The sequence below is a fragment of the Miscanthus floridulus genome, unplaced genomic scaffold (genome assembly GCF_019320115.1).
Source record: "Miscanthus floridulus cultivar M001 unplaced genomic scaffold, ASM1932011v1 os_2615_1_2, whole genome shotgun sequence".
NCBI lineage: Eukaryota > Viridiplantae > Streptophyta > Magnoliopsida > Poales > Poaceae > Miscanthus > Miscanthus floridulus.
Genome location: NW_027098405.1, coordinates 153,715 through 207,106, shown reverse-complemented (window position 1 = coordinate 207,106; position 53,392 = coordinate 153,715). Strand labels below are relative to the sequence as shown.

The 53,392-nt window shown below is 46.3% G+C and overlaps 3 protein-coding genes across 6 annotated transcripts; all 3 read left to right on the top strand.

Moving 5' to 3' along the window:
• Positions 1–26,731: 26,731 nt before the first annotated feature.
• Positions 26,732–27,369, top strand: LOC136535176 (uncharacterized). Its single transcript, XM_066527481.1, has one exon. The coding sequence runs from the start codon at positions 26,784–26,786 to the stop codon at positions 27,174–27,176; it is 393 nt and encodes a 130-aa protein (XP_066383578.1). The 5' UTR covers positions 26,732–26,783; the 3' UTR covers positions 27,177–27,369.
• Positions 27,370–29,787: 2,418 nt separating this feature from the next.
• Positions 29,788–32,118, top strand: LOC136535184 (uncharacterized). Of its 4 annotated transcripts, XR_010778955.1 has the most exons (5): positions 29,788–30,092; positions 30,175–30,376; positions 31,594–31,657; positions 31,758–31,839; positions 31,951–32,118. XR_010778955.1 is itself a non-coding variant. In XM_066527486.1 (3 exons), exons 1-3 carry the CDS (start codon positions 29,943–29,945, stop codon positions 32,010–32,012), a joined length of 294 nt encoding a protein of 97 aa, XP_066383583.1. In that variant the 5' UTR covers positions 29,788–29,942; the 3' UTR covers positions 32,013–32,118. The 4 variants fall into 4 exon arrangements, 1 of the variants encoding a protein (XP_066383583.1); XR_010778958.1 differs by lacking the exon at positions 30,175–30,376; XR_010778957.1 differs by lacking the exon at positions 31,594–31,657.
• A 1,616-nt stretch (positions 32,119–33,734) lies between these two features.
• On the top strand, positions 33,735–34,396 carry LOC136535190 (uncharacterized). Its single transcript, XM_066527490.1, has one exon. It carries the CDS (start codon positions 33,809–33,811, stop codon positions 34,217–34,219), a length of 411 nt encoding a protein of 136 aa, XP_066383587.1. The 5' UTR covers positions 33,735–33,808; the 3' UTR covers positions 34,220–34,396.
• The last annotated feature ends 18,996 nt before the right edge of the window (positions 34,397–53,392 follow it).

Here is a 53,392-nt window from a genome sequence, read left to right as displayed (position 1 = left end):
CTTTATTTCCCAACAAATAATGTCTCCAAATTTTTAGAGCATGCACTACAGCAGCCAGCTCTAAATCATGGGTGAGATAATTCACCTCGTGCTTTTTCAGTTGGCGTGAAGCATAAGCTATCACACATCCATCTTGCATAAGCACGTATCCCAATCTAGTCCTTGAGGCATCACAATACACATCAAATGGTTTGTCAATATCTGGTTGGGCAAGAACAGGAGTAGAGGTAAGAAAATGCTTCAGAGCTTGGAAAACTTCTTCACAAGCCAGACTCCATACAAACTTGACATCTTTCTAGAGCAACTTGGTCATTGGTTGGGCTATTTTGGAGAAGTCAGGAATGAATCGTTGATAATAACCAGCAGGAAGTAAGGAATTGATGGATCTGATGCTCTGACTTTGGAGACTTCCAATTTAACACATCTTGCGCGTTGCTTGGGTCCATAGAGATACCCCCAGGTGTCAGAACATGTCCCTAAAACTACACTAGATCTAACCAAAACTCACACTTGCTGAATTTGGCATACAACTTGTATTCCTTTAATTGAGTCAGTACTATCCGAAGATGTTGTGCATGCTCTTCCTTGTTCTTGAAGTATATCAAAATATCATCAATAAACACCACTACAAACTTATCCAACTCTGGCATGAAGACTGAATTCATGAGATACATGAAGAATGCAGGAGCATTGGTGAGACCAAAGGACATGACAAGGTATTCATACAACCCATAACTAGTAAAGAAAGTTGTCTTTGGTATATCTTGTGGTCGGATCTTAATTTGATGATACCCAGAACGAAGATCAATCTTTGAAAACTCTTTTACACCAGCCAATTGATCGAACAAAGTATCAATACGAGGTAAAGGATACTTGTTCTTAATGGTTACCGCATTAAGAGGGTGATAATCCACACACATCCGAAGAGCGCCGTCCTTCTTCTTCACAAAAATAGCTGGACAACCCCATGGTGAAGAGCTAGGATGGATAAAGCCCTTCTCCAATAATTCCTCTAACTATTTCTTCATTTCTGCTAGTTCTTTAGGAGCCATGCGGTTAGGATGTCATGAAATAGGAGCGATGTTAGGTTCTAAGTCAATAGTAAACTCCATGTCCCTATCCGGTGGTAACCCAGGTAGATCTTCAGGAAAGACATCTAGAAACTCATAGACCATAGGAATAGAAGCAAGATCAAGAGAAGCTTCAACATGAGCAACAACTGGTAAGGCTAGATTGGAGGGCATACGAAGAGACATCCTATCCTCAGAAGAAGGAAGTTGTAACTCAACAACTCTCTGCTTAAGGTTTAAGACTACCACATAAACTCACAACTAGTTCATGCCCAAAATTACATATATGCCTTGCCCAAGCGGCACCATGAACTGGAGGCAGTAAGTGTGAGTGGCTAGCACTAATCTGACTGTGTGTGTCCAAGTATTAACACACAACTACGCACCTAGAGTACTGATTCTATAGGTAATAGGAATAGCCATAACAGATATATTGTGCCTCTGTGCAAACCCCATGCTCATGAATGAATGTGATGCACCAGAATCAAACAATACATATGCTGGGTGGGAATCAATGGTAAACATACCAGCCATCATAGGTTCATTCTGCAAAATCTCCTCAACCTCAGTGAAGTTGACTTGTCTAGCGTGACTTACGGGCACCTTCTTCTTGATAATCGTCCCCTTGACCAGATGAGAGTTGGCTGAAGGCTGGGAAGACTACGCAAGCTAGTTTTGTGGACACTCTTGAGCATAGTGGCCCTCCTTGCCACACTTGAAACAAGCACCTAGCTTGTTCCCCTATTCTTGACGAGGCAAAACTTGTTGTCCCTGATGCTACTGTTGCACCTACTGAGTAGGTGTACGATACTAGGTGGGAGGTGCATGGTGAGTCTACTAAGTCTGGCGAGACGGCTATCCACCCGGGGAGTGATAGGACACCCTCCTCACAACCTACACCTTCTGAGCCTATGGGTGACTAGAAGATTTGGTGATCACCCGCTTGCGCTTCCACTCTGCCTGAGAATCACACTGAAGTCCCTCCATAGCAATGGCTGCATTCATCAAAGCACCAAAAGTCTGATATCCCCTAGTGTATAGCTCCTTTTGCAAGATGCAAGAGAGGCCACAGTAGAAACGGTCCCTCTTCTTCTCATCAGTGTCTACATGGGTCCTAGCATACTGTGAAAGATGGTTGAACTTATTCACATAATCCATCACAGTCATACTCCCTTGCTTCAGATCTAGGAACTCAGTCAACTTCCTATTTAGCAAACTAGCGGGAATATAGTACTCACGAAAAGCAGTGGTAAACTCCTACCAAGTCACACGGTGGTCCATAGGCTGCATGGCATTGAAAGTATCCCACCATGCACTGGCAGACCCTAGAAGTTGCTATGCGGCAAAGCGCACCTTCTGCTCTTCAGTTAAAGTGAGCAGCTAAAACTTCTGCTCTAGAATACAAAGCCAAAGTTCTGCATGTAGAGGCTCAACAGTTGGCGTGAACGTGAGCGGGTGTGTCTTTAGGAAGTCCTGGTAGGAATAGGGCTCTACGAGAGCGCGGGCACCACCCCTATTCCCACTATTGCCACTGTGGCCTCCACGAGTGAAGTCACCAATAGCCTAGGCAAGCATCTCCAAGGCTCGGGCTGACTCACATCGAGCAGCCAGCATCTTCGCCATCATCTCTGCATGGGTCATCGGAGGTGGTGGTGGCAGAGGAGGAGCCAGAAGTGGGGCCTCGTGGCTGTCCCCATTGGTGCCAATGTCCTCACCACGACCGTTATCACCCTGGTCTACCCCAGTGCTGGTACTCCCTCGACTAGACCTCCAGTTCATTTATAAATAGATAAGAACCAACTATTAGGGACAACCCTCCAGATTAGGAACAAGAGACTTAGAGAAATGATAAGACTTTTATTAAAGCATTCTTTTAGGTTATCCTATCAATTCACTAATCCATTTTATACGTGTGGGGGAAGTTTAGTTTAAGCAAGATTCTCTTTTCATGATGCATGCATCGGCCTACCCGTTCACTCAATCCGGAATATAACGGCATTCGCAAAATTTTTTGGCATATCGCACACTCACTTCCCGTACGCTAAACGATTCTTACGCAGCGTAAGTTAGTGTACCTATAGAAGATTGATTAGATAAAACTAGTGGTGCAATCCTAGATAGACCATATTAATAGGGCTTATATTTATTTACATAATTTTATCGCATCCTACTTTTCGCAAAACTTTTGTTGGTCAAATTTTAGGTTTTGAAAAGAGTTATGAAACTCGTAGACTCATTATTGGCTCTGATACCACCTGTGGTAGAACCGCTCAAAATAACACGCTTCTAGAGGTGCTCGTCTTCCACTAGACGCTATGCACCCCGAAAGTAAGCTACATCGGACGGTCCTGTCGAGCACATCCCAAGGGAGAACTCGAACAATCCACGTTTTTCATCTAGGATCTACGAGTTTACAATACTTAGTCTATTTCATATAATAAGAGTTCTCGGAAATACATTATTACAATACCAAGTTCAGAGTGCAGAATTTAAGCAGCGGAATTGAAATAAACATCTAACGATAAGATACAAGGATCCATCTGTGCCCACTAGAAGAATCCTCCACACAACAGCCACTCCTCAAGATGCACCTACAACATGGGTAAATAAACCTTAAGTACACAATGTACTCGCAAGACTTACCCGGCTAGTGGGAATAATTTCTCGACTCCAAAGGATATGATAAGCTTTAAGGTTTGCTGGGTTTCGTTTTTTGTTTGTGAAAAACATTACTAGTACTAAATCCTTATGTATGTATTTTATTAGCAGTCACGCTTAGTTCATTAGCTAGCTATTCTATGTAAGCACCTGTTCTACTTTCAAGTAAGAGTTGAGCAATCAGATCCATTCACTCCCTTTTATCTTCCAATTCTTACTACAGTGCTAGATCATAGCCAAGCCATACCGTATCACACTGGCGATTCATGAATCAATGTATCTCAGCTGGGTACCTCGAAACACATGCCCTGCTTGTACCCCCAGGCACAAGCAAGACTAACCCACCACTATCTAGTCAAGGGGTCCAGGTCCTCATCCAAACTTGGACTCCAAGCCCCCACTCCTGAGTCCCGAACTCAGTGTGGAGCTTAGACCTCCACCATCCCTACCTCCAATCAGTCGGTCCGGAAAGAGCCAGAACCCACGACAAGAGAGCAATGAGCCTTCTCGCTCCCATAAGCAAGTATGTGCTTAGGATAATAAGTCTGTGACCTGACTAGAATACACAGCAATAGACGGTTCTTAACCGACACAGACAGGGAAAACAGTGTAACCAAGCTATATCCCATTGGCCGCAAGACACAACCTATTACACCCACCAATACCCGTACGATATCCCCGCCCGATCTCCATTTCCTTTCACCATTTTATCATGAGAGTAATAATAATAACCACCTATTATGAGTAACGATTGGTTCCATAGTTGTTACTCGACCTATGCTAGCAGGACTCATAAATAGGTTTATCTATGCATGTAGTTTCAATATAAATCCTGTAATGTAAATACACATCACACATATATATCCAGTGATTATTCAAAATAAGGGTTATACACCGGGGCTTGCCTTGGGCGGGCAGGATTGTCAGCTAAGTCAGTCAGTGACGGCTTTGGGACCTCCTGCACAAGGACCCTACAAGTGCTTAATTTTTATAAACCAATATCATGCCATTATTCATTTAGCCTTAATGGGTATTTAGCTATAAAAATTTTAGGGTTTTTTCTATTACCATTCTACCACAAAAATTCCTACAATAATTAACTTAATAATATGGAGCACTCTCAAATAATTTAATAGCTCCTGGTATCAACTAGTACATATATGAACTAAATACACTAATAGATAGAGCACAATTTTAGGAACCTAACAAAATTTATTTCACAATTTTTGAATATCTACATTATTTTATATTAATTATCAAAGTTCAGCTTAAAATTAAAATGAAAAGCTATTTCTATTTTCCACAAAAAAGATAAACCGATTTTGGCCCAACGCGGCCCATGCGCGAAGGCGGCCCGTGACGGGGAGCCCGCGCGCGCTGGCACTCTTGCAAAAACACCCTCGCATTATCAGACAATAGCGCGAACACTACATGTACTATTTCTATAGACAACGACTTTGCAACGGAGCCCTCGTATCTTTTCACCTTCACACCAGAGAGGTCCTCGAGACACCTTGCGCTTGCCATCACGGCGGGTGGTGGCACTAGGCAGTACGTCGGCCACCCGAGACCCTTACAGACCTAGCTAGGGGACCGATGCTCACCTATGGGCCTACGCACGACGATGGGTGGTGGTTACACGAACGGGTGTGAAACAGAGCAGGCTCTCCCCGGTGGTGGTGACCTGTAGCGGCGGCAACCACGTTCTGGTGAGCCACAGCATACAATAGATAATAGAGGTGACATGTAAGCATCAGTGATGCACCACGATCCTACCCATGGCGGTGTCCTGGCCGGAGACGCCCTAAGCAAGCCTGGCCATGTGCGCGCGATGAGCTCGACGGCGAACCACAGCGACACAGCCATGTCAGTGGCATGGAGGCGACACTAGGGCTACGACTAGCATGCGCACAATGAAGAAGGGTTCTAGGCAAGGCTAGTGGTGCGATCAATTCGACACGAGATGGTGAGGTTGGAGCTAGCCACGATGAGGCGGACTGGGCCTTAATGGCGCGGTGGCGGGAGCAAAGCTCCAAATTTTGAGCTTGGCCTGGCCGTAATCAAGGCAGGGTGGGGCGGTTGGCAAGAGGACATAAAGGCAGAGAAGAAGGCACAAGGAATTGATGAGAGGTGCTCGCTCTCTGACTCGCCATGACCATGACCCGACGACGGTGGAAAGTAGAGGAAGAAAGACAGAAAGAGAGAGATGGGGCGCGGCAGGTGGGCTCGGCTCGTCCTCGCGTTGGCGGGACACGAGTGGCGAGATTGGGAGACCCACGCGCCGGCGCTAGCCGATAGGCGCGTGCGCTTGACCGGCGTGGCCCACGCGTCCGCAGTGTCATTAATGACAAGGCAATGGCGAGCCTGACCACGGCCCCGCGGTAGAGGCGACACGCACTGGGCCGACAACAGCGCAGAGATGCAGCGAACAGGCGTGGACACGACGACGATGCGATGGCAGCGGCAATGTTGCGGCGCGAGGTGGGTCTGCAGCGCGGCGAGGTAGCAGTGGCGGACGCAATGGCAGGTGATAGCACCGGCAGTGGCTTCGTCATGGTGCTGCGAGGCCAGCGGCAGCCGAGCCATAGCCAGGCCAGAGGCAGCCATGGTCGGCCACGCACAGCAGCGCGCGCATGCGCGACCAACGTGAAGACACCGAACGCCCGAGCACGGTGATCGCGGCCACGCGGCCAACCAGCCTGAGACATGTGATGCGCATGAATTTTAAAGCGCTCAACACGACCAAATGGTTGCTCCAGGAGCCAAACCAGCTTCACCGTGCTCAAGATGGCATATGAGACTACCAAATCAAGCTATAACACTACACCACCCTTTAGTCCAATCTCTCACAATAAATTGCTAAACATAGCAATGTCTAGCTGTTGGCAGACTTGAAAATTTCTAAGTTTTTGAGCTGGATTTGTTTTTAAGTTCCGTTTCTAGACTATTTGAAATACCAGCTAGTAACATTATTTTTCTACAGCAAGTATTTCATTGTCATCTACAAAGTTTGCACATCAAACTTTATTTAAGTGTCACATACATGTTCTATATTATTTTTGTTCAATAAAAAATAGTTTCAAACCCTACTTGATATGCATGAACTATCGAATCAAGTTTCGTTTAGCATTTTTATTGATCATTTTGAGTTACAGAAATTGATCTACACACTTTATCACATGCATTATCACAAAAACATGATGCTCATGACATAGTTTAGTAAGTTGTTTAAGCGGTAACACCGAGGGTGTTACACACCACCACCACTTATCTGACCATCTTCATTTGATCTCTTGATAAGTATGGCCAACATATCAGCTACAATGTTAAATAGAAGAGGCGACAAAGGGTCTCCTTGTCGAAGTCCTTTCTTTGTTTGGAAGAAATGTCCAACCTCATCATTTACATTAATTGCTACACTGCTGTCCGATATGAAGGTTTGCACCCATTGGATCCATTTGGGAGAAAAGCCTTTCATACGTAATATTTGGAATAGAAAAGGCCATCTTATCTTGTCATAAGCCTTTTCAAAGTCTATTTTGAAAATATCCCCATTTAAATTCTTTCGATGAAGTTCATGAATCGTCTCATGGAGGATAACAACTTCTTCAAGGATGTTGTGTCCTGCCATGAGAATGTCGATTGGGTCGGACTAATAACATGGTCGGCCGCCGTATTGATGCGATTCATGGCCACCTTAGTGAAGATTTTAAAGCTAACATTAAGGAGGCAAATAGGTCGAAATTGTTGCATCCAAGTGGCCTCTAGAACCTTCGGAATGAGTGTTATTATACCAAAGTTTAAGCTAAACAATGGTAGATCACCGCTGTGGAGACTATGGAACATTAGAATAAGGTCTCCTTTTATGGTGTCCCAAAACTTTTGATAGAACTCAGCTGGGAAACCATCTGGGCCAGATGCCTTGTTACGTTCCATTGCAAAAATTGTGTCTCGGACTTCCTTTTCAGTAAAAGGGGAGGTTAGGAAATCATTTTCTTCCCTTGTAACTTGTGGTATATCTCCAAATTTTGAGCTATCTAAGGCATACAGAGACTCCTCAGGTGGCCCAAATAGCTCTTTATAAAAATTGGTAATGTAATTTTTAAGATTTTGTTGCCCGTCTATCTTTCCTTCAGCTTGATCCAGAGAGAAAATTAGTTTTCTTGTATGTTTGCCATTGGCCACGAGTTGAAAGTACCTTGTATTATTATCTCCTAGCAGAACATCCTTGACCTTGGCTCTTTGGAAATATTTTATTTCCTCTTCTCTAAGGAGCTGAGCTAGATGTTCCCGAGCAAGAGCAAGATCATTTTGCTCTACTTCAGAAAGGTGTCTAGCTTCAGCCTCCACATCAAGTTGATTAATGGTTGCTTGCAAACTTTGTTTTTGAGTTCTATACAGGTCTACCTTGTTTGCAGCCCAGCCTCTTAGGTGTCTATGTAGGGCACTCAACTTGTTGTTCCACTTTTGTACTGGGTTGCTGCCTCTCACTGGTCTATTCCAAATTTCTACAACACGATCATAGAAATGGTCTCGCTGAAACCAAGAAAGTTCTAACTTAAATTGTTTCCCATTTCCTGTAAAAGCTTGGGCGTCCGTGTCTAACAGCAAAGGAGTATGGTCTGACACCCCCCTATCCAGTGCATGCATGCCCATATCCTACTATATATATTACAATTATTAATGGCAGATAAACATGCAATTGTGAAAACTCTTATTCTGACTGTATCAATGAAGTTTTTTATTCAAGCATCAATACAAACTTTCTTGACACCATTCAGAAAAATCAAACAAGCAGGTAATTCATCTGTGTTCTAAGAAAGTGAAATAAAAGAAATTCATGACAGACCTACATATATACACTATCAATCATTACATTTTCCTCATGAATCAAATAAAAAAAGTCAATGCCTTTACTAATATGACCTCTCTTTGACTATTTTGGGGGTAGACTTCCTAATGAATGCATTCTTAACAAGTACAAATATTAATTAGAAAGGGCAAAAGTGATGCCTGCCACTTTTTTGCCCCTCTTTCACTGTTGCTTCTTTTTTTTTGTCTTTTTGAGTTGTTTGTTGACGTTGCTCCTTACCAATTCACAAGTTAATGATGGAAGACTACATCCATGCCCTAAACTGGCAAGTAAATTGGAGCATAGAATCATATAGGTAGTATACTATTTAAAACATCATACTGAAGCATAATGTAACCTCCAAATAATATTCCTTGTTTGAATACTGATACTGATGTAACCTCCAAATAATATTCAAAATTATTTTTTCCTGCTTGTAATCTGATAATGCTCGGTTATATTGCTGTTCATCATCGTGATACTAATTGCAAGACCTGAAGCTGTTGTTGGATTTCGTTCATAGTTCAGGATTGTAGTCCAAATCATTTTATCTCATCCGAGCTAATAAACAATATTCTAGTAGTTTTGTTTTTGTTGCAGCTGCTACTCCTGCTTAGCTACAGTGTTTGTTCAAGGAAATAATAATGGTGCCAGGTAAACTTCTGAATTGAATGCAAAAACTGATCACTCTATCATTACTCACAATTACCAAGGTTAGCACGAACTCAGTCTAACTTGCATGACCAAATTGATTCCGTGAAAGAATTATTTTTTTCCCCATCTTTCAGGACAGATTATGGATTAACAAGCTTGTCATGAACTACTCATATTTGCATCAATTCGCTGAACTTTCACACTCGAGCCATACAATTTCTCAAACGGAGCTATAAACTGAACTTTTCAAATAGATCACAGTCGGATACAGTGATGCTATATCTATGTGAACGGAATTTGCTTGGATCCTTTGATGTAAGCTAACTAGAGGGATAGTGGAGGGACTGAGATGTAGTTCAATTCAATGTGAGTGGCGTCAACTTGCTTAACCACTGAAACTGAATAATTGGCTCGTAGGACAAAGCTCCTGCATATAGTAGCGTAAAACCAAGCTGCATCACGGCAATTGTTGACGCATGTTAGGGCTTGTTTGGCTGCACACAAATTCCATCTCAATCCTTCCTAAACCATGTGGATTGGGGTGGATTTGTATACAGCCAAACAAAGCCTTAGGGGGGGGGGGGGGGGGGAGTGGTTCTTTAGCCGGCCGCTGGCTGCGCAACAGGGTCGTGGCGCCGCATCCCGCATCGTGTGGCGCGTGCCCCATATGGGAAGGAAAAAATTTGAAATGTGGAAACAAAAGAAATTTGCTGGCACTTCCTTGCTGGATGTGCTGCATGCGCCATGAGTGCGTAGTGCGTGACTATCTATATCTATATCTCTTATAAAATTAATCCTCACTAAGTTCTATCTTAACATATAAGCAATCAATATCATCTTTCACTAATTGTCCACATCATCTCCCAGTAATTAGCAATGTTATCCCACTAAAATCTAACTTCTTAATGCAAGCTATCGATGCTATTTTCACTTAATTTCATTCTATATTATTCGTGATCTCCATAGCAACGCGAGGGGTATCCTCTAATACAACAAGAAAGGCAACAAACCCCTCACTAGATGCCATGATGGTTGGGCTCCCCCTTTTTTTTGGTTAGACACACACAAGGTTTAGGTTGTATAGATGTTTAAAACTATTCATATTATTAGGATGTCTACTTTAATCTCCTCTCTTCACTATCTCTATCTATCTATATACAACTAAAAAGCTTGAACTGATTTTGTCCACCCAGGCTTCGTGCATGCTCCCTGTGATCTACGCATTTCTGGTTCGATTCCCACTACGCTCCATCCGATTTTTCCACGGTTCAGTTCCTCGTTGGATCTTCAATCAAGAAAAAAAATGAAACAAGAATCATTGGGCCCTTTGGTGATTTCCAAACCTGCCCGACTCACCACAATCGCATGCCGATCTAGGGCACCCTGACTAACAAGCGCGAGCGATCCAGCACTTTGCCAAAAAAATCCTTCAATGTGTCCCCGGCCTGTCCCTATGTCATTGCCCTGGCCCGGTGCCATTCTTCCCAAAATCCTCTGCACAAATTCCCCTGTGTGATCTTTCCGCCCCCTCCCCCACCCAAAAAAAATCCTGTACGTCAACGTCGATCTCCACTGTGAGAGGAGAGGAAGACGCCGCGGTGTGATCAAGATGCTTCATGCACTCCACGCTCTCGATCGTCGCCACTGCCCCCATGAAGAAGACAAATTAAAGTGGCGCACATTGAGGTTGCTCTCAATAGAGGCGTGCTCCAGCAGCAGTTAGCATCGCTCGGCATGCGTCATCGCTGACCAGGCGATGCACACTGAGGCACTTGCCACTGCTGCTGCCCGCACAAAGAAAACCTAGCGGCGCACATCAAGTCCTTCCATTTGGTGTGCCGTCAGCCGCGAGGCTCACCACCCATCTGCTCGCGCCCCGATATGGTACCAACAACCACAAGGTTGCCATCGCCGCCGCAATGGAGAAGCAGCCAAATCTTTGCTTCTCCATCACCTCTCAGCGCTGCCTATCGTCCTTGGGTTGTTGTTCCTTGCGGTCTTGCCGCTGCCGTCCTTGGGTTGCTGGACCGTCTCACCGCTACCGCCAAGCTGTAGCGTCTGAAGCTGGCTCACGATGCCAAGTTTGGCGTCGCATAGTTACTCGGGCTTGCTGGCCTTGTTCAGCATCTATACTGCTCCGCAACATCACCTTCCCCCCCTACTCCGCATCCATGTTGCCCTGGCACATAGCTGCAGCCAGCACATTTTCTCTTAGGAAAAAAAGAGTTTTTTCTTAGAAAAAGAAAGAATAGAGTAGCAAAGTTGGACAGAAGACCCTAACTAGCACAACAGAATAGGGAAAAATAAATGAAGTGATTTGGCCAGGAAAATTTTTATTTGTTACCATCAAATCTTTTGGATGATATTCTTGGCCTCTTTTTCATGCCCATCACAATGAATATATATTCACCTTTAGCATGTAGGTCTAGAAACCAACCAACAAAGGAAGAAAAAAATATTGGGGAAAAACAAGAGACACGCAGAGTGTGACCAAAATAGTAGCACACAAGAAACGACATGGACATCGAATGTGTGTTTCTGTTTGTGGTGCTTGAGCTGGAAAAAAGCATGAACATATAATTTGTATTTCGGTAACACAAGAAGAAGCATGAACCTATACCTTGAGGATGTCCTCCCGGCTTATCTTTGACCATCCAAATGTGAAACCCATCAAATAGCAAAGGCACAACAAGAAGCTTCATATCTAGTTTGAAAACTCCGAAGTCAAGGGGAGGTACAAGACCAACAGTAACCAGGAAAAAAAAACATTTCCCATCCCTCTTTGATAAGACAACTGTCTTGATGTTGGGAGTGGACTTAATGGCAAGCAGTACACAAGATCAGATATTGTGTAAGTGTGTGAAGGGACAATATTTTATTGTTTGTCATTAAGTCCACTCCCTGAGAGTTGTCTTCTCAGAAAAGGATGAGAAATGTTACTTGGCTGCTGTTGTTCTCGTTCCTCATCATGATTTGAGTGTTTTCAATCTAGATATGAAGGTTGTGCCTTTGCTGTTTGGTGGTGCAACATTTGAGATGGTCAAAGATGAGCGGGGATGACATCCTGAAGGTACAGGTTCATGCTTCTTCTTGTGTTACCAAAATATACATTCCATTGTTCATGCTTCTTCTTAGCTCAAGCACCACAAACAAAACACACATTCCATGTACACGCTGCCTCTTGTGTGTTGCTATTTTCATCACACTCTGCGCGTCTCTTGTTGTTTTGTCAACATTTTTTCTTCTTCTTCTATTGGTTGGTTCTCAGACCTCCATGCTGAAGATGAATGTTCACTATGATGGGTAAAAGAAGGAGGTCAAGAAGATTCTCCATAAGATTTCATGGGAATAAATAGTCTTTTCTAAACCAAATCACATCATTTATTTTTCCTATGTTGTCCTTATTAGGGTCTTTTCAATTTTCCTATTTTATTCTTTATTTTCTAAAATAGGCTCTCATTTTCCCTTTGAGAAAATGTGCTAGGCTCATCTACAGTTGTGTACCAGAGCAACATAGATGTGGAGCGGGAGAAAGTGATGGTGTGGAATATTACTATCGTTATATCTTATGAACACTTAACATAATCGTGTTGTCACAGAGAACATAGATTTTCTATTTTTACACACTTTTAACAATTTTAAAACTATTTAATAAGCATAAACCTAAATAAATCTATAACTCAGTCATACATGTTCCAATGAGCATTAAACTTTCACTACGAGATACAGGAGCTTTGCCGAGTGCCTCGGCAAAGCCCCCAAAACACTCGGCAAACCGTTTGCCGCGCTCGGCAAACAACACTTGGCAAACGGTTTAACGGCAAACGCTTGTTTTGCCGAGTGTTTTTTGTCGGGCACTCGGCAAAGACTTTGCCGAGTGCCCCCAAAACACTTGGCAAACATTTTTTTGAAAAAATAAAAAAACCAAGTACCAGCCACTGGCCACCGCCACCACCACCAAGGCCACCTCCTGCTCTGCCAGTACCACCACCGCCACCACCAAGCCCACCTCCTCTGCCTGCTCCACCACCAGCACCAAGGCCACCTCCTGCTCCGCCTTGATCCATGCCACCACCTCCACCACCACCAGTGCCGCCTCCCCACAGCCACGCCGTCCTCCCCGCGACGCCCGACGCAGCCGCACCACCTCCCCACGGTCCCGTCGGCCTCACTGCGTCGTCCTCCCTACGCTGGATCGGAGTTGGGAGAGAGAGGAGAAAAGCTCGCCGAAACCCTAGATCCAAGAGGAGGGCCTACCTCGTTGGGGTCACCGCGCGACTGGATCTATGCCGCCGCCACGCCGGGGTTGCCGCACCAGGGCTCGTCTGTGCCAGCGCTGCCGCGCTTGGGGTCGCTATGTCGGGCCACCGCGCCGAGGGCCTCCCGCCGCCGTCCATGGCGCGGTGGGGTGCGGGGAGGAGTGCGGTGGGGCGTCGTGGGTGGGCGTGGTGGGAGGCGGTGGGGCTGGATCCAGAGGGGAGGGGCAGCGCGGCGATCGGATCCGGGGAAATCCGGGAGGGGGGGAGGGAGGCGGCGGCGTCGGATCCGGGAGGGAGGGAGGGAGGCGACGGGGCCGGATCCGGAGGGGAGGGGCGCGACGGCCGGATCCGGGGAGAGAGAGGGGGCGGTGTGGCGGCCGGATCCGGGGAGAGAGAGGGGGGCGGCGGGGATGAAGAGGGAGGGGCCAGCCGCCGAGGAAGAGAGGGCGGCGCCGGGGAAGGAGAGGGAGGGGCCGGCGCCGATGGAAGAGAGGGAGGGGAGGGGCCAGCCGCCGGCGGGAGGAGGGGAGGGGCTGGCCACCGGCGGGATCCGGGGAGGGAGCGAGCTGAGGCGAAGGGAGGGGAGGGAGCGAGCTGTGGAGAGAGGGAGGGGAGGGTGGGAACGGGAGGGGATTTTTATGCGGCGTGTTTTTTTGTTTTCATCTTTGCCGAGTGTTTCTTTTTGACACTCGATAAACCCCCTCTTTGCCGAGTGTTTATTTTTAACACTCGGTAAACTCCCTCTTTGCCGAGTGTTTTTTTTACACTCAGCAAATCCCCTATTTGCCAAGATTTTTTTGTTTTGTCGAGTGTTTTTAGCACAGCACTCGGCAAAGAATTTGTTTGCCGAGTGCCCGAGGGGATGCCATCGGCAAACATAAAAATACTCGGTAAATTTGAGATTTCCGGTAGTGTTTTACTACATCTCAAGCATACAATGATTAGTCCACCATAAAAATTTCACCACAATAGGACCAAAGAAACTACAGCTATGAATGAATCACAGAAAAGCATAGATCTAAAGCTAGACAAAAAATTTTATACTAAAGCATACCATATTATATGTTTACTGTGTAGATCTACTCACGTGGAGTCCAACAAAATTAGATTTTATATTTTATGATTTTTCTATAATTTATTATGATTTTTTAAATATTTAGCCAATATAAATATAAAAAAAATCACCCAGACAAATGGCCAGAGAGGTCATATGTCTGGTTTGAAAAGATCGGGGAGGAGTTATGTCCGGTTTTCAGTTCAAGAGAAAAAACTGATTTTTATGATAGTTGAGGAAGGCAAAGTAGAATTTTTTTCTTGTTATTATGGTCAGGCTTGTCTGGAAAGGGAATTTGGGCAGAGAGGCAAGAACTGGGAAGGGAAATGGACGAGCACGCGTCTGAATCCGCGAGAACGAAGACGGTTTCACGATTCAGTTATGAGTTCGTTACAGATGATGTTCCCCTCCTCTCCCTAGCCGGCCCAGCTCACTCACCCAACAAGGCCTGAAGGCACGATACAGGCAGGCCGAGGCCCAAGCCCAATACTCACTTCTTACTTGGTACAATGAAAGATCAAGTAGTAGCAGTAGCACCCATGCCAGTCAGATACAGGCCTACATATCATCTTACTACTGCTGAGTGCTGACCACACATTGCTATTAGCTAGGCTTATTACTAGTTACAGGAAGTCAGGAATACAGGTTGATTTAATTCCAGGCCATATGACATATCAGCACTCAGCAGTGACAGTGACAGTGACAGTGACAGTGCAGGTAGTAGTGCTAGCGTGGCGACAAGTAAAGAAAGAAAGGCTTTGGCAAAGGAGAGAACATAATGATCGAAAGCCTCCGCAAAGGTGACCTAGCTCGGTGCTTCAAGTGCAGCACCACTCATGAATCAGTTACGCAGTAGCATCATCGCTTTATATATTCGCCCTGTTTCAGCAGTACCAGACCATGCATATATATTCTTACGTACGTACGAGCTAGTAAAGTATATACAGTTTGTGATTTGTGAATGAATGAGCTTATGAAACACGCGCTTCTATACAATAATGTTCTTACGGTAGAGTACACCGACAGTTCTAGAATTGTGTCGGTGTGTGTCGCTGGTTTGTAAACTGTCGAATGCAAATCCATTCAATCGGATCGGAGGTCCAAAGTCCAAACTAGAGCACCCCAGGGCCCAGATAATCTCTGGCTACTGACATTTAATTATATATTGCTGATGATCAATTTGATGCGTGTATATAGCAACTCTGTCAGATCGACATATATATACAAATACTGATTAGGAGACCTACACCGATCATAAATCACTTGATCAGTCCAGGAGCTTGTAAGTTCAACTGAATTTCAAAACTGAAAGATCTAGCTAGGTAACAAATAAAGGACGGAAAGTTTAAGAATCCGAAGCTTAGGTGAACCTTCAGAGATTTGATGCCAAATGTGAAATAAGCAGACAAGTTTAGGTGAACCTTCAGTTCAGCAAACTTTAGTCCATTATTGGTATCCTTTTAGCTTTATTAGCTTTTGGATTAGGCCCAAAATAATCAGACTAATAATAGTTAAAGCTCCAGTGATGCCATGCTGCTTGTTGTCCCCGGTTCGCGTTCATCACGCACATATATATTATATAATCGTGTGATAGGCACACAGTAGGCTGCTAGATAATCTACTGCTTCCATTTGTAAACATAAGCAAGGGAAGGCGGTGCCGAAAAGATCCTCTGCTGTGGTACTGTAGCCACTGCAGAGGCAGACGTCGAACGGCTCACCTGCCACACTGTAGCCACATGCAGGGGGCGCAGAAGTCAGTCCTACTATGTTATCTATTTACTGTTGCAGCATGTACGCTGTACTATGACTAAATGGATAGAGTTGTATATATAGTTTGCAACTGCCACTCAACAAAGAGAGTTCAGTTTTGCCATCTACTACACAAGGCTCTGACCAACGCTGGTGCTTGTACTGTGTGTGTATACTCTGTTCTTCCTCTTCTTCTACCTCTAGCCATAGTGTGTGTGGTCGGACAGCCTCGGTCGTGCTCGGCCGTGGTCGGCAAGACTGGTGAGTGGTAGACTCACCTGAGCCGGTGATCCTGTGGGCTAACAAGTGGCATCGAAGCCATACAAGCGCCGTCGCCAGACTAACCGCTGGCGATGACGGGCGGTTCAAAAATGGGCGATAGCAGTGGCACTGCTGTGGCTGCCCAGCCATGACCGGATGTCGTTGTTCGCACGATGCAGGAGGTCAGCGACACCAGTTAGTCGACGCTGACTCGCACCAACTATGAAGAGTAGTCGGTGACCATGAAGGTCAAGCTCAGAGCCCGACGACTCTAGAATGTTGTTGACAAAGGCACCAACAATTAGGAAGACGACATGGCAGCGTTGGAGGCTATCCTCACTGCTGTACCGACGGAGTATAGGGAGCCGTTGGGGGCGAAGAGCTATGCTAAGGAGGTGTGGGAGGCTATTGCGGCGATGCGTGTAACACCCCTGGTGTTACAAGATCGTTTAGCATCGAGATTTAGGCCTAAGTCAAATTTTCGAAACGAGTTTCTCGGAATTTTTGATTTAAAATATACTTGATGTGATAAGTGAATCTGGTGACCCAGTTTTATGGACTCAAATAAACGCCAAAGTTAAATTACTTAGTGCGTAAAGATATTTAGGAATGTCGAACTAACGAGAGAGAGAGCGCAGCATGCTTCATTTACTTTCTGGCATGGCGTGCAACGTACTTGCCTGGCATTGCTATTGATCACTGTCTCATTCTCGTCGTGGCTCTGTATTTCTCTGCATTGCAAAGTCTCCCATCCAATCGCATCTGAATTGGTCCACTGCGCTGGGCGTCTAAAAAGAGCACGTGGCCCTGCTCTGCCCACGACGTGTCTTTTTCTTCCTGTGCTCGCCGCTACCGGCTGCGCTGTGCTGTCCCGTCCCGCTCCCCTCTTCATGCTTGAAATGGGTGGCAATCCCACACGCGTCTCCTTGCTTTTCCTCTGTCTGCGTTTGCCTCTGCCGCTGTCTTGTCTGTCTTGCTTGTCTCGGCCTACCTTGTTTGTTTCTATCGGACACGGCCGATCTTTCCGTTGTTTCCTCCTTTCTTTTTCTTCTCTGCTACCGAAGGCAGGTGTCCCAAGTTCCGCTCGCTTGCTCTCTCACAGCAGCACCTCGACCGCGTGCACCAGCGCCCATCACCTTGCAAAGCCGAAGCCCGTACTCCGCAACGCCCGAGACTCCATCCCCCGGCCTCGTTTTCCTCGCCGCACCACCAAGCCCCTAGAGCGCCGTCATGGTCACCTCATGGGGAAGCGCTGTGCGCGTGAGCCTCTTGGCCCGCTGCCCCCGAGGTGTCCTAGCACACGCGCTGCTCATCCGCTACCCTCGGCCCCACCGCGTCTCCGCCGTCGTCAGCCCGGGCCGTGCTGCTGCTGCTGCCGCGGGGTCCCGCCTCCACGGCTCCTGCCATGGCCCGCAGCGCTGGGCCACGGCGCCAGGTTCGCCTGGTGCCGAAGGGAGCATGCCTGTCGCCGGCTGTCGCGCGTAGGTGCGCTCAGATCCCATGCCGCGTCCCCGCTCTGGACCGCTGCTGGGTCGTCTTGCTGCTGGCGCCTACGCCATCTTGGCCTGCTTCCCGTGCCCTGGCCACGCCGTGCGCCCTAGGCTCTCACTCGCCTCGCGCCGAGCTCTGCACCGCCTCGCCTTCGCGCCATGCTGCCTGCGGCGGAGGAGCCGACTCGCCGACGCTATGGCTCATGCGGGCATGCTGCTGGGGACCGGCTCAGGTCTCGCCGTGGCCAGCACGAGGCCGCGCGGGTTCCCGTGCAACTCCCCGACAGGACTCCCGTCACCACCGTGCCTTCCCGGCCGGGATTGGTCACCGGCCGGAGCTCCTCTGCCCGGTGCTCTATTCGTGGAAGATGAAGAGAAAGGTGAGAAATGAGAATAGAATTAATATAGGGTTCTGATTGCTAAATACGTGACTCATACAAATAGTTCATGATGGGCTGATGGTTAGTTTTGAGAAAGCGCATGGTTCTTTTTGCATAATTATGTGTCCTCTCTGGATCCTGGCCGCGTGGGCCGGCTGTTGGGCCGCGGCCTGCGCACCTGGCCCAACCATGCCAGCTACCGGCCTGCCGCTGCCCTCAACTGGGCCGCTCGCGTCCACGCCGCTTGGGCCATGCTCGCCTGTCTGGATCGGCCGTGCGCCGCTGGGCCGCGCGCGCTGCACTACCGGGCCTACCGCGCGCGTCTATGGGCCGCTCACGCCCACACCCGCCTGGGTCGGCCTGGTGCCTCTCGCGCCTGGGCCGCACATCTGCTGGGCCGAATAGGTGGCCGCTGGCCCAATTAGTTTTATAAAGCAAGTGCTAATTAGTTCCGTAAATAAACTTGTAAAATCAATATAAATTGGTGTAGTTGTCCGAAAATGGTGAAACCAGTTTTGTTGAGTTTCTAAAATCATGATCCATCCAATAGTGTATTTTGTTCACATAGTTTGATAATATTCTTGGAAGCTATATAATTAATTTAAGGTACTTAATATTGTAAAAATATAAACTTGTAGGAATTATTGTGATAAATTGGTAATAGTGTTGAATCTAAAATTTTTACAGTAGGCTCCAAGCAATATTAGATACTCATTGTAATTTTTGTAGCTCCAGAATAATTAGTTTGCTAGGTAGCTAATGATGCTCTATTTCGAACAAGGATTAAATCGATAGAATGAAATAAAGAAACAACTTGGGATTGTATAACTAAAACGATTGTTGGAAAATAACGCCTTATTCAACAACATGGATATGTAGCCTAAGTACGGTCGTCATTAGTTATGTCTTTGCATTGCATCACATTGCATATCATATAGGTACGATGATGGATCAATTAAAGGATAATTATGAATCCGAAGATGGTGTAATGGTATTCTCTCTAGGAGATGATGCAATGGGTTTTCTATTCAGTTTATGGAGGATGATTTGAAGATGCAGATACTAACTTTTTAATATATATATCTTACCCAGGTAAGCCCCGGTGCATAACCCCTACTTTTCTGTTGTTTAAATTATAATTGTGCATTAAGTTTTAAGGAGTTGAATGAAACCCACTTGCATATATATATATATCTTTATCTTATGAGTCTTACTAGTATTATAGGAACATGTAGAATGCTATGCTATAGGACTCCGGTAGAAGTCGAGTGATTGCCTGTCATACGCGAGATATAGGAAATATATTACTGTATTATTATCACATGGAAAATATAAATGGTTGAAATGAAAAATGGTGACCGAGTAGGGATATGGTTTGGGTATTGGTGGGTGTAAGAGGTTGTGTCGCCGCGGATGCGGGACATAGCTTGGTTACACTGCTTTCCCTGTTTGTGTCGGTTAAGGACTGGCCATTGCATAAGTCATCGAGGCAAGTCACAAATTTATTATCCCGAGCACATACTTGTGTATGGGCGCTTGGAAGACTTGTTACTTTCTTGTCATGGGTTTCGGCTCTTTCCGGACCAACTGCCATAGTGGTTTTTGGGTTAGGAGGTCCTTGCACCTCACTGAGTCCGGGACTCAGGGACGGGGGCTTGGAGTCCTAGTTTGGATGGGGACCTGGACCCCATGATAGGAGGGTAATGGGTTGGTCCTGCTTGTGCCCAGAGTACGAGCGGGGCATGTGTTTTCGAAGTACCCAGCTGGGGGCATTGATTCACGAATCGTCGGGCAATCCGGTACGACTTGTTTTGTGTCTAGCACTGTAGTAAGAACTGGAAGATGAAAGATGGAATGGAAAAAGGAAATCTGATTGCTTACCACTTGCTTGAAAGTAGCACATGTGCTTATATAGAATGGTTGGTTAATGAACTAATGCGTCTGTTAATGAAAATTGAATATAAGGACACACTTTTAGTAATGCTCCTGCAGATACAATAAACCCACAAGCCAGATAGCCTTACATATCCTTAGAGTCTTTTCTTTTCTCCTATCGGGTAAGTCTTGCTAAGTACAATTGAGTACTCAGGGTTTTATTCCCCCAGTTGCAAGTGATAGGTGGATGCTAGAGCTGACTCTTGTGTGTGGACTCCTCTTGGTTTGCTCAGCGAGGATTTCTTTACGCTACGATCGTAGTTTTCATTTATAACTCTCACTAAATATTTTCTAAATACAAGTTTTATAATCTGTTGTCATAGTTTATATATCAATGCTTCATCATGTCATAAATATATATTTATTTCCACTGTAATTCTGATAACATATTCATGTTCCGCTATTATAAATAACAAATATTAACTCTGATAATATGATTACATTCCACTGTTATACAATTACTATTATACTCTGATGCTGTATTAAAAGTGATGTAAGAAATGGTTAAGAATGATGTAAGCTTTATTCTCTCATTTGTGATCCTAATGGAAAAATATGGATTTTTGGGTTTTCCCCTGGGGTGTGTTCGATGGAACTGACTAATTTAGTGTTCTTCCTTGAGTGCTTAGTGTCTAATAGAAGACAAGCGCTCGTTGGAGGTATTAGATTAGGTGGATCTACCACAATGCGTGTCAGTTCCGATCGCGCAAAGAATGCGACGGCCCAGCTTCTGAAGCAGGAGTACGCCAACCTCAAGTTCAAGGATGGTGAAACGGTGGAGGACTTCTCCCTCCACCTGTAGATGCTCATCAGCAAGCTGAAGAGCCATGGCGTCACCATCGATGAAGAGGAGGCGGTCTCCAAGTACCTCCACTCCGTGCCGGCAAAGTATATACAGATCGCTCTCTCCATAGAGATGATGCTGGACTTGTCCACCCTCACCATTGAGGATGTGACAGGCCATCTATGGGTGGTGGACAAGCGCCTAGAGCAGGCGACAACAACAAAGGACAGCAGCAAACTGCTGCTGACAGAAGAGGAGTGGGCTGCTCGGAGGAACTCTGGGAAGGCAGCCTCCTTTAGCCGCGATGGCGATGGCAAGCGCCGCAGCAAGGCTTCTTCGGAGAAAAAGAAGCAGGTTGACCCCAACACCTGCCGGCGCTATGGAAAGATGGGCCATTAGGCACGGGAGTGCCCAAATCGCAAGCAAGAGAAGAATCCTGAGGCTCATCTGGCGCAAGCTGATGATGATGAGGCCACTATCCTGATGGCGACGTTCTATGCACTGCACGACATCGAGACCGAGGAGAAGGAAGAGGTGACGACGGTGGAAGGACCTGGGAAGGCCCTGAAGGCTGTCAACCTCGACGAACCACGCGCCCAAGTCCGCCTCAGACAGTGTGGGCGCCGACCAGGAGCAGCGGTGGTATCTAGACTCTGGTGCCAGCAACCACATGATGGGCTCCAAGGCATCCTTCTCCGAGCTCGACGACGATGTTACCAGTATGGTGAAGTTTGATGATGGCTCACGGGTGGCTATCCAAGGGCACGGCACCATCATCTTCAGGTGCCAGAACGGGGAGCACCGCACGCTAACGGATGTATATTACATCCCGCAGCTGCGTTCCAGCATCATCAGCATTAGTCAGCTGGATGAGCTCGGTAGTGAGGTACTGATCAAGGACGGAGTCCTTAGGATTAGGGACCAGGAGCAGTGACTTCTTGCCAAGGTGAAGAGGTCCCTGAAGGGCTACCCCACATCAAGCACGAAGGTGAGCTGTGTGACAGCTGCCTGGTCGGAAAGTAGAGGAGGCTACCATTCCCAAAGGCAGACAAGTATCGCGCGAAGGACGCTCTCGAGCTTTTCCACGGCGACCTCTATGGGCCGATCACGCCAGCTATAAATGGTGGTCGATGTTACTTCCTCCTGCTCATGGATGATTGCAGTCGCTACATGTGGCTGCAACTCCTGATGAGCAAGGACGAAGTGGCGACGGCGATCAAGAAGTTCAAGATGCGTGCGGAGGCTGAGAGCGGCAAGAAGCTCCGCGTGCTGAGGACTGATCATGGCGGCAAATTCACTTTGGTGGAGTTCGTTGCGTACTGCGCGGATTAGGGTGTGGTGCGACACCACACCGCGCTGTACTCGCCACAACAGAATGGCATGGTGGAGAGGCAGAACCAGATGGTGGTCAGCATGGCTCGATCCATGATGAAGGCCAAAGGCATGCCGGCAAGGTTCTAGGGTGAGGCGGTGACCACGGTGGTGTTCATCCTCAACCACGCTCCGACCAAGGCCCTGACGAGCAAGACGCCGTTCGAAGCTTGGTATGGGCACAAACCGAGCGTGTCCTTCCTCCGGGCATTCGGCTGCATCAGCCATGTCAGGAAGATGAAGCCAAACCTCACCAAGCTGGAGGACAGGAGCACACCGATGGTGTTCCTAGGCTACGTGGAGGGTACCAAGGCATACTGGAGTGCATAGGGGAAGCTGGCGGCTTCACCAACACCTTCATCGTTGAGCACTTGGTCATCCACAGTGGTGGAGATGCTGGGGAAGAGGTGCTGAGCACTCCAGCGGCAGAGCCGAGCACTCCTGGGGCAGTGCCAAAGCACTTCAGGAGGGATGCTGAGCACTCCGGGAGGAGTGTTGAGCACTCCGGGAGGAGTGCTGAGCACTCCTAGAGGGATGCCGAGCACGTCAGGAGTGGCGTCGGGCGGTTCTGCAGTGGTGGCGACCACTCAGGGATGGGTGCCGAGCACTCCCATGACGGAGCCAAGAGGCCTTGCAGTGGTGCCGACCACTCCAAGACTAAGGCTGAGCACTCCTACAGTTGTGCCGAGCACTACAGGAGTAGTGATGAGCTATCCAGAAGTAGTGCCGAGCACTGCAACCAGGGTGCCAAGCACTCAAGGTGCTGTGCCGAGCACTTCGGCGGAACAGGGAACTCCATCGATGCCGATCGAGTTCGCGTCACCTCCCGGTGACATCACTGAGTTCGTGGATGCCTTCCACGAAGATGAGGAGGTGCGGTTCCATAGGCTAGACGACATCGTCGGTGGCACAGGGCAGTCAGGATTGGTAGGTCAGCTGCTCAATGACCAAGAGCTGCTGCTCGTCAGTGTAGAGGAACCACCCATGTTCGCGCTGACCGAGCGTGACAAAAACTGGCGACAGGCGATGCTAGAGGAGATGAAGGCGATCGAGGAAAATGATACATGGTAGCTCATCGATCCACTTCCAGGATGCCGTCCGATCAGCCTGAAGTGGGTGTACAAGGTCAAGCGGGACGAGCTCGGCGCCATTGTCAAGCACAAGACACACATCATCGCTCGAGACTTTGTTCAGCGCGAGGGCATAGACTTCGAGGAGGTCTTTGCGCTAGTAGCGTGCATGGAGTCGGTCCATTTGCTACTAGCCTTGGCAGCAGCAAAGGACTGTCGCGTCCATCACTTGGACGTTAAATCGGCCTTTCTCAACGGCGAGCTGGCGGAGACGGTCTTTGTCAGGCAACCTCTAGGTTTCGCTGTCAAGGGAGAGGAGCATAGGGTGCTCCGACTGCGCAAGGCGCTCTATAGGCTGCGGCAGGCTCCACGAGCATGGAACTCCAAGCTTGACGCCACGCTGGGCAAGCTTGGGTTTTAGCGGTGCGCAACCGAGCACGTGCTCTACATGCGGCGACGGGGGAATGAGGAGCTCGTCGCCGGCATGTATGTGGATGACTTGATCATCACCGGCGCGCGCACGGAGGACATCAATGGCTTCAAGCGCGAGATGGCGGCTCGTTTTTGAATGAACGATCTCGGCACACTCACCTACTACCTCGGTATCGAGGTGAGACAGGGGAAGGAGGAACTCACACTCGGTCAGAGCGTGTATGCCTCCAAGCTATTGAAGCGGAGTGGCATGGGTGAGTGCAAGCCATGCGTGACTCCGATGGAGGAGCAGCTGAAGCTGACGAAGGCCAGCACCGCGGCAAAGGTGGATGCAACACTCTATTGGAGCATCGTCTGTGGTCTGCACTACCTAGTCCACACGAGACCAGACATTACGTTCGCCGTGGGCTACGTTAGCCGCTTCATGGAGGATCTCAGAGAGGGTCACTGGGCTACGGTGAAACGGCTACTATGCTACGTCAAGGGGATGGTGGATTAAGGGATCATCTTTCCCAAGACCGGCGGGAGAAGGCTGCAGCTCACTGTGTTTAGTGATGCAGACATGGCGGGAGACATCGACGAACGACAGAGCATCTCTGGCGTGCTTGTCTTCCTCAGGTCGGCCCTAATTTCATGGCTGTCGCTGAAACAAAAGGTGGTGGCGCTATCTACGTGCGAGGCAGAGTATGTAGCGATGGCCACAGCGGCGTGCCAAGTTATGTGGCTACGCCGGCTGCTGGTCGAGCTGGCCTGTGCGGAAGCTCACCCACCAGCACTGATGGTGGACAACCAGCCCGCCATCACCCTCACGAAGAATCCGGTTCTGCACCACCAGAGCAAACACATCGATGTGAAGTTTCACTTCCTCAGGGACTGTGTTGATGGAGGACAGATCATCATCGAGTTTGTCGAAACTGGTCGGTAACTCGCAGACGTCCTCACCAAGCCGCTCGGACGTCTTTGACTCACGGAGCTGAAGGAGATGATCGGTATGGAGGGGGTACAAGGGATAGCAGCAGGATTAGGGGAAGATTGTTAGATAATCTACTGCTTCCTTGTGTGAACACACGGCAAGGGAAGGCGACGTCGAAAAAGCCCCCTGCTGTGGTATTGTAGCCGCTGCAGAGGCAGGCGCCGAATGGCTCACCTGCCGCAATGTAGCCACATGCAGGGACAGGCGCAGAAGTCAGTCCTGCTGTGTTATCTAGTTACTGTTGTAGCATGCGCGCTGTACTAGGACTAGATGGATAGAGTTGTATATATAGTTTGCCACTGCAACTCAACAAAGAGAGTTCAGTTTTGCCATCTACTACACAAGGCTGTGGCCAACGTTGGTGCTTGTACTATGTGTGTATACTCTGTTCTCCCTCTTCTTCTACCTCTAGCCATAGTGTGCGTGGTCGGACAGCCTCGATCGTGTTCGGCTATGGTCAGCAAGACTGATGAGTGGTAGGCTCACCTGAGCCGGTGATCCTGTAGGCTAACAGTGCCCAGCCTTGCCGATTATTGACGGACCACCAGTCCGGTGTACAATTCAATGTCGACCAGCCCGCCCCTTGCCGTCCTCCTTCTCGCCACTGCCATGGCCCTTCTCCTCGCATCGTCCGTCATTCCAGCCGCACGCCGCCGCCGCCGTTGCCAGCAATGGCAGATATGGCGGTGGCAGGATGGTGTTCGTCCACGGACCCGGGAGGACAAAGCAGGTCGGCGGCGCTCGTGGCAACGAGTGGCGGCACTACCTGGCGCGCGTGGAGGACGAGGTGCATGGCGCCGGAGTTCGGTGGGATCCTAGCGACGAATTCGAGAGGCGGCAGCATCTCCTCTGGCGCCCTCGACAATGGCAGGCCGCTCTGCCCGAGCGGCAGCCAGTGCGCTGCCAGGGGAGGAGGAGGGTCCTACACCCGGCCGTGCACGTACAAAAACCAATGCCCGCACTGACACCATGCTTGAGCACGTACGATACGTGCCGTGTATGACACCGCCGCGGCGGCCATTGTGTTGCCAACTGAACCGAGAGGATGTGTGTTTGTTCGTGTTGTTGCATGGCAGCACAAATAAAGCAGTGCATGCGCTGGGAAGGCAGTACGGTGTGTGCGTGTTTGCGACCGTGATGCGTGAACGACCCTGCCACGTGCGTGCTTCAGCCTGTTTGGTCTCAGTCTCCTGCATCACGCGAGAGCTAGGCTGCATGCTTCTCCCTTTGTCGATCTGACCTGGTGTATCGTTCTTTGGCTATATGTAATTAATTAACGGTCTCAAATTCCATCTGGATATGATGTTTATATGTGTTGTCAGTCTGTGAGATGTTTCAGCAGCCTTTGCACAAGTCGCATCATGTCGTCAGATAGACGTGCCGCATGAAGTAAGCGCTAGCTAGCCCTAGTTGACCGCGTGCAGACGCCACCGTTTCCTCTGTTTGTTAGTGCGCATGCACGAAGCCTAACCAATGCATGCTGCTCAAATGGAACACCCAACACCTAGACCTAGGGGCACCTTTATTCCTTTATGTTACACTGCTCCTCTGAACCTAACTATCAGCAGCAGCAGCCAATTGTTGTGAGTGGACCTCTCTATCTGTTGTGTATTCGCTCCGTTCTTCATTGCAAATCATACTACCTATATATGTGTGTATTGTGCTCATATGATCATACATATGCGATATATACAGTGCATAAGAAGCAGCGAAGCAGCACCCGGCCAGCCCAAAGTGTGCCTAGCTTAGCTTATAGGAACGAAGAAGAAGCAAAACAAACCAGTGCACAATGGCTGGCAGCTACCTGCCCCTCGCCTCCGCCCTCCTCGCCACCGCCATCGTCGCCATTCTCGCGGCCACATCCGCCTTTCCTGTGGCCGCCGCCGCCTCCGCCGCCGATAAGTACAGCGGCAGGATGGTCATCATCCGCGCACCCGGGGCAAGGGCCCTCGACGTCTCTGCTGGCGGTGCGCTCAACAAGTGGCAGCAGCAGCAACGGCGCCTGGTGGAGGTCGAGGTGGCGCCCGAGTTTGGCGGCCTGCTCGGGGCGGGAAACGGAGGCAGCGTCTCCGACGGTGCCTTGAACAAGGACGGGCAGGTTTGCCTGCCGTCCGGCCAGTGCACCAAGCCAGGAGGGTCCTACACCCGGGGGTGCACGTACGGGGAAAAATGCGCGCACTGACATGAGCACGCCGTACAATACGTGCGTGCCATACACCGTCGCGGCGGCCATTGTTGCCAACTGAGCCGAGAGGCGATGCATGCGCATGCCATGTGTGTTTGTTCGTTGTTGCAGGCTTGCAGCCGCGCCCACAAAATAAACCGGCCGGTGCACCGGGAAGGCAGTACGTGTGTGTGTGAACCGTGCCGTAGTACGTGCGTGCACCATCATCAACTTTGTTTACTCTTCCCCTGCATATGCATCACTCACTACCACCAAGAAAATTGCATAACCCCCAAAGAAATAGTAATTTTTCTTGGCGGATTAAAATAACACTCAAGAAAATAAAGGTTTTTTTTCTTGGCGGTTAAATAACACTCAAGGAAATGGAATGGAATTTTCCTTCGGCCTGTTCGCTTGTTGGTTTCAGCCAGCCCAAACCAGCTAGCCAACAGTATTTTTCCTCTCACAATAAACCAGCATCAGCCAGCCCAAACCAGTCCAGAAACGAACCAGCGAACAGGCCACTTGATTGTTTACCAGTACACTCAAGGAAATGTGTAATTTCTTTGGAGGTTCTTAGAAACCACCAAAAAAAATATCAATATCCCTTGATGGTTTACTTCAAAACTCAAGAAATACATATTTCCTTGGAAGGTCAATATCCACATCCAAGGAAACTATATTTTTTTGGCAGCTTTATTTTGGCACCAAGGAAATTCGGGCCCTCGAGGCAATTCCAGATTCAGGTAGTGCACTATATCGACTTGAGAACGAGCATGCATATATAATATGCATCAACTTCAGTTTCGATCTATCTAGTATACCATTCCTTAGCTACGTACTCACTCCGTCCCTAAATAATAACTATCGTTTTCACTTCCCGAGAAACAACTTTGACTAGATATATAAAAATATTAATATTTATGGTACAAAATTAATAGCAGTAGATAGATCATTGAATCACTACTGGAAACGCGTGCTTTGTCGAGGGCCTGAGGCTTTGCCGAGGGCCAAATCTCGGGCACTCGGCAAAGACACTTTTTGCCGAGGGCCAGCCACAGGAGCCCTCAGCAAAGAACGGCCCTCGGCAAAGAGGCCTTTGCCGAGGGTCCGGCCCTCGGCAAAGACAGGCCCACGGCAAATCAAATCTTTGCCGAGGGCCGCGGCCCTCGGCAAAGATGCTCTCGGCAAATTAGGCCCGTTGGGTCACGGCGGCCATTCCCGTCAAGCTTTGCCGAGGGCCACCCGTTAGGCCCTCGGCAAAGGTTTTTTTTTTCTGTGAAACCAGTTTTTCGACAAATTTTTTTTTAAAAAGTCTTTGCCGAGGGCCCTAGACCAGGCCCTCGGCAAAGATTTTTTTGGAACCATTTTTTCTGCCAAATTTTTTTTTTATAAATCGTCTTTGCCCCTCGGCAAAGAAGCCCTTTGCCGAGGGTCAGGATAGGCCCTCGGCAAAGATTTTTTTTTGTTTTTTTAGCCTAGTTTTTTTGTGGTGCTACAATACAATATTATGAACTCAATTTTAAAATTTGGGCCAATTTTGACCTTTTTTTTTGTATATTTCCTTAATTTATTTCGATTCTTTGATTTTTTCGAATATGTCAAATTTGAACTGCAGGTGCATGGAATATTGCAATGTAGTGTTTTGAAAAATATTATTCATGTTAATTGGTGCATGTTGAGTCCTTATCCACGAACTCGCATCAAATTTCTCGCATCTTCTTCGCGTAACATGACGACCGACTTGCCGAAAAAGTGTTTTAAAATTATATAAAATCCATACGAAGTCCGAAAATCACGAAACTTGGCGAGATGTCATGTTATCGCATGTGTAGGTTGTGGTAAAAAATTGAGAAGGTTTCGAGCGAGTCGCAACGTCGGATGCCTGAAACCCAGACATCTCCACATGTGATCACATATGGAGATGTCTGGGTTTTATGCATCCGACGTCACAACTAGCTCAAAACCTTCTCAATTTTTTACCACAGCCTACACATGCGATAACATGACACCTCGACAAGTTTCGTAATTTTCAGATTTCGTATGGATTTTATATAATTTAAAAATACTTTTTCGACAAGTTCTTCGTCATGTTACGTGAAGAAGATGTCCGAAATTTGATGCGAGTTCGTGGATAGGGACTCAACATACACCAAATACCATGAATAACATTTTTTGAATCACTAAATTGCATTATTCCATCCAACTGCAGTTCAAATTTGAAATATTCGAAAAAAAATTAATGAAAAGAAATAAATTAGGGAAATATATAAAAAAAAAGTCAAAATTAGCCCAAATTTTAAAATTGAGTTTTCAATAATGTATTACAGCACCACAAAAAAACTGGGTTCAAAAAACAAAAAAAAAATCTTTGCCGAGCACGTAGCCTGGCCCTCGGCAAAGGGGATCTTTACCGAGGGCCTGGCCAATGGCCCTCAGCAAAGAAAATTTAAAAAAAAAATAAAAAATCTTTGCCGAGGGCCCTGGATATGGGCCCTCGGCAAAGGGTTCAACCCTAAATCGGTCAGCGGCCTGGCCCAAATCCATACGCCACCCCGCCAGCCCGGCCGCCCCTGCTCGCCCCGCCGCCCCGCGCGGCCCGCCGCAGCGCGCCTGGCCGCCCCGCGCGCCCCGCCCACCCACCACCCCCACCGCAGATGGAGACCATGGGGTCCCTCCGCCGCAGCCTCAACGCATGAACTGCCAAAGGGGTGGGCGCCGCCGCCGTGGGCTTGCAGGAAGCTGTGGAGGAGAAGGAAGGAGCGTGATCTCGCACCGCTCGCCATGGACCTCCTCGACACGAGGCACCGCCACACGCCGGATTCGAGCTCCTCCTCGGACACCCCTGCCGACATGGGGCGCCCGCTTCCCGGCGCCGCCTACCAGCCCTACGTCTGCGAGATCCTCTCCTTCTCCATCGAGCGCCTCCACAAGGTAGTACGCCTACACTTGCTTCGCGACCTCTGATTGGTGTCGATGGTGATTCCGGCTTCGTTGGTTTGGTGGGAGATTATAGGAGCCAGAGCTTCTGAGGGTCGACGCGGAGCGGGTGCGGTGGCAGATGTAGGAGGTGGCGATGGAGAACTGTGGCGCCTTCATCGCCGCTTACGAGGCGCTCTCGTTCGTCTGAGCGCAGATCGAGAGCTTCTTTACTCTTTACTCCGTTGCTTCTACTGTCTGACCCCTTTGTGCCAGAAGTTATTGCACCATGTTGATCAGTAAGTAGGCCTAAACGATTGGATGAATGATGAATGCTGGTGGAGGAATTGAATTCAGCTGCTTTATGCTTGTAGCAAGTAGATCACATGATCTTGTTTTTTTTTTATAACTACATGATCTTGTTAGGCCCCGTTTAGATGCGAAAATTTTTGGCTTTTGGCTAATGTAGCACTTTCGTTTGTATTTGGCAAAAATTGTCCAATTATGGACTATTTAGGCTTAAAAGATTCGTCTCGCCAATTACAGGCAAACTGTGCAATTAGTTATTATTTTTACCTACATTTAATGCTCCATGCATGTGCCGCAAGATTTGATGTGACGGAGAATCTTGAAAAAATTTGGATTTTGGGTGGGATCTAAACGGGGCCTTATTGTTGCGCCCCAGAGATGTGATTGCCTCGTAATTGGAAATGCAATTCTGCTAGCAATGTGGCCACGAAATTATGATCATATAGATATAGATGTAATAAAAAAATGAATGTTTGATATCAGGCTTTTGATGTTAGCTCTAGATTGCTCCTCTGCATACCCAACTGATACACCCCTTGTACGATTGATTAGATGACATTTAGAATCAACATGGAAGGGACAAAATCCTGGCTAATATGTGACAATAAAATCAACGCGTTTAAAATTGTTTGTTTTCACAGTGAAACATAGCATCACACTGGTAGTTTTTTTCTTCATATTTGCAATGACGGCCTCGCCTTCATACTTCATTTGCATGGATTATGTTGCTTTAGTTTTCTCCTCACAATGCCTTGGTAGTTGTTTTTATCTGATTTAACAACTAAATCCATAGCTGGATAAGTAGGCTAATGTTTAGGGACGAGGGAAATGCATGTGTCCATACCTGATCCAAATTAAATATCCCTGGAATCATCTTGTTGGTGTTGGAAAAAAAAATAGTTCTCCATATGCTCTACAGTTCAAGATCTTGTTGATATTCTTTCAACCAATGTAATATTAATTTTTGGAGAGATATTGACGTCAATGCATTTTATTACTGCCCTACACCAACAGGTAGACCAACAGATAATCATTCTGTAGTATCTTAGCGTCAGAAAGCAACTGTTTGTCTCATGTTTCATAGATGAAATCCACACCTGCACTCTCGGCTTTCTTTGCAGGGTTTTGTTCCTTGAGTCTTTATGATATTCTGGTTGTTCGTTTTATATTTTTTATAATTTTCATCTTATTTTGTATTTTATTGTAGAGTTAGCAGAGAGGACCCTCTTGATGAATCCCAAATAGCTTATATATGTAGAGAAGCACTAAAGGTTCTAACATAGTTGCATCATATTTGAAGTATTTGTTGCCTTGTGGGGCAACTAAATGTTTTTGGATATTGAACTTTTGCGTGCTTATTTTCTTCTCCAGGGCCTTGCTTACCTGCACTCGATTTTTAAATTTCATAAGGGTGGTAACATTCTTCTAACTGAGCAAGGCGAGGTGAAGTTGGGTAAGCGCATTTGTTTTCTTTAAAAATTTTAGTTTACGTTTCTTAGCACTCATATTTCTGCATGTCCTGACTCTGTGGGCATGCTGTGTCACCACAACAATGGCAAAACAGGTGATTTTGGTGTAGCTGCCCAGCTGACAAGAACCATGTCAAAGCGCAACACCGTATTCTAAACAATGTTTGTTTTGCCATTCAAATCCACAGTTCAAGAAATTTCACATCTATGTAACAAACAAAATGAAGTGGCAGATGAAACTTGTCCATGTCAGTTTACCATAAGCAACCCTGTTTGTGCTTGTGCTTAGTTCTTCAATATGTTGGTACTTTTATGGGAACTTGAAGCAAGTTTGTGTTGGAAAATGATTGCTGTGAAGTCCTAACTATTTCTTTAAAGTGTCATACTGCATTACGTTCCAAGGAGGATGCGACAACTGACTACATCACCAAATGTACTTTATTGTAATATTTGTGGTTTATGGTTCTGACTTGTGCTTGGATTTCATGAACTTGTCGTAATAAACATGTGAATGATGATGAACATGTGACTTGTCGTTGTAATATATTGTGATTTGTGGTTCACAATTATGGTTGTGATATATTGTGAGAAAATGGGTTCTGTGTGATATATATATATATATGTATATATATGAAATGCTTGTGTCGATGGAATGCAAAAAACATTTTTTTTAATTTCTGCCTCTTTGCCGAGGGCCCTAGCAATAGCCCTCGGCAAAGATTTTTTTGGGAAAAATCCTGAAAATTTCTTTGCCGAGAGCCAGGGAGCAGGCCCTCGGCAAAGGTTTTTTTTAAAAAAATTTCAAAAAAAACTATTTCTTTGCCGAGGGCCGGCCCTCAGCAAACAAATTTTTTTTAAAAAAAACCTTTGCCGAGGGCCCTGGCAATAGCCCTCGGCAAAGATTTTTTTTGGGAAAAATCCTGAAAATTTCTTTGCCGAGGGCCAGGGAGGAGGCCCTCGGCAAAGGTTTTTTTTAAAAAAATAAAAAAATTTATTTGCCGAGGGCTGGCCCTCAGCAAAAAAAATTCAAAAAAAAAATCATTTCTTTGTCGAGGGTCGGCCCTCGGCAAAGAAACCGCCAACGGCGCCGGCGCGTGACGGCTTCTTTTCTTTGCCGAGGGCCGTCCTGGCCCTCGGCAAAGGCTTTGCCGAGTGCCCGATAAAGGGCCCTCGGCAAAGACCCCTTCGCCGTCTAAAAATTCCCCGAGGGGCCTTTGCCGAGGGCAGCCCTCGGCAAAGCCTTTGCCGAGGGTTTCTGGTCCTTTGCCGAGGGCCAGAGCGAGTCCAGTAGTGAATCTGTTTTCATTATAAATTTATTTAGAGATATAAATGTTGTACGTATTTTCTACAAATCTAGTCAAATTTACAGCACGAAAACCATTTTAAAAGCGACACATATTTAGGGACGGAGGGAGTATACCATATAATATTATTATTATGCAACAGTTTTGTATGCGGTATGCCACTTGGAAATTTATATGATGTTGTCAGTCATTGGCCGCCTGTCAGCAGCCTTTGCACAACAAGTGGCATGTCGTCAGGTAGACGTTCCGGATGAAGTAAGCAGCGCTAGCCTGGCCCGTTTGCTCCTTATGTCAGTGTTGGCGCACGATCGAAAGCATAGGCATGCTGTTCAATTGCAGCCAGCACCAAGGCCCAAGCTAGGGGCACCTTTTAATCATATGTTCCCACTGTGTATGCACTATGTCGTCGTTACATTGCTCCATCTCTGAACCTAGACAACCTATCATCAGCCAATTTGTGAGTGCTCCATCTGTTGTTTATTCGATATATATTTAATTTGGATCGGTTAGTGATGTGATTCCAGTCATGCATACTCTGTGTTGGCCTTGGCCGGGCTCAAAATATATATAAGAAGCAGCTAGTGAAGCACCCGGAGCATGCCTTAGGAGGTAGGAACGAAGAAGCAAACTAAACCAGTGCAGGAGCAGGATGGCTGGCACATGCCTGCCCCTCGCCGCCCTCCTCCTCGCCACCGCCGTCACCCTTCTTGTCGCCACATCTGCCGTTTCGGTGGCCGCCGCCGCCGACAAGTACAGCGGCAGGATGATCATCATCCGCGCCCCCGGGGCAAGTGTCCCCGACGTCTCTGGCGGTGCCCTTAACAAGTGGCAGCAGCGGCGCATGGTGGAGGACGAGGTGGCGCCGGATCTCGGCGGCCTGCTAGCTGGGGCGGGCGATCCTCGCGGCATCAGCTACGGCGCCTTGGACCCGAACAAGCCGGTGTGCCTGCACGGCAACTGCGCCGCCCAGGGAAGGCCCATCACCGGAAGGCCGTGCGCGTCCTTGTACGGCTGCCCCCACACCCCCACTGCCGCGCATGCACGCGCTGTGCATGTGTGAGCTACCACCATGCCATCCGATTCCGATGGGATCACGGCTACTGTGCGTGTGCGTTGCGTGCAGTTACATGAATAAATTGCCGTGTATAAAAATTAGCTAGTGTGAGCCCATCGCACTAGCTACACATGCATTTTTTGTAACAAAATGACACGTATATATGATGCATGTTTTTATTGATATAGCGGAAAATACGAACAAACAGCCCTGCCAGGCTACCTACACAAAAGAGAAAAACAACGACCACTAAAACTCTATGACCGGTTAGCAACAACGCCAACGCATAATAACATAGTCACGATAAAACTCAACAAACAGCCTCCGCAGACTAGCTACCTACTACACAAAAGAGGAAAACAAACAGAAAAGGAGTGACAACTAAAACTCTATGACCGGTCAGCAGCAACAACGCCTCACTCTCATCGCCTTGAAAGAAACCACAACGCACGGGGGCCTCACCACACATCAGCTATTAGACACCATGTCATGGATCCATTTTTGTATTGTCATCGAAAATGTACGTATATAGTACATGGTGCATGCTACAAAATCTCAAGAACTCCACCTTCTACACAGCCGCCACCGGAGACCAACTAAATCACAATCATAGCCACCAAACACCACCAGAGACACAAAAGCACCCACGGTCACCACTAGCGTGCCGGTACATCACCCCGTTTGCGCCATCTGTCGATGATGTCCCACACCAAAGAAGTTGTATCCATGTTGGGCTACCCGCTGTAGGCCGCTGCAAGCTGAGGTTGCCCCATGCCGCTGTTGCTGCAAGTGTCATCTTCTGACGTTGTACCACACTGTAAGCAAGACCAAGTGCCACGGTGCGTTGCAAACGGGCTAGCTGACACGTGTGCAACTATAGGGCCACCTACCAGACGTATGTGATATGATCTCCACCGTCACTAGCACACTTCCGTAGCCTTCCACAGCCTTGAGTTGAGTTGTCGTTGTTACTGCTCGCAATTACGCCATGGCAACACGGTTGACCTCGGGATGGGCACAAAGCCACCCAAACATGGCGATCGTGCATATTCTGCTTCTGCTATTGTCTGTCGTCGTGGCTTCGGCCTTCGCCAACTCAACATTGTAGTTGCTGCACCAGTAGGATCCCTCGCCGCTCCTCTCCCGCTTGGTGCCGCCATCACCACGCATGGGGGATGCTTAACATTGTCGCTACGCTTGCCCACAACCACCCTGCTGAGGCGAGCCTTTGCATAGCCACTAGTTGCTAAAACCTCTCCTTCACCTTTTGCCACCCGTTTAGTCGCCAACTCGAGCAGGACACCACCTGCAGGAGACCTCGATGACTCCATACGCAACACCCAGCGTTGCTCCGCTACATACTTCCCTCAAGCATAGATCGAGGCGCAACAACAAAGATCTAGTCATAGGCTATCTGGGTCTGCCTCACCAACTCACTCTGCCACCACCTCTGCTTCCGCTACACACCCTTGCAAGGGTTGTCATTGTTCACCAAATGCCGAGGACAACATGGACGGGCACCCCATTGCCGTGGAACCAACAGAAATGAGGTGTCGTTGTGCCATTCTTTTGCACAGCCGCATCCGAACCATAGTTGTTGACGCGGTCGAGGCTTGGCATCAGCGAGTGGAGTGTCGGGAGCGTACATCTACCCCACCCACCTCTAGCGCTGTTGCCACCACCATCTCCTCCACTACCATGGCGCCAAGCCCGTGCTAGCCTCGGCCGCAACTGGGGAGGACGGTCGCCTGGGGCGTCATTGGTGCCCCTTTATCTAGCGCGCCATTCGCAAAACTCCGGTTGGGCTCCCACCACCTAGCGCCACTAGATCTGTAGGTGAGGTAGCCATATCCGATGAAAGGAGTACCATATTTGACATAGGAGCACTGAAACAAGTCGGGTGTCCAACTCGTCGCCATGGCCACCTCTAGACTCATAGGGGAGAGGACAGCCCCACCACCGCCATCCTCACAGTTGTTGGGGCTGTGGCAACAGCGATTGTGGCTATTGTGTAGGTGGGTGTCTGGCAGTGGCTATTGTGGCGCCTCCTGAGTCGCCCTTCCACAAGAGCGACATAGGGGCGAGCGACAGATAAAAGGCAAAATTTGCTCTTGGACACTGAAAGTGACCTCCCTTTGCTAGTGGACATCGAAAATGGAGCAATTTGCTAGTGGACACTTTTATTCTTACCAAATTTGCTGAAGGACACTGAACGCATTAAAATATTGATTTCTGGCTCAGGAGGTTACAGAAGAGCGGTGAAATGTCCTTTTTGCCCCTTTCTTCTTCCTCCTCTCTCCCTTTCCTTCAATTTCCCCCTCACTGGCCTCGCCCACACCAACACTGGCGCTCTCCTCCATGGCACAGATGGTGGTGTCCTCGTCCACGAAAGTGCGGCTGCAGTGACTATTCTTGATGACGGGGGCATACGGCGGCGGTGGCGGCGCCCTCTTTTTCTCATCGGTGCCGATGTCGGTGGCCCCTCACCCACCAGCAGCCCACCATACAACTATCAAGACTAGTAGATGAAAGTACCACTCATGTTAGGAACAGTTCAGGTCGACCCGTTGCATAGATGCCCCAATCCATTAGAGCACTATATGGACCCGCCTCAAATTCAAAGAGGATGAAGGAGCAAATATAGAGCAAGACATTGAGGGGCTCATTCTTCTTACCTTCTACCTATAGCCCCTTCTTTAAAGTTTCCATTACTAATAATTTGTAGGAGGGCTTTTGAGAGGCTCCATACTATGAGAAGTATTATTAGGGAGGCTTGAATGCTATCTATTCTGGTGTTAGATCTGCCGAGCAACTCCAAGAGTCTCTTTATATCTTCCATAATGATAGAAATGTAGATTTTGGTGGAAAAAAACTCAAACAACTCCTTTAATTAGATCTTCAAATATTGTCATTCTCTATTTCAGGTTTCTTGCTTGCCAAAGATGGAGAGCGGAGATGGCTCTCTTGATAAGTATGGCCAACATATCAGCTACAATGTTAAATAGAAGAGGCGACAAAGGGTCTCCTTGTCGAAGTCCTTTCTTTGTTTGGAAGAAATGTCCAACCTCATCATTTACATTGATTGCTACACTGCTGCCCGATATGAAGGTTTGCACCCATTGGATCCATTTGGGAGAAAAGCCTTTCATACGTAATGTTTGGAATAGAAAAGGCCATCTTATCTTGTCATAAGCCTTTTCAAAGTCTATTTTGAAAATATCCCCATTTAAATTCTTTTGATGAAGTTCATGAATCGTCTCATGGAGGATAACAACTCCTTCAAGGATGTTGTGTCCTGCCATGAGAATGTCGATTGGGTCGGACTAATAACATGGTCGGCCACCGTATTGATGCGATTCGTGGCCACCTTAGTGAAGATTTTAAAGCTAACATTAAGGAGGCAAATAGGTCGAAATTGTTGCATCCAAGTGGCCTCTAGAACCTTCGGAATGAGTGTTATTATACCAAAGTTTAAGCTAAACAATGGTAGATCACCGCTGTGGAGACTATGGAACATTAGAATAAGGTCTCCTTTTATGGTGTCCCAAAACTTTTGATAGAACTCAGCTGGGAAACCATCTGGGCCAGGTGCCTTGTTACGTTCCATTGCAAAAATAGCATCTCGGACTTCCTTTTCAGTAAAAGGGGAGGTTAGGAAATCATTTTCTTCCCTTGTAACTTGTTGTATATCTCCAAATTTTGAGCTATCTAAGGCATACAGAGACTCCTCAGGTGGCCCAAATAGCTCTTTATAAAAATTGGTAATGTAATTTTTTAAGATTTTGTTGCCCGTCTATCTTTCCTTCAGTTTGATCCAGAGAGAAAATTAGTTTTCTTCTATGTTTGCCATTGGCCACGAGTTGAAAGTACCTTGTATTATTATCTCCTAGCAGAACATCCTTGACCTTGGCTCTTTGGAAATATTTTATTTCCTCTTCTCTAAGGAGCTGAGCTAGATGTTCCCGAGCAAGAGCAAGATCATTTTGCTCTACTTCAGAAAGGTGTCTAGCTTCAGCCTCCACATCAAGTTGATTAATGGTTGCTTGCAAACTTTGTTTTTGAGTTTTATACAGGCCTACCTTGTTTGCAGCCCAGCCTCTTAGGTGTCTATGTAGGGCACTCAACTTGTTGTTCCACTTTTGTACTGGATTGTTGCCTCTCACTGGTCTATTCCAAATTTCTACAACACGATCATAGAAATTGTCTCGCTGAAACCAAGAAAGTTCTAACTTAAATTGTTTCCCATTTCCTGTAAAAGCTTGTGCGTCCGTGTCTAACAGCAAAGGAGTATGGTCTGACACCCCCCTATCCAGTGCATGCATGCCCATCCTACTATATATATTACAATTATTAATGGCTGATAAACATGCAATTGTGAAAACTCTTATTCTGACTGTATCAATGAAGTTTTCTATTCAAGCATCAATACAAACTTTCTTGACACCATTCAGAAAAATCAAACAAGCAGGTAATTCATCTGTGTTCTAAGAAAGTGAAATAAAAGAAATTCATGACAGACCTATATATATTAATATATACACTATCAATCATTACATTTTCCTGATGAATCAAATAAAAAAAGTCAATGCCTTTACTAAGATGACCTCTCTTTGACTATTTTGGGGGTAGACTTCCTAATGAATGCATTCTTAACAAGTACAAATATTAATTAGAAAGGGCAAAAGTGATGCCTGCCACTTTTTTGCCCCTCTTTCACTGTTGCTTCCTTTTTTTTTATCTTTTTGAGTTGTTTGTTGACGTTGCTCCTTACCAATTCACAAGTTAATGATGGAAGACTACATCCATGCCCTAAACTGACAAGTAAATTGGTGCATAGAATCATATAGGTAGTATACTATTTAAAACATCATACTGAAGCATAATGTAACCTCCAAATAATTTCCTTGTTTGAGTACTGATACTGATGTAACCTCCAAATAATATTCAAAATTATTTTTTCCTGCTTGTAATCTGATAATGCTCGGTTATATTGCTGTTCATCATCGTGATACTAATTGCAAGACCTGAAGCTGTTGTTGGATTTCGTTCATAGTTCAGGATTGTAGTCCAAATCATTTTATCTCATCCGAGCTAAACAATATTCTAGTAGTTTTGTTTTTGTTGCAGCTGCTACTCCTGCTTAGCTACAGTGTTTGTTCAGGGAAATAATAATGGTGCCTGGTAAACTTCTGAATTGAATGCAAAAACTGATCACTCTATCATTACTCACAATTATCAAGGTTAGCACGAACTCAGTCTAACTTGCATGACCAAATTGATTCCGTGAAAGAATTATTTTTTCCCCATCTTTCAGGACAGATTCAGGATTAACAAGCTTGTCATGAACTACTCATATTTGCATCAATTCGCTGAACTTTCACACTCGAGCCATACAATTTCTCAAACGGAGCTATAAACTGAACTTTTCAAATAGATCACAGTCGGATACAGTGATGCTATATCTATGTGAACGGAATTTGCTTGGATCCTTTGATGTAAGCTAACTAGAGGGATGGTGGAGGGACAGAGAGGTAGTTCAATTCAATGTGAGTGGCGTCAGCTTGCTTAACCACTGAAACTGAATAATTGGCACGTAGGACAAAGCTCCTGCATATAGTAGCGTAAAACCAAGCTGCATCACGGCAATTGTTGACGCCTGTTAGGGCTTGTTTGGCTGCGCACAAATTCCATCTCAATCCCTCCTAAACCATGTGGATTGGGGTGGATTTGTATATAGCCAAACAAAGCCTTAGGGGGGAGGGTGGTTCTTTAGCCGGCCGCTGGCTGCGCAACGGGGCGTGGCGCCGCATCCCGCATCGTGTGGCGCGTGCCCCATATGGGAAGGAAAAAATTTGAAATGCGGAAAGAAAAGAAATTTGCAGGCACTTCCTTGCCGGATGTGCTGCATGCGCCATGAGTGCGTAGTGCGTGACTATCTATATCTATATCTTTTATAAAATTAATCCTCACTAAGTTCTATCTTAACATATAAGCAATCCACATCATCTTTCACTAATTGTCCACATCATCTCCCAGTAATTAGCAATGTTATCCCACTAACTTCTAACTTCTTAATGCAAGTTATACATGCTATTTTCACTTAATTTCATTCTATATTATTTGCGATCTCCATAGCGACGCGCGGGGTATACTCTAATACAATAAGAAAGGCAACAAACCCCTCACTAGATGCCATGATGGTTGGGCTCCCCCTTTTTTTTTGGTTAGACACACACAAGGTTTAGGTTGTATAGATGTTTAAAACTATTCATATTATTAGGATGTCTACTTTAATCTCCTCTCTTCACGATCTCTATCTATCTATATACAACTAAAAAGCTTGAACTGATTTTGTCCACCCGGGCTTCGTGCATGCTCCCTGTGATCTGCGCATTTCTGGTTCGATTCCCACTACGCTCCATCCGATTTTTCAACGGTTCAGTTCCTCGCTGGATCTTCAATCAAGAAAAAAAATGAAACAAGAATCATTGGGCCCTTTGGTGATTTCCAAACCTGCCCGACTCACCACAATCGCATGCCGATCTAGGGCACCCTGACTAACAAGCGCGAGCGACCCAGCACTTTGCCAAAAAATCCTTCAATGTGTCCCCGGCCTGTCCCTATGTCATTGCCCTGGCCCGGTGCCATTCTTCCCAAAATCATCCGCACAAATTTCCCTGTGTGATCTTTCCGCCCCCTCCCCCACCCGAAAAAAATCCCATACTTCTTCATGCAGACGTCGATCTCCACTGCGAGAGGAGAGGAAGACGCCGCGGTGTGATCAAGATGCTTCATCCACTCCACGCTCTCGATCGTCGCCACTGCCCCTGCGACGAAGTCAAATTAAAGCTGCTCACATCGAGGTTGCTCTCAATAGAGGCGTGCTCCAGCAGCAGTTAGCATCGCTCGGCATGCGTCATCGCTGACCAGGCGATGCACACTGAGGCACTTGCCGTTGCTGCTGCCCGCACAAAGAAAACCTAGCGGCGCACATCAAGTCCTTCCATTTGGCGTGCCGTCAGCCGCGAGGCTCACCACCCATCTGCTCGCGCCCCAATATGGTACCAATAACCACAAGGTTGCCATCGCTGCCGCAATGGAGAAGCAGCAAAATCTTTGCTTCTCTATCACCTCTTAGCGCTGCCTATTGTCCTTGGGTTGTTGTTCCTTGTGGTCTTGCCGCTGCCGTGCTTGGGTTGCTGGACCGTCTCACCGCTACCGCCAAGTTGTAGCGTCTAAAGCTGGCTCACGATGCCAAGTTTGGCATCGCATAGTTGTCTTGCTGGCCTTGTTCAGCATCTAGACTGCTCCACAACGTCACCTTCCCCCCTACTCCGCATCCATGTTGCCCTGGCACATAGCTTCAGGCAGCACATTTTCTCTTAGGAAAAAAGAGTTTTTCTTAGAAAAAGAAAGAATAGAGTAGCAAAGTTGGACAGAAGATCCCTAACTAGCACAACAGAATAGGGAAAAATAAATGAAGTGATTTGGTCTAGAAAAACATTATTTGTTACCATCAAATCTTTTGGATGATATTCTTGGCCTCTTTTTCATGCCCATCACAATGAATATATATTCACCTTTAGCATGTAGGTCTAGAAACCAACCAACAAAGGAAGAAAAAAAATGTTGGGGAAAAAACAAGAGACACGCAGAGTGTGACCAAAATAGTAGCACACAAGAAACAACATGGACATCGAATGTGTGTTTCTGTTTGTGGTGCTTGAGCTGAAAAAAGCATGAACATAGAATTTGTATGTCGGTAACACAAGAAGAAGCATGAACCTATACCTTGAGGATGTCCTCCCGGCTTATCTTTGACCATCCAAATGCGAAACCCATCAAATAGCAAAGGCACAACAAGAGGCTTCATATCTAGTTTGAAAGCTCCGAAGTCAAGGGGAGGTACAAGACCAACAGTAACCAGAAAAAAAACATTTCCCATCCCTCTTTGATAAGACAACTGTCTTGATGTTGGGAGTGGACTTAATGGAAAGCAGTACACAAGATCAGATATTGTGTAAGTGTGTGAAGGGACAATATTTTATTGTTTGTCATTAAGTCCACTCCCTGAGAGTTGTCTTCTCAGAAAAGGATGAGAAATGTTACTTGGCTGCTGTTGTTCTCGTTCCTCATCATGATTTGAGTGTTTTCAATCTAGATATGAAGGTTGTGCCTTTGCTGTTTGGTGGTGCAACATTTGAGATGGTCAAAGATGAGCGGGGATGACGTCCTGAAGGTACAGGTTCATGCTTCTTCTTGTGTTACCAAAACATACATTCCATTGTTCATGCTTCTTCTTAGCTCAAGCACCACAAACAAAACACACATTCCATGTACATGTTGCCTCTTGTGTGTTGCTATTTTCATCACACTCTGCGCGTCTCTTGTTGTTTTGTCAACATTTTTCTTCTTCTTCTATTGGTTGGTTCTCAGACCTCCATGCTGAAGATGAATGTTCACTATGATGGGTAAAAGAAGGAGGTCAAGAAGATTCTCCATAAGATTTCATGGGAATAAATAGAGTCTTTTCTAAACCAAATCACATCATTTATTTTTCCTATGTTGTCCTTATTAGGGTCTTTTCAATATTCCTATTTTATTCTTTATTTTCTAAAATAGGCTCTCATTTTCCCTATGAGAAAATGTGCTAGGCTCATCTACAGTTGTGTATCAGAGCAACATAGATGTGGAGCGGGAGAAAGTGATGGTGTGAAATATTACTATTGTTATATCTTATGAACACTTAACATAATCGTGTTGTCACAGAGAAAATTACACAGAGAACATAGATTTTCTATTTTTACACACTTTTAACAATTTTAAAACTATTTAATAAGCATAAACCTGAACAAGTCTATAACTCAGTCATACATGATCCAATGAGCATTAAACTTTCACTACGGGATACAGGAGCTTTGCCGAGTGCCTCGGCAAAGCCCCCAAAACACTCGGCAAACCGTTTGCCGCACTCGGCAAACGACACTTGGCAAACCGTTTAATGGCAAACGCTGTTTTGCCGAGTGTTTTTTGTCGGGCACTCAGCAAAGACTTTGCCGAGTGCCCCAAAAACACTCGGCAAACATTTTTTGAAAAAAATAAAAAAAACAAGCACCAGCCACCGGCCGCCACCACCACCTCCTGCTCCGCCGCCGCCACCACCACCAAGGCCACCTCCTGCTCTACCAGTACCACCACCGCCACCACCAAGCCCGCCTCCTTTGCCTGCTCCGCCACCACCACCAAGGCCACCTCCTGCTCCGCCTCGATCCATGCCACCACCTCCACCATCACCAATGCCACCTCCCCGCAGCTGCGCCGTCCTCCCCGTGACGCCCGACGCAGCCGCACCACCTCCCCACGGTCATGTCAGCCTCCCTGCGCCGTCCTCCCTACGCTGGATTGGAGTTGGGAGAGAGAGGAGAAAAGCTCACCAGAACCCTAGATCTAGGAGGAGGAGGGCCTACCTCGTCGGGGTCACCGCGCCACTGGATCCGCACCGCCGCCACACCGGGGTTGCCGCACCAGGGCCCATCTATGCCAGCGCTGTTGTGCCTAGGGTCGCTGTGTTGGGCCACCGCGCCGAGGGCCTCCCGCCGCCGTCCATGGCACGGTGGGCGCGGTGGGGCGTAGGGAGGAGCGCGGTGGGTGTAGGGTCGAGATGGCGGACTAGAGGGGGGGTGAATAGTCCTTTCTAAAAATAATCACGTCGGCTAACCAAAACAAGTGCGGAATTAAAACAATCGGTCTAGCCAAGACTACACCCCTCTATCAATGTTTTCTAGCACCTAACAAAGATCCTAATTAAGTGACTAAGGTGTCGGGCTAGCTAGAGCTCACCTAATCAATTCTAGAAGCAAAGTCACACAAACCTATGCCACTAGTACTTTAAGCAACAAGGGAGCTCCTACACATGCTAGTAAGCAAAAGCACAAAGCCAACTAAGCTCACTAGCAATGCTCAATAACAAAGCAACCAATGCCAAATTAAAGAGCGCAGATACTTAGCTACACAAACTAAGCAATGTGACTAACAAGGTTACACAAACTAAATTAGCCACGCAAGGGAGCTACTTCTATGCTACACAAGCAAGAAGGTAACTAGTGAGCTACACAAGCTAACTAATTACAAGAGCAACTACACAAGCATAATGTATATAAAAGTAATTACAAGCTTGTGCAACGAGGATGCAAACCAACGGGAAGAACAAGGTTGACACGGTGATTTTTCTCCCGAGGTTCACGTGCTTGCCAACACGCTAGTCCCCATTGTGTCGACCTCTCACTTGGTGGTTCGGTGGCTAATTGGCATCACCCGCCAAGCCCGCACGTCGGGCACCGCAAGAACCTACCCCGAAAGTGAGGGTAGCTCAATGACACACTTTACTAGAGTTGTTCTTCGCGGCTCCCGTGGGGCGAGCACAATACCCCTCACAAAGCTCTTCTCCGGAGCACCGCACAAGCTTCTTGCGGGCTTCAACAGAGACCACCACCAAGCCATCTAGGAGGTGGCAACCTCCAAGAGTAACAAGCACCACCGGTTTGCAACTTGATCACCTAGTGCCGCTCAATGCAACCTCACGATGCAATTGCACTAGAATCGCTCTCTCACACAATCGGATGATCACTATCAAGCATATGTGAGATGGAGGGCTCCCAAGCACTACCACACAAGCCACCAAGGCTCTAGTGTGCTCAGCTGCCGGCCCAAAGCCGACCATGGCTTCTATTTATAACCCCACGAACAAATAGAGCTGTTACCCCTTCACTGGGCAAAAGTCGGGCCGACCGGACGCTCCGGTCATGTTGACCGAACGCTGGACCTCAGCGTCCGGTCATGCGATGTGCGCCATGTGTCATCGGCTTCAAACGCCGATCGCTCAATTTCAACGGTCAAGTTGCGACCGGACGCTGCAGCTCAAAGTGACCGGACGCAGGAACCCCAGCGTCCGGTCGTTTCCAGTAAGGTACCAGTCGCGACCGGACGCGTCCGGTCGGTCACGATCGGACGTAGCATCAGCGTCCGGTCCTTCTCCAACTTTTCTATGTCGCCTACGTCACCGTACGTTAGCCTGACCGGACGCACCCTGCCAGCGTCCGGTCACTTCCAGCGCCAGCGTTCGGTCGAAGATCGACGCCTGCACGCTCTCTGCCGCCACTGACTGGACGTAGGACCCCAGCGTCTGGTCACCACGTGACTAGCGTCCGGTCCACTCTGTGAGACCCTGTCTTTTTGTATAGGGCGCCGGTGGCACCGTCGGACTATCCGCACTCCGCCGGTGGAGTTTCAAACCTTTCTCGCCTCTATTTCATCACCGAGTTGATCCACATCAACTCCAACTTCATCTCCTTTGTAAATGTGCCAACACCACCAAGTGTACACCACTATGTGTATGTGTGTTAGCATTTTCACAATCATTTTCCGAAGGATTAGCCACTCAACTTGCCACGCCACTCAATCCTAGCAATGATGTAAGGTTAGATCACTCGAGTGGCACTAGATGACCGATATGCAAACAAGTTTGCCCCTCTTGATATTACGGCCATCTATCCTAAACCCGGTCATCAACTTCTCTACACACCTATGACCGGTGAAATGAAATGCCCTAGGTTATACCTTTTCCTTGCGCATTCCATTTCATCTTCTCCAATGTTGATGCAACACATGCACCAACATGATCAACAATGATATGATCCACTTCATATCATCATGTGATCATATTGGTTCATCGATCTTGACTTCACTTGCTTTTCACCATTGCCTTCGTCCATCGACGCCAAGTCTTGCTCAAGCTTCACCGCCACGTGGTCCATCGCTCCAAAGCCTCCGACTTGCCCTTCACGCTTGCAACCGATCCATCTTCTCCACCTTGATCACATGACTCAATGTCATGTCTCATGTGCAATAAGCTCCTTCATCATCACATGTGTGAGCTTTGCAACATCTCCAAACCATTTTCACCTTCACGACATATTTTGCTCACACATATGTACCTATGGACTAATCACCTGTGTATCTCACATAAACACAATTAGTCCACCTAGATTGTCACTCAATTACCAAAACCACACAAGGACCTTTCAATCTCCCCCTTTTTGGTAATTGATGACAACTCTACAAAGATATGGAAATTAAGCTCTTTTGGATTCATGTTGCTTGCCCAAGCAATTTTACCATGTGAAAATGATCTTTGGACAAGTACCATAAACTCGAAATGGTAGTAATAGCTCTCCCTACATATGTGCTAGAGTGTTTGTTTTGAAGCTCGCAGATATGCATAGATTGAAATTGTGGGAGAGTAATTACTACTAAATGATGCTAAGGTGTATAGAGTAAACCTTTGAAGCGTGATACCAATCGGAGTTGCACCTTTAAGTTCATCCTTAGCATCATGGTTAGCTAGATATCTCTTGGAAATAAAATAACTAGATACCTCATGAGATCAACATTAAAAGCAAGGTACTAGCATTATTTATAAAGCATACCAAGTGTCTATCTATCATCCTATGCATGCTAGTTTTTATTTCATCAATCAAATTTTACAACTAGCATACATCACATAAGCATGCATATTGATTCTAGGAACTTATGCAATGCAAGCAAGCACATGAATATGCACATATCAAATGCAATCAATCAAAGTTCATGAGCTTGCTCCCCCTACTTGTGTGCTTCTCTTGTCCAAGAATTTTGATCCATCTCTTTTCTTCAATGTTGCTCCCTCTTTGTCCATGTCCATGTCCAATCTCTCCCCCTTGTACAATCTCAATCTTAAGGCTTTCATATCTTTGTACAATCTCTCCCCCTTTGTCATCAATTTCCATAAAAGGTGTGCTTCTCATTGATGCAAAGGTATGCATTTGGGGTAGATGGTTGAGGCTTGAATTTTGCATTTTTTATGGACATCACTTGATTGTTGGAATGACACCACTTGTAGATACCACTTGTAACTTGTGTAGGGCTTCTTGAGATACCACACATAGGATCTTTGATCTTGATATCAATTTGTGGGACATCTCCCCCTATGTGATAGCATGGGTCATCCATTTGATACACTTGAGCTCTTGTAGGTGAAGGATGGATTCTTCATTTGATGATCACTTAAAGTTGAGGATCACTTGTGGAACCATCGTCTTGCATGATTGATACTATGTGTAGATATGATATCACTTGAAATAATCTTCTAGTATGGAACCACTTGTTGGATTTATCAATAAAATCATTTCTTGAACATTTGCTATCTTCATGAGTACCACTTATAGGATATTACTTGTGGGTTGATCTAGACATTACTTATGAATTCTTTATGAAATACTTGAGACTAGATACCACTTAGAACAAACAAACTATATATCCATTTGCATTGTTGTCTTATGCTTGTACTCTTATCACTTACCATGAGCTTCTAAATTGACTTGAACTAAATTGATTTGCCTAAGCTTCCAAGTCCGGTTTGAACCAATGACAAGCTTCTTCACACCTCTTGCAAGGGTTATCTTGCCAATGTTGTACTTGTCACTAGTTGGCAATCCAAATTAAATCAAGTACTTAGATTCACTAGCTCATGAACAAATTCATATACTAACCACTAGATCAAGTAATCATTCAAACAATAGTGGTAGGTTATGAATTTAAACATTTTATTTGCTATGCATGATCCTATGAAACATGTACTATATGCACTAACCGCATACTAGTAAGGGATGAAATGATCATGCACATTACAATGATACCTTTGCTATGTTGGAGTAGAGGATAGTCACATAGATTCCAATTCATTACTCCAATAGCAATGTGAAGTCCAATTATAAGCTTGGTGAAGACCAATAGATACCATTTTGAATTCCATTCTTCACCCATATGAAATGAATACCACTTATGATCAAGTGCACTTTCTTGTTGTGGTTGGCTTGCTTCATCTTTTGATCAATGCTTGCATGAGAGAACTATTTCGAATACCACTTGAAATAATATGATTAGCTCTCTTTTGGGTGTTGCTTGCTTTTCTTAATCAACCCTTTTGATTGCTTCAACTAAGCATATCAAATGTTTCTCGGATCACCACTTCCATGTTAGCCTTACAAGTACCACACTTGGTTCACCTACATATAGGCGGTAAGCCCCTACACTAGGGAGAAGTGACCTCTTTCCAAAGAACCATTCTTGATACTCACTTGAAATACCTTGATTGATTGATCCAAGTGATGGACTTAACTTGATGAGTAACCTTGATTCCTTCTTTAAGTCCTTTTCTTTCTACTTGTTTAAATCCTTTTCTTTCTACTTATTTGAGTCCTTTTCTTTCTACCAAATGATTTCCAATAGTCACTAGAACTTAAACTTCATCTTCATCTTGAGTTCCAAAAGTGTGCCAAGAACACTCCTCAATCAAATGGCCTTGTACTCTTTGTCATGCTTCTAGATCATCTCAAAACCAAACTTAGATGCCTCAATTACTTATAAACATATTTTCAACTTGAGGACCTTTCAATCAAAGTGACTCTAGATCAATCAAATATTTGTCACTTTTCTGGCAGATTCTATATCTTTCAAAGAAATAAGCATATCTCCTAAAGTACAAATCCAAACATCACTAAATTTTGTGGAGATGTGCTTCATTAAGTTATCTAGCAGCTGTAAAAATTTGAGCTTCATTTGATTTCTAGATTGCTATCAGATTTCAATTCTTCCACCACTGCTACATGCTGAAAACTGCTGCACTATAGCTGACAAGATCCACTCCAAAACCAAAGCATCTCTTATCCAATTCTCATGAAATTTGTACAGCATCTTATACCAAAAGTCTAGAGCATGTACACCAATTTTCATGCCGATCCAATAAGTTTTGATTACTCAAATATGGCTATGATCATAGCTCACTCAGATTTTTAATATAGGACAGATTTCAATCACTTGAGCTATACTTTATCAAATATGAATCAAACTTGAAACTAACTTGTTTGAATACTTCCATAAGACATATATCCATTCAAACCACTTACTAAAAGTCATCTCATGAATTTATCCAACACAAATCAATCCAAACTTGATTACTAATCAATTATCCATTCAATCAACTTATAGCAAGCAACTTTGCATATTTATCCAATTCAATCAACTCATATGCACCCAAATGAAATGATCAACAAGAGATATACCTTAGTTAGCTCATGATCATCCAACTAGCAAGCTTCAACTCAATTATTTATAAGCCATCAAATATATCCAATGAATCACCAACAACTTGAATTATAGCACTTGTATGATGTAACACATTTGGACTTTACTCAATTATCATGGCATTGGGTTTGGATATGCACTAGGTTTCATAACTTGACTTAACATATGATGATCAATATAAAATTAATTGAATCAAGTCTCCAATGCCAATGGTATCTACAAACAATCATTCACTTTTTGATGGTACCCAAACAAGTTTGGGTCCTCTCAAGTTAGGAGCAACATACTTAGGCAAAACCCTAGTATGAGTAGCGGGATGTTTTGCAATAGCAACCATAAATGTACCATTACCATCCTTTCTAAGCACATTATTATCAATAATTGAAATATGCTTAGAATTGTTACCTAGGGGACATGAATGTGCCATATGTCCCCTTTCCCAGCATGAGTAGCACTTTCTCTTTGTTTGAGCCTTTTCTTCCTTGCTCATGTTGTGCTTCTCATTGCCTTGCTTGTCCTTGTTTGCTTGAGCCTTCTTCTCAAGCTTGTTTGGACAACCCAAAGCTAGGTGGCCTAATGTGTCACAACTATAGCATCTCATGTGAGCAATCTTCTCCATTTTCTCTTCTTTGTTCTTACTCACTTGCTTTGCATCTTGATTCATCCTTGGACGCAATGCTCTTTCTCTTGCTTTTCCACCCCTTCTAGTTTTCTTCTTCTTTATCATCAAATCACCATCTTCATGGTTGATCTTGATTTGCTCTTGGGGTGTCTTCTCTTGCTCAACTTGTGGCTTTGGTTGAGGCTCTTCTAATTGCTTCACCAATTGCTTGGTTGGGCACATTGAGGTAAGGTGACCCCAAGTGCGGCACTTGAAGCACTTCACATGCTTGAGCCTCTCTTCTTCTTTTATCTTCTTGAGCTTCTCAATGTTAGGGCAACCATTTGCAAGGTGTCCCGCTTCATGACACCGGTAGCACATGGTATGAGAGAGTTTTCTTTGTTGTAGCTTCTTCATCTTTCTTTCTCTCTTTATTTTGCCCTTTGTCGTCTTCTTCTTGAAGCCAAGGCCACACTTCTCACCATAGTTTCTTTGAGTCTTCAACATGTGCTCAAAGGTGACTTTTGAGTTATAGCACCTCTCTAACTTGTTGCTCAATTTCTCCACTTCATTTTTGAGCTTATTGTTCTCCTTCAAAAGGTTAGTCTCACAAGACATAGAAGTAGAACAAGCATCTATTTGTGAAGAACATGGCATTTCTAATAAATCATCACAAGAGGTGGATACATGCTTCTTGCCTACATCACAAGGGTTAGCAACATTTTGTAATTTATCATTTGATCCATGTGATGAGCTCTCATTATTTTTAAGTTTCTTTGTAAACACTTTAATGAGAGAAGCATGTTGTTCTAATAATTCATCATGAGATGCAAGTAGTGTCTCATGATTCAATTTTAGCTCATCATGTGAAGATTTAAAAGCATCAAGTAATTTCTTATGTTCTTCACAAGAGCTCTTTAGAAATGAGTTTTCATTTTCCAATTTCAATGTTTTAGCTTTCTCATTTTCTAAAGACATGGTCATGCTAGCAAGTCTACTAACAAGCTCATCATATGAATCAACATGATCAACCACATTATCATTTGATACCTTGGTGTCACCTTGTGACATGAGACAATGTGGTGTAGTTGGAGAGCTTGTAGTAGCATCATTATCATGGCTTGAGCATGAACCAACATCACCATCAAGATCACCATCAAGTGTGCTTGAGGTAGAATCTTCATGTGCAACACTTGTGGCGTCATCATCAACCTTGTCAAGTGAACTTGTAGTGGATTGATCATCATCATCATCACTTGACCATGAGGTGGAGCAATCTTCCACAATCACCAAGTTGTGGTCATGCTCAACATACTCATGCACCTCCTTCTTGGGCTCATCCTCCTTCTTGAATTTGCCATCATCCCATGTGGAGGAATCACCGAAGGTTTCCTTGATGGACTCCCATATCTCACGAGCGATTCCCTTGATGTTTACTTGTTTCATCAAATCAAAGCTTAAAGCATCCATTAGAAAACAACAAGCATATGCATCAAATTCATAGAGAACTCTTTGAGCTTTGGTGAGATTTCTATGGTCCAAGACATGGGTGAGACCACTTGTGACAACCCACCAAAATTTAGGTCCCTTTGCACGAAAATAATCAAGCATGTGATGTTTCCAAAGTGCAAAGTTTGTGCCATAAAAAAATATGTGCCTCACAAACATCTAGCCCATTAGACGCCATCCTCTCGGGTCGGTGAAGACCACAAATGAGAGACCTAGCTCTGATACCACTTGTAGGGTCGAGATGGCGGACTAGAGGGGGGGTGAATAGTTCTTTCTAAAAATAATCACGTCGGCTAACCGAAACAAGTGCGGAATTAAAATAATCGGTCTAGCTAAGACTACACCCCTCTATCAATGTTTTCTAGAACCTAACAAAGATCCTAATTAAGTGACTAAGGTGTCGAGCTAGCTAGAGCTCACCTAATCAATTCTAGAAGCAAGGTCACACAAACCTATGCCACTAGTACTTTAAGCAATAAGGGAGCTCCTACACATGCTAGTAAGCAAAAGCACAAAGCCAACTAAGCTCACTAGCAATGCTCAATAACAAAGCAACCAATGCCAAATTAGAGAGCGCAAATACTTAGCTACACAAACTAAGCAATGTGACTAACAAGGTTACACAAACCAAATTAGCCACGCAAGGGAGCTACTTCTATGCTACACAAGCAAGAAGGTAACTAGTGAGCTACACAAGCTAACTAATTACAAGAGCAACTACACAAGCACAATGTATATAAAAGTAATTACAAGCTTGTGCAACAAGGATGCAAACCAACGGGAAGAACAAGGTTGACACGGTGATTTTTCTCCCGAGGTTCACGTGCTTGCCAACACGCTAGTCCCCGTTGTGTCGACCTCTCACTTGGTGGTTCGGTGGCTAATTGGCATCACCCACCAAGCCCGCACGTCGGGCACCGTAAGAACCTACCCCAAAAGTGAGGGTAGCTCAATGACACGCTTTACTAGAGTTGCTCTTCGCGGCTCCCGCAGGGAGAGCACAATACCCCTCACAAAGCTCTTCTCTGGAGCACCGGACAAGCTTCTTGCGGGCTTCGACGGAGACCACCACCAAGTCATCTAGGAGGTGGCAACCTCCAAGAGTAACAAGCACCACCGGCTTGCAACTTGATCACCTAGTGCCACTCGATGCAACCTCACGATGCAATTACACTAGAATCGCTCTCTCACACAATCGGATGATCACTATCAAGCATATGTGAGATGGAGGGCTCCCAAGCACTACCACACAAGCCACCAAGGCTCTAGTGTGCTCAGCTGCTGGCCCAAGGCCGACCATGGCTTCTATTTATAACTCCACGAACAAATAGAGCCATTACCCCTTCACTGGGCAAAAGTCGGGCCGACCGGACGCTCTGGTCATGTTGACCGGACGCTGGACCTCAGCGTCCGGTCGTGCGATGTGCGCCACATGTCATCGGCTTCAAACACCGATCGCCCAATTTCAACGGTCAAGTTGCGACCGAACGCTGCAGCTCAAAGTGACCGGCCGTAGCAACCCCAGCGTCCGGTCGTTTCCAGTAAGGTACCAGTTGCGACCGGATGTCGGTCACGATCGGACGCAGCATCAGCGTCCGGTCCTTCTCCAACTTTTCTGTCCTACGTCACTGTACGTCAGCTTGACCGGACGCACCCTGCCAGCGTCTGGTCACTTCCAGCGCCAGTGTCCGGTCGAAGACTGACGCTTGCATGCTCTCTGCCACCACTGACCGAACGCAGGACCCCAGCGTCTGGTCACCACGTGACCAGCGTCCGGTCCACTCTGTGAGACCCTGTCTTTTTGTATAGGGCGCCGGTGGCACCGCCGGACTGTCCGCACTCCGCCGGTGGAGTTTCGAACCTTTCTCGCCTCTGTTTCATCACCGAGT

Excerpts from the sequence above, each read along its gene's own strand:
- LOC136535176 (XM_066527481.1), top strand. The coding sequence starts at position 26,784 with ATGGCTGGCAGCTACCTGCCCCTCGCCTCCGCCCTCCTCGCCACCGCC.
- LOC136535190 (XM_066527490.1), top strand. The coding sequence starts at position 33,809 with ATGGCTGGCACATGCCTGCCCCTCGCCGCCCTCCTCCTCGCCACCGCC.
- LOC136535184 (XM_066527486.1), top strand. The coding sequence starts at position 29,943 with ATGGACCTCCTCGACACGAGGCACCGCCACACGCCGGATTCGAGCTCC. Across the intron at positions 30,093-31,757 it reads CCATCGAGCGCCTCCACAAG|GGCCTTGCTTACCTGCACTC; the intron begins GTAGTACGCCTA and ends TTTCTTCTCCAG. Across the intron at positions 31,840-31,950 it reads GCAAGGCGAGGTGAAGTTGG|GTGATTTTGGTGTAGCTGCC; the intron begins GTAAGCGCATTT and ends ATGGCAAAACAG.